The following is a 64,100-nucleotide window of genomic DNA, read 5'->3' as shown; positions in this document are numbered from 1 at the left end:
TCCCTACAGTGATAAATAGACTTACCTTTCACGTATAAGTGGCAAGATGTGCTGACACTCCCAGCCTTATTGGTAGCAGTGCAGGTAAATCTTCCACTGTCTTCTGCAAAGGCTTCACGAATCACAAGGCGAGCAAGCCCTGCTTTGAAAGTGATCTGAAAATCCATTGAGCTCTCAATCTTGTAGTCTTCCCTGTACCATGTCACAGTAGGCTGAGGATGACCAGAGATATGGCACTCCAGAGTGACAGACTCGCCTTCAGTCACAGTCTTATTTTTGAGGCCCTGTATGACAAAAAATAAGTATAACAGTCAGTACATATTTTCACTACTGAAAAGATATTTAAATAACTAAAACCTATTTGAACAGAAAATCTAACGTCTACTTCAAAAAAGTGTTCTGTTCAGGAGTGTATCCAGGGAAAAATAACCATTTTCCAAAGGGAAGTATTTGAAACTGGATTTGGGATGTCTGAACATTACTGTTACTAACAAGAAAATTAAAAGGTAGGTTGATCATGGTGAAAAATTGTTTCACTGCAGCAAAGGTCAACGTACTACGAGATTGTGAAGAATCAACCCCATAACAGACATTCAGAATAGTTTGTATCAAGGATAAATTGTATGGCTGAGTAAGTCTAACACAGAGTTAAATAAAATCAATTTTTCATGGTCAGGTTTTCAAAGATAGAAGTTAGAATACAAAACAGGTGAAAATATAGTGTAGCTCCCATAATCTACATATAAATTACTTACTGAGACTAAGGTGGGTGGAGTAGCAGGGATTTCTGCAGGCAGAGGAACTCTGGCAGTTTCTGTCACCTAGGTTTTTTAAAGCACAGTTAATAAACACCTGACAAAGCCAAGGACATAAACAGCAGAATTTAGATAAGAAGATAAACTGGGGAAAGATATCTCTTTCCTTGTCATAGATAAACATTAGGTCCTTAGAAGGATTTGTGTAAAACAAAAAAGACATAAAAGTCAGCAGAATTATGTAGAAGTGGAAAATTGCAATGAGGAAACAGGAAACAAGTGAGGCTATGCTATGATTTTAAGATCAGAGTCAGTCAAAGTGATGGAAATTTGCTTAATAACATACCTTTGCTGCACCTTCTTTCTGCAACACTAAATGTTCTTCCCGCACTGCTTCACCTTTAATGCTTACACCTGTCTCTTTCTTAGTCTCAAGGTCATAGTGACTTTTGTAGGTCTCAATATCCTCTCCAAAGGGAAACTGTGGAGAGGGAATTGGCTCTGCTTTTATTCTGACTTCATGTGGCTTTAGCTGAGGTGGTTTCACTGGCTTGGTGATCTTTTGAACAGCAGAAGTCGCTGATAACTCTTTCTCCAGAGTAGCCATGGCAGATCCAGCTATTGAAACCTAGGAAACAGAAAAGAGAGTTACAGATTTGTTGTTCTCTTGTTTTCAAAGGAGACAGTATATTTCTTGCTGCATATGCACCAGTTGCTTCCTTAGTTACTTATTTGCTAACACTGCAAAAGCTATATATACAAAAATTACTTCTAGTTTTAGATTGCAGTAGTAGATTACTGGAGAGAATATCCTTGTATTATTTTGATGTGTTTAACATTCACATATTTTCCCTTTTTTAACTTCAGAATTTTATTTTAAATGGTTAAGAAGCTCTTAAGTGCAATATGAGAAATGCCCTCAGCTTAATCAGTCTAATACTTCAATAAATAATACTACTGATTACACAACTGTCAGTGATTAAAATAACTAAGGAGATCTCAATATGTTAATGTAGGCGTAGTAACTTTGGAAAACATATATAAATCTTCAAAGAAAAAGTATTTTCGGTAATTTTTATATTGTTTAATCACATTTGAGGGAAAAAAACAGCTCGTTTTTAATTTTCAGTTGAAGAGAGAAAGTATGCTTGAATGAGAAAATTAATTAAAAGGGAATTTTTAATATTATGTGAAGGAGTCAAACAGAAGAATTGTGAAAATAACATTAAAATGGATGGTGTCATATTATGCAGTCTAGATTTTTTCTGTTTCAAAAATCAGCTTAGTATGTAGTAATCACCAACAAAGAAAGAGGCACTGTTTTCAATGTGCTAATGAACTGATGCACATAATAATATTGAAGAGGGATACTTCTGCTCTTTTTAAAACAGCTTGCATTACCAATGTTTACAATTTCACTGTATGACATGAAGTATTGAAGGTGCATCCTTAAACAGATGAGTTTGTCTAAATAACTAATAATCACAAATCGCAGTTTTTTAGCAGTTCATGTGCCTGTTTACATCACTGCCCTTTATCAGTCAAATAAGACAACAAAAACAACTGTAGAGACCATCCAACTCTTGTCCTTGGGAAAGCACCACACTGAAGTGGGAGGAAAAACCAAATGGAATGGGTGACCTACTGGTTATTATAAAGTAGCATGATGTTCTTCTGGGATACAGTTTTCACTTCTTACCTCATATGTATGATCTGGTTTAGGAACAGCAATTTTGGAGACTGTGAAGTGAGGACTTGCTGTGCGGGGTCGTGGGTGTTCAACATGAATTGTTTTCTCAGTCTTAGTTTCTGTCCCTCTCTTCATCTACACAAAGCAATAAAATAAGTTGTTAAGAATGTGATGCTGTTCTCCAAACTGAAACAGATTTCACTGGTACATAGTTTTTGGGAAAGAATTCAATGTAAACTGAGTCTAACCTCTGTTGAAATATGAACTTCCTTCTTTTCAGCAGTTGAAATATGTTTCTCAGGAGGAACATAGACAGTTTTAACTTCTTTAGTGACAACATGATGTTCTGCTGGGGCCTCAGCAACACGGTCTGTTACAGCGTGCTCTTTATAGGCATATTGCAAAGTTTTCTGCTTTACATAAGCTTCATCTGCTTGTTCTGATTCCCAGGGTGATCGAACACGTGCCTGATCAACTGCTGCAACAACTGTAGCTACAGCTTCAGCCTTTTTTCCAGCTTCAGTCTACAGATAACATTGGTAGAATTTATACAAATATTCACCATTATATTAAAGGCCTGCATATCTGGCAAATACTTTTAAATATAATGCTTAGTAAAGTATATTCCAGATAAAGAGAGAGCACATAGATATGCAAAAGCAATAACGTAAATATAAAATGTTTTAACCCACAAATATACTTCAGAGTCAGTAGATTCAAATATAGACATCTTTAAGCTCTATCTATACATATTTGGAATGTATCTATACTTGTGTGCTTTATATATATCAATATTTGTATGCAAGCCCACTTTTAATACTTTATAGTTACATTTATGGCTACTTGTCTAAGAGTATGGCAGGTATGTAAATGAGCACATAATTTTAATGTCAGTATGCTCGTCAGCTCCATATAATTGATAGATGCTACTAAAAATGTAGATAACATGTCTAGCACCTGATACGAATGTATTTACTAAGAAATATACCCATAAAAAACTTTTACCACAGGCATTTCTGCTAATTCAGTGCTAATCTTCTTGAAATGATTTTGCACAAGTAGGAAAACAGCTTTCTGAGAAACTGGAAATAATGCATTTGTATCAAGACTTTTATTTGTTTCTAATAGCAGACAAATACTGTCAATTTCTATGTTATCAGCATCCAAATTTCTGCCTAGTCAACCAACAGTATGTAATAGGATGATTACTACTAGTGTTTATTATTACTGTCATAACTGACATGGATGTAGCAACAGGGCATATGAAATGCATGCCTTCTAGATGGAGAAAAACCCAAGCAGATAATTTCATGCTGATTTTAAAATCATTATCACCTTAAACTAAAATAACTTAAGCAAAGACAAAATATAATTGTTTACAGTGATTTTGTCTTATTATTAAAGTAGTGTTTAGGTAACAGCGACCTCTTATTCAGTACCATTGCTGATTTTTAACTTCCTGTTTAAACTAACTTGAATTTGGTCCTAAATTTACATCATCTAACAAGTAACTGTAATCTCTTAGCAGTCTGACTCCTCTGAGTTTTATATGCTATGCTCTTTTAATTATATTTTATAAAAGTGTTTTATGAATGTACCATAGTGTTTCTAACAAATTAGATAGACAGACTTTAAATAAAAGCTGCTGGCAACTATGCTATTCTTCCACATATGAGAACTCCTGGCTATATTATAATAGAAAAGCTTTTCTACTGTGCGAGTCCTACTGGAACAAAGCAGTGTCAACAAGTGTCTGATTGTCAGAAGTAGTAGACTGGTTAGACTTCAATGGATGTTAAAGTTTGTACTGTACAAAGAACAATACAATTCAAACTTTAATATATTGAGGTTTTTTTTCATCTGACAACCATAAAATTGCAAGGAATCACCTCGCAGAAAAAGACTGCAGTCAGAAACTTGAACAAGTAAACATTACTTGAAAGTCATTGGTAGGGAGTAGGCTTTCACAGAAAAACTGGACTGTAGTCTTAAAAGTGTCTTTTCCTAATAGGGTAAGACATAAACCTCTTTATCAGTAGAAACTTAATTACACTGACTGTTACTTGACAGTTATCCCACTTATGGGTATGTTATCATGAATTCATGTAAGGGCATTCTCTCATACCCAAGTAGCTCTTAAAAAGTGAGGTTTGCAGATAAAATAAATTGTAACAGTGCATTTCACATCTGCAACAGCTATATTCACCTGGTCATATGCTAGATGAATTTGTTCTTGCTGGGCTGTAATTTCTTCTCTAGTTCTGGACACTGTGACAGGTGCTTTGGTTTTATCAGTGGTAATTATTTTCGGAACTACAGTAGTTTTCTTAGCTTCCTTTTTAATCTAATTATTATAGCAGAAATAAAAATTTTGGTTACATATGATCTTCAAAGATATTTGAACAATGGGAAAGCATTTTGGAATGGGAACAGGAAAGGGCAATTAAGGGGTTAGATTCCCGTGCACTGCACACAGCTCTGTATTATACGTATATTGATAAGTATTGTTACACTCTGACACCTATTTAAATAAATATAATGATTTGTAAAAAAAAAAAGTTAAAATGCATTTCAGTAGTCAGGCAGTCCATTCCAAAGTTCAGTCAGAAGATGATTATGTGCATCCTATTAATGAAAACACTTAGGAGAGAAAGACAGAGGCGGAATAATATTGTTCTAAAAGTTTGTAAGTGAATAAAGAAGAAATCTTAGAAAAAATGAGCAGGAAATATATAGTTAGTATTCTGTGAGGGACATGTCATGTTTGTAAAGAAGAGAGGATAAAAAACCAAATACGGTTATAACAGTGCTATTCACCTTTTCATGGGTCATGCTCATTTGTTCTTGTTTGGTAGCAATTCCTTCTTTACTTTTCAATATTACAACCGGTCGTTTAGGTTTATCTGTGGTAATTACTACCTTAGGTACAGAAGGTTTCATATCTTCCTTTCTTATCTAGTTTTTATAGTAAAGAAAAATAATAATAATCAATTATGTCTGTTGCCAAAATTACACAGCTTTTCAAGAAAGTGGGCTAAGGTTTCAGAATGTCTATCGATAAGAGGAAAATCACCTGAGAAATTAAATAATTCCTTTGTATAGATCAAGTTACAGTCTAATACGCTAGCTGAATGAAGTGCATTCAAAGTCATTAACACATTGCATTAATCTGTTTGTGAATTAGAGAGGAATCTTCCCATTTCCTAGTTAATTGTGATATATCATTGTTACATTTTGTAGAAACTCTTTGCATAAAAATGACTATTACTGACTTAATATTTACTCCCATCAGTAGATGAAACTATTTTGTCAGTTACTCCAACAATGGCTCCACAATATGGTCTAGCAGATGCATTCAGTCCTCACACAAATATGAACTTCAGTAAATCAAACTTCATACATAAATATTATGTCATGAGAGATAACCTTTACAATTTATCTTCAGAAATTTAGCTTCAGACAAAAAGCAAAGGTCATTAAGCATCAGATGATATTCTGAGAACTCTGCAATAAAAGCCATAATGCTCAAAGGACCTGTAGGAAGGGCAGCCGCCCTCTTTCTCTGTAGACAGAGCTGCTATGAAGTCAGTAGAACTGGACCAGCAATGCTGGGCCCGTATCTGGAATACCTTGCTTTATAAAAGTTTCAGTTTGTAATCTCTTCATAAAGAAGCAGAGCAAAGGTATGTAGCACATTTGATGAGGAATGAGGTTTTATAAACTTATTAGAGTATAACAGTAAGCTAAAACTCTGTAACATTTTTTTACCTCTTCATGAGCAATGTGCACTTGCTCGTGCCTGGTAGATATTTCTTCTCGGGCTTTTGATATTCTTTCTTGTTCTTTGGCTTTGTCTGTGGCAATTATTACTGTGGGTACTGGAGTTTTCTCTGGTTCTTTTCTTACCTGGATGTTTACAAATAAATCGTTTAAAAATATAAGGTATGTGATTTTCTATACATTCAGAAAAGAGGATACAAGTGAAAAGAAGGAAAAATGTCAAACTCCAGATTTCAAAATAATCTAGTCTGGAAAAAACAATAATGACATAAATAGACTTTTTATAAAACATATATACATTTAGCATAAAAATAATAAAACATTCCACTCTGCTAGCTTTGCTACTGAAAGCAGTAATAAAAAGATCGGATCAGAGAAAAACTGTCCTGCATCATGATCATCATGATATTAAAAACAACTTATAGTGAACTCTCACTTTGCCAAGAAGTTCAGGTGTAATCTGCACATAAACATGGCATTTTTTGCCCAGGTAGATTTCTGTTTCTTAGTACTTTAAAGATAGGTTACACTTTCTTCCCCACGCATTTCAACTAAAATGCAAATGTAACATTTTTCTATAAAAGCTGGTCTTCCATTAAATCACATTTGGCTGATAAAACACATGCGTCACTTATCAGTATTTTCAAAATTTATTTCAATGCAGAATGAGTTTTATCTCCTTTCTCTGACCCATTGTGCTGCCAACAAACAAAGCAGGCTACAAATGGCAAGCTTAGAAAAAAGAAAAAGAAAAAAAAATAGACGTTTCCTAGACATCAATTCTTTAAATGAGTGAGAATACTATCTACGAAATCACCATACAATCTCTAAGAAATAGATTTTTTTTTCCTAGGCTGATTTGCAAGTTTACCTATTACATGCTTAGGTATTAATAATGGAAGTGAAATAAAAAAGAAAATACACTCATCATCATGGAGAGATAGGAGAATGATAGCAATGAAAACTAGAAGACTGAACATCTATAAAGGGGAAAAATACAGTATGTCATTTGTCTTGTTCATAGGCATATCTTTTCGATGAGATATTAAATTTTTGAACAAGGTATGGTTTGACAATCATAGGTAACGTCTGTATTCACCTTTTCCCGAGAGATGTGCCTTTGTTCTTGTGAAGTAACAAATCCTTCTCTAGTTCTCGATATTACTGTTTGTTTTGTGGCTTTATCACTGGTAACTAATACCGTTGCCTCCTTTCTCATCTGATTTTTATAGCAATAAACAGAAAAACAAAGCCTTAAAATTAATTTTAACAAATTTATCATCAAAAGAGGAGAAGAAAAAATAAGAGATGGATGCAAGCAAAGGAAAAATACTAAGGGAGAATTATTTTATTCCTAGTGGGGAAATTATAAATGAGAGATTAAAGGAAAAACTTCATCAGTGTAAGAATAATATTAGAGAATAAATGACAAGGGAGAATCCAGGATCACATTCATAGAAAGCATTCTTAAACTTAAAAACAGTTTAAGAATAATTAGTTTAATCCTGCTATGATGGAAAGCATTGGAATAAGTGATCCACGGGCATTCCTTTGTAGTCCAGATGTTCTATATGAGTATGCATGCTTTTGCAGTGCACTGGGTAATCTCTAGTTAATTCCTCACAGTGAATCATGCCTTGTTTGCATGTTAAGTAAAGGGTTAAAGGGGAAATCACAGAACGCCTGTGCTCTATTTCTACCTGCTCCTGAACAGGTTGAACGTGGACTGCAGTCATTGCTGTCCTTTGAGCAGTTTGCTCTACAACACCTGGAGCTGGTTCTCTCACCATGGCTTGATCCACAGCAGCAACAACTGTAGCAACAGCTGCTGTTTTTTCACTGTCCTTTCTCACCTATATTAGTCACATCAAAAGACATTTTTCATTTTTGCATACATTCAGAAGAAGCACAAAACAATTACAGAGACAGAATGTTGCAAAGAAGCATTTAAATATTTGCAGCAGAACTCTCTCAACAGCAGATACACACGTTTTTATACACAGCCTCTCAGATTCCATTTAGCAGATCTATTCAGCAGTGCTGAGTTCACACATGGAGTAAAATCAATGCTCTTTCAAAAAATAAACCTTACCTCTCTAGTACCAGCTGCAACCTCACCGGCAGTAGCTCCACTAATGGTAACTTGTTCTTGGACTCCATATCTCCCTTCCCATCTTTCTTCAGTTCTTATCTGGGTTGTGCTTGTAGATACTCTTGTTTCCTGCATCTGGGCTTCTGTGGTTGCAGAATATCCTTCCTGCTTCCAAGGAGGAAGGACTTCAGCCCCAGGTGTTGTCACTACATGTGTTTTACGGATTGGAGATGGAGATTTCACTGGTCTAATAGGTGAGGTTGAAATTCTTCCAGCAGGAGAGACTGACCTAATGAAAAAATTAAGTATTAATATAATTAATGTACTGTTATACAACAATGACTTTATAAACAACTTCAGCCTGAATTTGAATTTGCTTCTTATTTAGGGTATCTTCAATATTTTGCAGTTTAATTTTTAAAAGTTTTTGAGGTGTTCTATTTGTAAATTACACTTATCTATTTCTAACATTATGCCTAATGTGCGTTTTTGTCATACTCCTAATAGCACATCTTTGTAGTAGCTTAGTTAAATTTCCAAAAAGAAATGAGGGCAAATGTTAAAAGGTATTTCACTCAAGTACTTATATTTGAAATATAAAAATACATCATAGAATCATAGAATGGTTTAGGTTGGAAGGGACCTTAAAGATCATCTAGTCCAACATCATTAGTTTTCATTTGCTCTATCTTAATTCTTCTAATAGGAATGATATAAAAGGCTTACAGGCTGTGAGTATTACATATTTGTGGTCCACTCTCTGTAGAGAGAAAAAGATTAGTGTAACTGCTCTTTGTAAAAATATCAGGTGGCAGCCACATGAGCGGATTTTTTAATGCTATTTCCCAGATAACATTAACAAATTGCAGCAGTAGGGGGCAGCAGCATCATATTAATCTTCAGATTTATTTTCTAATGTGCTGTATGTCTAAAAGTGGTTTGACTACCAGAGTACAAACTTCTAGTTTCATATGCACTCTAGATGGCACTGTTTAATTATTCTTTCATCTGTGTGGTTGTTAGTTATTGCCAGTTACTATTAACTCATTGCCTGCTGTTCTTGCAAGTTACTCTCAAGGAGGCAAAATTCACCAGCATTCCTAGCTCTAAGAGTTTACACAGGGCTTCTCTGAGCACTCAGCTTGGAGACACTCTTCCATGACACTGGTGCTTTGGGATGCTGAAACTACAGGGCTTCCAAAGCAGTTTTCTCTTTACCTGCCCCTCAGCACAAACCTCCTGGGATCTCTCAGACGATAAGCCCCACTCACTTTCATTCTCAAAGACCCTTTATGCAGCAGAACTGTTTCATTTCTCCATAACCACATTTACCTTGCCTACCTTTAAAACATTATTTCTGCAAGTCATTACCAGCAGAATATGTCATTACCACACAGAACACACGCTCACAGTTTTTACATTTCCTCCCATTCTGTTTGCTACTCATCAGTGTCATTACTCTTTTCTCTGTTTGTCTGAAATAATCAAGGGCCAAGTGCTTTCCTGTTTTCTTCCCTTTCATCATGAACCTGGAACTTTGAGTTCTACTTCAGCTGTATGTAGAGCAATAAAACAGGATTTATTCTCTAAAGGATTTTCTTCTATATGGGATAGAAAATTTAACATAAGAAGCACACACTTCTACAGCAGTGGCAGATATAGCACAATATAGCTCATAGAATAAACTCAGTATTAAGTCAGTGCATTCTTCTATTTTGTACTATGCTTTCATTCTACAGCACTACTGCTGTATGTGAAAGTGATTCAAAAAGCAATTTTGTTTTAAAGAATAGTAAGTTTACCTTACTGGTGAGGGAGTTGGTGCTCTGACATGTCTTACAGGTGATGGTGACTGTCTAACAGGTGATGGTGACTGCTGTCGCGCCATTTGTGCTTTTGCAGCAATTATTGGTGGGGTTGGTGATTTTGATGTAGGTCGAGGAGGCATTCGTGGAGGTGCTTTGTGTGGGAGCTGTTGGGCTGTTGCACCTTCTATGACCATTTCAACACTTGTAAGCGATCTGGCATCAAAGTGGGCTTCAATCTTCTACAATGAAATCAGGAAAACAAGTCTGAGATACAGTAGAAGTAATCACCCACATTTTAGCCTTACTTGCTTTGTTTTTTGAAGAAGATACCTTTTCAATTCTGGCTTGTCTTGTTTGTGAAATCTGAGCAGTCGAAACAATTGTCTTTGTCTTTTTAGCAGGAACGGCTTCTTCCTCACCTATTGGAAAAGAAAACATGGTCAGAAGAATTGCATATGGCAACAAACAATAAGCAGTTGCAGAAATAAATGAACAGCCAATTCCAATTATATACAAATGTATATAAATAATAGAGAATTAAGGAAACATCTGTTATTCCTACAGTATCTATAGACAGTTAATTGTGAAAACAGTTGAAGTAATAGTTCTGCATTGCCATGTCAGTAGAAAAAACACCCCAAACAAGCCAAAACAAAACATATTTATTGTAGATTCTTCAGAATCAGTCCTGGATCTAAAATGACAAAACAGTTTGGAAGCCGGAGGTGAAATCCAAGCAAGACTGCTCTGGGTAGAATGATTCACTTCTACAAATCTCCTCTATCCAAGAATTGTCTTCATTCTTACCAGGCTCATTTACAAAACATATACATTTGTGTAGTCTAATATATCTATTCTATCAAAGTCAGTTTATGAATACAACTTTGAGAAATCTACAGAACAAAATGAAAAGAACTGAAAGTATCCTACTCTTTTTTCTGTCTACTGTATCCTCCGTTTAAAGAAGACCCATTCTGGAGAAAAGGTCCTCAGACAAAAATCTTTGGCAAATTTCATCAAAGACGCTGCCTTTTCACAGCAAGTAAATAACTCTTGAAAAGGAAGTTATAAATGAATTTGTTAGTGTAACTTCAATGAAGTGATGTCTATTGTACCATTACAACAATGAATGTCCTCTTATTTTTACAGCTTGCATCTTCAACTCCATTACCTTGAATTAGCAACTCAGCTGTTGAAGTAGCACGTCCCACATTATTTGTCGCATTTACTGAATAGGTACCGGAGTCTTCAGGATATGCTTCTGCAATTATTAAGCTGTAAAGGTCTCCTTCTTGTAAAATTTGAAAATCGGGGGAGCTTTGGATTTCTACTCCATCCCGATAGAACTTCACCACAGGTGTAGGGATTCCAGTCACTCTCACGTCAAGTCGAACTTGACTTCCCTGTCTTGCAGTCATGCTCTGTAGTCGTTGTGAGAAGTTTGGTGGTGCTGTTCCAGCTGCAGTATTATTAAAGAAATAAATAGCAAAACAAATTACATCCGTGAAAAAAAGTCTTTTAGGGTTAGATATTTCATTACTAGAAGAGCACAAGGTCTATTTCTCCTTCACATGCTACTGACAGCTACTGACCTTCTCAAACATTCAAAACATTATGAATTGATTTGCCAGAATACAAACACCCTTAATTTTTTTCATATGTTCAAGTTTCTTGTATTTCTGATTATGCCTATGTTTCTAGAACTAGAGATACACTGATTATAACCTCAGATAGTAAGCACAGTCCTTTGGGTTTGGCCCTTTAGGTGACTTATTCTGGTAAATATAATTTATATCATTAAAGGCTCCATCCTGCAGAACTTCATCTTTTCCTTTATGCATAGTTTGAATGTAGCCAGTGTGACAGATCACATGAGCAGATATATACAGGACTAAGCCAGAAGTTTTTTAATTGCGATTAAGAGTTTATAAGATCAAGATTAAACTTTATACAGTTAAGTTGTAAAAGATGCTGTTAGAAATTACTGGTGAGAATATATGCTGAATTATAGACTGCTTTAGAACAAGGAATTTGGTTTGGTTTGGTTTTTTTACTAATCATATACTTTAAATTCAAACATTTTTTTCATTGTCTTTGACACTTCTGCTGTCTTTCGCACATTGCTAGCAGAGAGAGGTGCTTTGCTTTAGCTGCTTGATACCTGTGACAAGTAGCTCAGCAGTACTAGTTGCTTGCCCAGATCCATTGGTGGCTTGTACAGTGTATCTTCCACTGTTTGCTTCTGTCACGGTGGGGATCACCAGTTTAGCGCGGCCATCACTAAACGAGATCTGCACACCGGGCAGAGTTGCAGCAGAAATAACCTGGCCATCCCGATACCAGCTCACCTCAGGAACTGGGAAACCTAAAGAAAAAGGAAGACAAAAGGAGATGAAGATGCTATGAAATGCCAGATACACAAAACTACCATAATACTTGTTCATGTATACACAGTAATAGCGCAGTGTAATAGCATCAGCATAGATCTATGATTATACGTCCAGTGACAAAGTGGTAAAGGAATTTATGTTTAGAAAGATTTTTAAATTACACAGACCAATAGGACAACTGCACAGGCTACTGCGTTTAGAAAATCACTTGAATGATGAGTGGACTGTAGTGTTTGGCAATCCTGCTAAGGAATAAAAGTTTATCAGAATTATGAGGGGGGTGAATTGATGCACATGAGGTATTTTTTGTTTTAATTTATTTGCTAGTATCTAAGTAGTATTGCTAACAAGATTGTCGAGTCCAATAGTTTGGAGACAAAGTAAAAATCAGAACTACCAACCAAGTTGAATAGCTCTCTTAACACTAAATTATTTTAGAAAATGAACTGACAGAAAAAGTGACATTTGAAGACATTAACATCAAGTGCTATTAATGTTTTGGGTTTTTATTTTCCTTTTTCTTCTGCAGTTAATTCCACTTGAGTTTGGTGTAAATAAGCTGATCTTTTGCTGTTCCAATATATTATTCTTTTGTTGTCAGGGTCATGAGCAAGACTTTCCTGTCAGAAGAGTTTCACCTATATCTACAGCTGCTTTTTAGGTTTAAATTGTGATTTTAGATTCCTAATGAGAATTCTCTTCCCAGTGTTCTACTCAGTCAACTTTATTGAGCTACTGAAATCCATTTGACGAACAGATAAAATTTTAATGAGAGCCACAAAAGGAGAACAGCTAATTTAAGGAGTTAGTTCCAGCTCAAAGTCTTTTCTGTAGTCCAAGAACACCATTTCTCCAAAGTTTCTCCTTGCAAATCTACTTCGTGTAATCTACTCAAGCCAAGTCACCAGTTGCACAGCACGGAGGCTCAGGAATGATATCTGAGACGGCGCTTGCTACAGCTGCTCTAATTTTTCTAGTTCCATTCTTTGGAAAGAAAAAAGTTTTCATGGGAAAACCCCAGGACCATAGAATTCTGCTTCCTTTCTGGACTATCCCTCCTATAATCTCATTTAATTATTTGGAGTTTTAATGTGCCAGAAATATGACTGTGTGAGACTAAAATTAAAGAGAACCTGAGATATGTAGATTGGTGCTTTTACTAGTTGTCTGCAGTCACACCAGATCTGGTTAGGAAAATTTCAAATTTTACTCATAGTTTAAAAACTGATTTTTAGATATATGTAAAATAGAAACACACACATAGAATGTGGCTAGTTGTAGAGAGGACTAGAAAACAAAAGGTAAAAGTACATTTAAACATTGTTAATTTCACAGATGGAAGTTATGAAACAGATCTGATGGGGCTGGTATATAATTCAATTTTGTACTACTGCTATAGGACAACCTGGACATTAGACATTCAACTTCACAGCTTAAGTGACTGATTTGATTGAGCTTGTCCTAACAATGACGTGACAGGAACTGCCAAACTGTGTACTATCTACGTGCTGCTTTCAACAAAATGCAGAGTGTAAAGGCTGGCTTGCACTGGGTAATACCTGAAAATATCAGTTTAAAGAAAGTTAAGAGGAGTACAGGTTAGTTTGTTATGAACAAATTCAGTACTTGATCAGTTCTGTGGAGACATGAGGATAGTACAGTTCTAATGCCAGCAGCACTGCAGACTTTCTTGACAGTGACATGCTGTCTCACATCCCTTCAGTCACTGCTCACCCAGCAGTGTTCTCCTGTGATGATATCCTAGCTACTCTGGCATTTACTGCTTTTGATCATAGGGTTTGTGTGTTCTGCTCTTTGTGAGTGTAGAGCAAGGTACAGGGTATTCTTCTCTATTCTCAAACCTGTGCAATGTGGCACTTAATTCAAGTCTGATACAACAGCAGAATTCATTTGTTCTAGCTTACAGACTGCAAAGTTGCATCTCAGTTGCTTGCTAGGCTCTTCTAGGCACTGTTAGAATAACTGGGCTATTCACATTTGAATAATAGCTTTCTATTAATACTTGACTTGTATATAAAAGGGTAATGTTATCAGAGAGAAACTGAAAGTCTGAATTTCAAATTTACAATAATTCATGACAGTTAGGAAAGGCAGACAACATAGCAGAATGTAGCTGTATAGTCCATTATTTATGCAATTAGTTCAAGAAATAAAACTTCCATATTTTTAGTGCATTAGAAAAAACTAAGTGCCAAGCCATTGTCAGATCTGACAACACTGGTGGATGTTTTTGGGGCATGAAAGATATTCCAGAATCCCACAGCATGAATAAAAGCTAACAAGAGATTGCTTCACATAGTATTTTGGACTAAAACACAAATATAGTATATGCCATTAGAAAAACTGCTGTATGCCCTCTTTACAAGAAATCAAGTTCCTCCTCCCAAGTACTCCATGATATCACAGCAATGAAAATAGCCAAAATCACATATTAAGCCATAAGATTAGCATCCTAACTTGTTCAGATGATATATTTATGTATACATCATAATAATAAGTATTGTAATCAACAGTGGAAGGAAACTTTTCACAGCAATTTTACAGTGTACAGACCACAAGAGAAGGTCAGTACAATTGACTGAAGAGCAGAGGGCCAGATAACAGAATAAGGCACGAAAAAAAAAAGGATTTAGACTACAGGACATGTTCGAACACCTTGTGGGAACCTTGTGTGAGCCAGTGTAATCCAAAGGGACCAAGGGATGAACCACAGTGGACCACAGATGTCAGAGATCTTTATAGTTGGACAGATCATGTGTTTGCACCTGTCACAGAGCATCTGGGTAGCGTTTTATGGTATGTGGATCATCACATTGCTAATGCCTGTAAGACAATATAATTCCATCAGCAGAAACACGTGTCATTTCTCCTTAGTCACTGCTGAGGTCAGAGACACTCTTAGAACAGTGTGTTGGCTATCTGGTAAAGTTATCTTTGGGGTTTGCATGGGGGTTTGCACAAGATAGGGTGTTTAATACCATGTAGACTGGCAAAACGAAGTATGCTTTAAAACTATATATATCTTTAAATTGCATCAACAAATTATATTAATCCAGCTTTGTACTTTCATCATGATCACCATACACATCTACTATCTTACAAACCAGGGTCTTCTACCCTCTTCAGTAGCCATGTGGACCTAGAATCTGTGCTTTTACTTCCAGAGTTCTGGCAGAGGAGTTAAGGAAAGTCAAAGGCACAGAAGGTAGAAAGACAGGTTAGCCAGAGCAAGGCTTAGCACTAGGTCAATGAAAAACTAGCATATGCCTTGCCTTTTGCACCTTGACTCTTCATTCTGTTTGGTCGTCATCCAAACAAGATTATTCCCTCTCCACACATGTGAAGTTCCCGTATTAGCACAATACATATTTCTATGGATATACTTTTAATGCTATTTCCCCCCAGTTTTGATGATTCTAACATGCATGAGACTTAGACACCAGTCTCATTGGCAGGATGTTTGGTATTTCCTGGGAAGCCTTGTAACTTTATGTAGTATGTTTGTGGATATCTAACAGCACCTCACAGTGCTAATCAGTACTGTATGATGTGAATACATATTCACATTTCTGCATTGATCTTTACCCATTCAGATCAGATTATGATCTACGAGAAGTTTTATCATCTGTCTTAGCATAAACTTTATAAAAAATAATAATAAAGAATAATCAGTCTTGCAAGAATGAATCAAAACCTTACCACTAATATGAGCCTCAAAGGTTGCGGCACTACCCTCCAGTGCCACAACACTTTGTAGCGGCTGTGTAAATGTTGGTGCTTTTGTCGTCATCTTTACAGGCACTCTGAAACCAATGAAAACATAATTAGAAATTGTTATTATACGTGAAATTGTTACTATAGGCACATCCTTCTTGCTAGACTTTCGGAATATTTGTAATAATTTTCAAACAATTTACTCTTCTCAGTTTTAAACCACATTGACCTGGTGAAGTGTGAAGACTGTAGGTTTTGACAAAGTTGTATAGCAAATTACTCTTAGGGCAATTTTAGCTGAGTTGGATGTGAAACTGTTATATTTAGTAAAGCTGTGATTTGGCATTACAAGTATGCAGAAGGAGACATAGTTCTGCTTGACTCATTGCATGACCTTGTGCAGGTCATCTAGCCTCCATTTCTCCATTACTCTCCATTACCTAAAGAGGAAATAATCTCCATATATTTTTTTAATAATTTGAAATTTTTTTGTTAGTGCAAAGAACTTGCATTCTGCAATGGGAAGACAACTAGGTCACTAAGTAGCAACTGAAAAAAATGTGAAGGTCTGCAATCTAATTGGCTTTTAATAATTAAAAAAATGCCAGGAGGCTCTCTTTTAAAAGCAGTCTAAGTAGTGAGTAACTTCATTTTACACAGAAGCATATTAGCATTAAAGATGCAGATAAAATTCTACTCTTTCTTGGAGAGTATCTCCGTGGAATCTTGAATATGGGAAGACAGCAACCTTTGAAATGTGAGCTAGGATATAAGGTAGCTGCTGACACTGATGGGTTGAACAACTGCAGATCCATGTGAAATCTGAAAGAAAAATAATTTGCTTTCTATTCTTATGCCACAAGATCCTACTTTGACTTACCACACTGCCACTAGATAAAGCTTCTGTATCAAGAGTATTTTATATGTGCATTAACATATTTATTTACTCATGTTAAAATGTGCAGGTTTTTTAAATGTAGCTAGTATCTTCTTAATAGTATCATACATCTATTAAAGTTACAATTTTTCTCATTAAAAAATTCCCCTGAGAACATAACATGTCTTGCTAAACAAGGATTAACCCCATAATCTTTTCAAGCCAATCTCACGCACACATTTAATATTAAACTTTGGTATTTGTGCCTGATTTTGCAATAGTCCCAGGCTTAACGGAAAAATAAATTAAAAACTGAAATTTCTTTTACTATGAGCCAAATTTATGCTACCTTTTAAAGGGGTGAAAATTCTTCATGACATGAGTTCACTGAAATCAGTGCCTGATGCCTACATATAGTGAGCGCATAAAGGCAGAACTGGATATTGTACTGGGATTTTGAGCTACTTTTTGTTCCCTTTACTGGTTATCTGGATACTAATTCCAGCTTGAGAAAGGAACAGCCTTTCATAAAAGGTTTTCAGCTTCAAGGGTGGGGGGAGGAAATGAGCTCAAATTAGAAAGAAATGACCAACATTTCATCCTAACACAACACTAGTTTTCTGAAAGGAAGATGAAGACAAATATCTGTTCCATGTAATTTAGCAAGATCTACTTCAGTTATAACTATGTTTTGAAGTTCAGCTAAAATATATGGAAATAAACTTACAATATATTTATTATGAAAACTTACACATATACATGTATATACATGTAATTTCCTGATTCCAGAATTGACTGGAAATAACTTAAGTAGAATTGTCATTAAGGTCACACTAAATATTTCATTGTCTAGGCAAATTTTGGTGATGAAGGTCTGATCTTATAAGGCTTTTTGTATAATTAGAATTGAAAGTATGTATCTGAAATGTCATGTTCCAGAAATAACCTTCCCAGCTGTGAATGACAGCAGACAAGTGTTCCAGAGCTGCCATGTAATTGATACCTTAGCAGTTGATTCCCTTAAAAAGTCATCAGTGCTTAGCTGATACCATATGCATTTTATCAGAGCTATTCCTGGAGCTTCCCAGTTTATCTCTCAGTAGCATAACCTTGAACACTCCCAACAGAAAGAAGTTTTTAACTGAAACAGATGTTTCTCTGCCCTTTTCAAATCTTAATTTACAGAGTCTTTAACAAAAAACAGACTAGAAAACTTTCTGCTGTTATCAAAATTCATACCCAGAAACTTAAGACATAACCTTCCCAGAGAATTTAAGTGCTCCAAGTCTATACTCTGAAACCTGTACCCCCCTGTATGCAATTTTATAAATAATGGATCATATCAGGATTATTACGATTGATAAGATACTCATTACACTAGCAGAAACATGCTACTAACCTGATTTCTCAAAGTGCCTGTAAGAGTGGGCTAAGCCCAACGAAATCTTCTTGAACGACGTCCTTATCCACAGTAAGATTTTTAGCCAACCCCAGCATGAGAATTGTAGAGCCTCTAATCATAAAAACAAAACTACACAGTCTTGACAGTGTAGTTTTGTTTTTTTGCAATCCCTACACCCGAGGCGAGGCGGGGAATGCACGACTGCTCAGAAGTGCTAACATAGTAGTTTTGCTTTATATACCCCAGCTCTGCTGACAGGTCTGCCTCATCATGTCAGTGCCAGTTCTGATTGGTTTCCTAAAAGAAAGTATCTTGTGAGAGGGGATCCACTCTGTGTAACCATACACCACCTGTTGAACTGATTGACAATGCTAATTTTGGAAGCACAAAAGGGATTCACTGAGGAAGCATCATCTGTTCCAAAGATTTTGATTTATAATTCAATTTCATTTATAATGTGCAGTTTACAAGCCATTGCAAGTTTTTTAAGTCATAACCACAAGACAATGGAAGTAATAAAGAAGAGTTTCAGCAGAGGGTATAGATAAGTCAGAAGTAGTCATACCAGTGAGATTCAGCCCTACTTTCTTTCATTTTAAAACATCCAAGAAGCTACCAAATGGATCTGTCAATCACCAGACTAAATAAGTAAGCTGAGCTCAGACATGTGGCTGCACGCTATTGGAATACACTGTTTAAATTAATTTTGCATAACTTTGAATTCTAAAATTGTATTGGGTAATATAGATAGATTTGGTGCTCTCAGGTTTTTGTATTTCCTTTACAATATTTCTCTTGGATTTTCCAAGCAGTTAAGCTTAACAAACAATAGCATACAAAGCACAGAACTATAAATGTCATAGGGACATGGTCTTGTGGTGGACTTAGTAGGGCTGGATCAATGGCTGGACTCGATGATACTAAAGGTCTTTTCCAACCGAAACCATTCTAAGATTCTATTCTATGATTCTAAATTCTGCAAAAGTAAATTAACACAGACATCTACTGCAATTTCTAAAAAAGCAGATTTTAAGTCTAATGGTTTTTTTCCAGATCTGTGGAGGCCTTGTGCAGACCAGTTAATCATCCACGGAAGAGCATACTAGTTTGTGAACTTCCACTAGCCCAGTTTCATCAGTCCATGCAGCTAACTGTACCATTAGATTGGTTGCATTCAAAACAGAGGTTAGAGTTAGAAGACTATACTTGTCTATAGCTGGAATAGGAGGTGTTTTGCCACTACACCACATGTGTCAGTTTTCATTGTTGCCTTCTTATTTAAAAATCCATTTCCTTCCCTATGAAGTGGAATACATAAAATGCACATTTAGCAAACTCTTTTAGCCAGTAACTGGCTCATAAGACTACTTATGTGCTCAGAGTCAAGCATATGCTTAGCTGCATTGGTAAATAGAAGACTTCAGTCTGCTGTTACCATGATCCACATTGAAAAGGATTTCCAAGATTTGTAAACACAGGCTGTAGTTTTGTACTATCAGCTGCTCTTCTGTCTGAAAACAACCTGAAGGAAACTTCCAGCAAGAGCTCCAGAAAATGCCAAAGAGAGAGAATACCACCACTGTGATTCCTGTGAGGTATTATACTATAGCCTGCAGATCTGAAAGAAACAAGAACATATTGCTGTGATCTCATAAAATAATTTCAGAAATTTGATCTGCCCTTTAATTTTATCCATCCCATAACATGTCAACGACTGCTCTTGTTGCTGCAGTAACAGCAGCAACAGAAACTGGAGGAATACTCTCTACACTAGTACTATCCAGACTCACGCAGGGATTGGAAGTCAGAATACTATGGCTCATTTTAAACTTTTTTTGTTGCAAATAGATGTATAAGACTTATGATAACAAATGTGACTCTACACATTAGTGGGGAAGACAGGTTGGCTTCTACTCAAGGAGAAAAAATGTCTGAAGAAATCTGTGTAAAGGGCATCTCATTTCTGATTCTAAATAGTGACTTGCTAAATTAGCAGATAGCTTAATAAGCAGATCATTTAATCTCTGTAGTTGAACTCTTAAATATTCAATGAAAAAAATCAAACTTGGAGAAAGATCACAGGGTAGTATCTGCAAATGTAATGAACACACTGAGGTTAATGATGATGTCTAAGTCAAACAAACTATGAATATGTCATAATTTCTAAATAACAGAAATGTGCAAACTGCTGCTTTTGAAGTAATGAGATGGCCAGAAGTTTTAGTTTTCCTATTTCAGTCCAGACAACAATTGATGACAGTAAGAAAAAAATACAAGGAAAAAAATTTGCTGCATTCAAAAACATAACCCAAATATATTGTATTTTTAAAATAAGTTCCTAATTTTTTAATTTTTACATTAGCTTTTGGCTACTATTAAATCTATTTCCATTCCAATGGACGTTGTACCTTCTCAAATTTTTACTTTCGCTAGTAAATTCAGAAATGAAATTGAACAGTGAACATATTTCTCTCGTGCTCTCAGGAAAATATGCATTATTTATATCACATGCCTTCTGCTAACAGAATGACTATCAGCCCAGTGTGTTTTCTACATGTTTAGTGTCACATATTGTATCCACAATAAAAAGAAGGTTGACTTTAGTCTTATTATTGTGTAGCAAAGACACTGCTGGTAAAAAAGCTATTATTTCTTTGCTCGAAGAGGAAACAAAAGTCAGATGTGTGAGTGGTGAGGCACTGGAAGAAGATGCCCAGAGGAGTTGTAGATGCTCACCTCCGGAAGTGTCCAAGGCCAGGTTGGACAGGGCTTTGGGCAACCCGGTCTGGTGGGAGATGTCCCTGCCTATGGCAGTGGGGTCAGGACCAGGTGATCTTTAAGGTCCCTTCCAACCCAAACCAGTCTATGATTCTATGATTTTTTTCAGGCAGACATACAAATTGGGGATTGTTATGAAAATCTCAGCAGTTCTCTCAATCTGCTACAGTTTTAAGTATAAACTATTTACTGCCAATGTTACTATAATTTATGTATAACAACGTAGATCAACAATACACTTACGAGATAGCAGGTAATCTTCAACACAATGAAACATTGTGGTGTGGATACCAGCAGCCTCTTCATATGTGATTCAGTTTGATTAATTCTAATAATTCTATTGACTTGGTAAGTGGAGCTGCACAAAAAGAATGACTACTTTAGTAGGCCCACATGAAGATGCCTTGAAAGCTGAAGACTCTAGTCAGAATTTAAAGACAAATTCATTCTTTCTTGAACACTGAAAACTTCAAAATTGCCACTTATGCAGATTTTCAATATGCTTTTCTGAATTGGAATTTTGTAATTTGGGTTTGTTTGTTTTAAGTTTTTCTTTTTTTTAAATCACAGCCTTCATTATTTGTAATACAGTAGTAGTGTACTATGTGCTGTAGCTGCACAACCAATATAGCATAATCCCTACTTTTTTTCCTAGTCCTTTAATCTATCTACACATGCTAATTTGCAAACTGCATAAAAAGAATAAGTATCTTTCTAATTTCCTTCTCTAATTCCACTTTCCCTCACTCTTTTCATTCTTTGTCCTGTTCTTTCCTATACAATATTTTTATATCTCCTTTCATATACTATTTTCATTTCACTCTGACCCCCAGTCAAATATGCAGAACCATGGGAGCCATGAAATAAATCATGTGGTCACTTTAAATAAAACTTCTTACCAATAAGATGCTATCCTAAATCCTTATAGAACTGACAAAACTCAATCCGAAATGTACTTAGATATTATATCCTTGCTGAATTTCCAGTTTCCTAAAGTCTACTTTTGAAAAAAAAAAAAAAATTGCTTTTCCTCTTCCCAGCCACCTTCTTTCTTTAAACTTAGAAATAACTAAAAAAATTCTTACCTCTTAGACCATTAAATTCTGACCTGAAATCAAAATGCATTTCCATCCCTTTCAATTCCCCTTCCCCTGCAAATGCCATAAAGAGTACTTTATAATGACAACTTTAGAATATTAAATAAAGGCTATAAAATGCATTATATTCACAATGTTTGTGAACACAATGTTTGTGAATATACATACATACATGTTTGTGTGCTGTAGCTAGCTTGTGAAAAGCTGTAGCATTTTCAGATGCAAACATCTCTTATATGAGTTATTGAAACTGATTATGCAAAATATTTTAATATTATTAAATAAAAATGAAAATTTGCTTGCAGGCAATTGTTGTATTTGTTACTGAAGAAGGCACTATCAGTTCTTCCAGAGCATAAAAGATAACTAAGGCACTAAGCAATTTTTGAAAGTACTTTACTTATTTTACAGAAGAACAACTTCCTAGCAACTGTGACTAGATCTGAATGGGTATGGAATAGTTATCAGGATCCACTAACTTCATGTTGACAGTTATCACTCACATCACCTCACTGGAAATATCTAAGAAGAAGATTTACAGACATCACTTTTCTTTCCCTACATATTATTTCTTCATATATCATCCCCACAAATTTACATGTGGTAAACAAGAAAGGAATAAAAACATTACTTACTTGGCACCTCACCTTAGAAAGCAGGGCCCTACTAATAAAAACTGAGACCCTGAATAAAGAATATATTTAATAACTGTTTCACTTCCTTCCACAAAACAATAATTGAAATCATAATACTGGGGATAAATTTTAACTAACATCAAGATAGTCCTTAGAATTTAATAGACACATACATCCTGTCAAATTTTGCAGACTTTTTAACAAATTGAGGGACATGTATGATTTAGAAAATGAAAAGAAACAAACAGCATGTTTCATGCTGGATCCATTTCCTGGTAATACTTGGAGCAATAGCTGTGTTTCTCATCGGCAAAAGAAGGTTGCTGAGTTTTTTGTTTATCTGCTTATAAACACCACTTTCTACTACTTTTTAAGAAAACCACAGGTAAGAACAGATGTACAGATTTCTAGTTTGCCTGATGTAGTATTTAGAAAAGAATTAACTTTTTTTTTTTAGTAATGTTTCCTGAATCAAGGGGATAAAAATCCCACCAGAACAGATGTACAGATTTCTAGTTTGCCTGACGTAGTATTTAGAAAAGCATTAACTTTTTTTTTTTAAGTAAAGTCATGTTTCCTGAATCAAGGGGATAAAAACCCCACTTCAAATATTAAAGTTCAAGTTGTTCTTACAGGTTGACAATCAAGAGGAAAAGCAAGAAGAACCCAGTGTCTTAAACTTGCTGAGGAATCAAGATCAGCAGGCAGTGAATTCTACACTTCCATTTTTACAAAATGGATTTTTAAATAGGAAACCTTATATGCCATACTTATGTATTCCAGCTGATAAAAGAACATACTAATTTTTTGAGGATGTCTGATATGTACTTTGTCAGTCATCCGAATGCGAGTCCAGTTAGAAACACAGTATGTTCTGTTAAATCTAAACATGTGCAAAGTAGGGTCTTAGTTGTCAGACAAGTAACTGCATGGGATCTACAAGATGTGTGCTATTTGTTTCCATTCCATTTTAGAATAAACTGTTTGTGATAGGTACAGGGTAAATAAGCAGAGCAAGAACCTCAGTCCTCAGCTACTATATTTATGTCCTCATATACACAGCCATGTGACTCTTCTGTGGGCAGGATGCCAATGACTTTTCCATAACATCAAGGAAGTGATCTACGTGATCAGGCGAAGACATGCACATGATATTTTTTTCAGCTCATTTCCTCCCTATGCCTGTACTTGAATTTGGAGAAAAATTTAAGTTCCTACCAGCCAACATGCATCTTATTGGAGTAAGATGTTTAATGCTCTGGTATTACGATTTAAGCAATTCTCAAAAATGTTGTTTCAGTTCCAATTTTGCACAGATGGTATCTACCTGGATAAGTACAAAGATGATACACTGCTTAAACCCCTACCATCTCTCTGTAAGAAGCATGAGTGCATTGCTGGTATAAAAACCCAGTGTAGGCCTAATCACTGACAAAATGTTGCTCAATAGGCAGTTGTATAATATAGATGTGCCATACACAGTGCACTAACGAGGAAGTCTGAGTAGTTATTTGCTAGGCAGGACTTTTAAAATGTGAATCAGAAGAATCAAGCTGAAGAACAGTTATTCCCAAATCTAACTAGATATTCTGTTGGCTATTGTGACAAACAGCCATATGAAACAGGACATTCTCTAAACCACTTTTTCCAGTGCTGCAAGTGGATGACACTGCCAGAGTTCCCCGCCCTTTCCCCTGCAAGGATCTTTGCAGTGAAGTGAGAGAGACACCCAGACTCTCACTTCGGGAGGTGGAGACAAAATTTCATCATGCTAAGGACTGTCCTACAATCCAGATTCAGTTTAGGTTTTCCTTATTTCCTGAAGGAATGTGGGTCTTGAGGAATCCTGTCATTTGGAAGTTCTTGACTAAACTAAGGATGTGCTTTGAAACTAGCATGGGTATAAGTTTGTAGTTCACTCCTTTAGACTGTAATGACATGCATCAACTGGAAATGGACTGCTTTGTCACAGTGAAATCCACTCCTGAAAGCAGAAGCAATATAGCAGAAGACTTCTGTGTTATGCTGCCTTAAAGAGACTCTCTTGCCTGAAGACATTCTTGGTACTAAGCATGCATTAGACAAGTTTTCTATTTTTAGTAAACACTCCTTTTGAGGCCCAGCCTCTTCAAAATGTTTGAAAGCTGTTAGAAAAAAAGGTAATGAAGACTATTTTTAATAAACCGGAGAATTCTGTAGTGATAGACTCATTTTGTTTTAAGTCCTCATTCGTTTGTGTATGAACTCTTTACATAAACTACCAGGAAGAACAATTGATGAAATTGATGGCACTGATGTATTTTGTGGAAGAATAAAACAGTGAGTACAGATGAATCACCAAGGAGATCTGTAATTTTAAATGCTAATGCCTCTTTTTTGCATCATCTTCTGTTAGACTCGTCCAAACCAGAAAAAAAACTGCAAGGAATTAGAAATCAATGCCTAATAAATGCTGTGCACAGGTGAATTTCATTAATTATTTATTTACAAAGAAACAAAACACAAATTATAACCTAGATACAAATTAAATGGCACTCAAATATTCATCTTCTCCTCATCCGTGGCCAGTATCTACTAATGGACACAACAAACAACATGAACACCCTCATGAATCAGGCATCTTGCAGTTTAGTCCATCTTCTGGTGCTCTATAGCAGGCAGGAGAACAGGATCATGTTCCAAATGGAAACTAATCTCTTGTGTCCTCTCAAGTTCAAGATACACTCCTTGAAGCCAGAGTTTCTCTTTAAACCTGTTTAAAAAAGGACAGTTAATAACGCCTGTATTTTTAATGTTGACAGCTGCAGCATTCCCTTTCATAGGTAACACTGTGGTGGTTGGTATAGACTGTTCTCTGTGGTCTTAAGACAACATGAGGTTAGAGATCAAATAGTGACTCCAGACAGAAAATAAAATCTCCTAAAACTCATCTAACTGACAATGACAAATAATGAGAGAGCACTTTAGTTATAAAGAACAGAAGAGATGAGAAAAATAAGGAGAAATTTGACCTTTCTGTATGATCTACATGTTTTAATCATACTTAATTATCTGCATGCTCTGAGTAAAATTAACGTGATCTTGCATTTGAATTTTTTTTTACTTTGGAATATCTGCCATCTCACAGCAATACAGAAAAAAAAACCAAATCCTGAACAAATATATGGGAACAATGCTTGAACAGCTTGACATGAGGGAAAGTGTGTAGGCAGTTTATGATGAAATGAGAACAGCTTTTGAATCAATATATTCAATAATTTTCTTTTCTTTTTACATTTTGCTCTGTGTCTAGATAGACAAAACTCAGGAACTTAAATACACAAAAGAACATTGATCTTTCTTTTTTTCTATGGCTTTTTGCCACAGGATTTACTATGTGTGATAAGTTCAGAAAATATTCTGACACGTTTAGGCAACAAATGCATTTTTATGTGACCAGTGTAAACTCGACATTTTGAGAAGACTGTGAAACACCAGCCTGACAGCAACTCCACAGATTCTCAACCCCTTTCCCAGGCCACATTAACCATCACTTCTTTAAACCCATGAGACTCTAGGAGACTTTTTCAACACATTGCTCTGCTCCACATGCCTTCTACTAAGGAAGTTATTTTACTGTACCATCATGAAACCACCTTTTCACCACAAAACAGTTCTTATCGATTTCAGAATTGTGTAATAAACATTATCAATAGAATTGTTCAGATATTTTCTACTGAAAACCTCTGACAGCAAGTCCTATTTCTATGTGCACAATCCCTTCCTAACCTTCATCTACATCCCTGCATTGCCTCACCTCATCTATTCTTTCCAGTGAAACAGTGAACTAATAGTTGAGTAAACCAGATTAGTAATGGCCATAGGGTATAAAAAGTCTCTCCTCCCTGAATACATTACTCAAAAGAAAGCAAATTCCAGCACAATAAACTACAGTAGGCTATCAGAGTCTAAATTCAGGAGGTAAGACTTAACCTTGTGAAAGAATTCAACACAAGGAGTATTGACTTCGTCTGTCTCGATCCTCTGAAATTTTACAGTGGGAAGTTTTGTCATCTTTAATTCATTAATGAACAATGACTGTTTCTGTGCAGTCAGTACAGCTACTTATTCTTCTAAATAAGGTGCTTACCTAGTAGAAAACTTTGTTTATATATTCTGTTATTGAAACTTGATGTACATGCACCAATTTGAACTTCAGAATACTTTGCACCTTTGAGCTATTTTGAGATATATTAATGTCTAGGTTAAGATACCTAGATGCAAAAAAAAAAATTTCCCTAAACTAAATACCTTACTGCACAAACTCCATTTTCTATTGTATTACAAGGTCTTTCATCTAACAGAACTGCGTATCTTCTGATGAAGAATTAAGTGTAAAAGGCAGTCACACATTATGCACTTCATTTACATTATGCAAAAATTCATAGGATTAGGAAGATTGTTTGATGTGTGCTTTGTAAACTAAGGTTCTTACAGGTATTGGAGTATTACAAAATGTAACACAGAGTAAACTTTACCTTACTGGGGGATGTTTAGCCACTGGACTTTGATCTTGAGCATAATGTTTGTTGTGAGCTTGCACTAGCTCAGCTGTGGTGACATTCACTTCTTCTGAAAAGTATCCATCTTCCCATTCTGATTTAGCTTGAGTTACAGTGGAAATTTCTAGGGTTTTATTTTTCTCTGAAATAAAACAAGTAAGTGGAAACAAGGTGCTAATTTAATACGGCAGCAATGTGGCTGAAAGCATGCAGCTGGCAAGATGACTCACCTATCACTGTTACAAAAGCAGAACAGCGTGCCTTTCCAATTTCATTGCTGGCAACACAGATGTATTTCCCAGTATCAGCAAGGACTACATTTCTTTTTAAAAGGTAATAGGTATCTCCTAATTTCTCAATCTATAAAATAATAGAATGTACATAGGAGATTATCAATAGCATAAAGAAAAATATATTCTCTTTCTCCCAATAAATATTTCAAGAATATTAGAACGTACACTAATGTCTCCAGGTATCACTTGGATATCATCCTTCATCCAGCAAACATGTGGTCTGGGCTTTCCATGTACAGTACATTGCAAGATTAAATCTTCTCCTTCTTGTAGAGTTGTATGTCCAAATTTTTGTAAGAAGTTTGGCTGTTTTCCTTGTACTGAAAAGTAATTATTCACTGTGTTTTAAAAGGCACAATTGAAGAAAAATTCCGTTCTCATAAAGTTCACCACATTGCATGACAAAGAGAACCTTTAATGGTTCCTGGAACTCAGGATTGTTTGCAAGACAGTTAGTAGGCAGACATCATTCATCTATGTAATATAAAATTTGTTGAAACACATGAATATTAAGCACCCAAGAATTTCATGCATCAGCATAGTGATATTAGTTCTATAGTAATGCTAAAGAATCATGTTCTTTAAGTAGGTAGTAGGCTAGTCTATGTGGATTATTATGTTACAGTGAAGGTGGAAGAGTAAATATTCCACATAAATTTAAACTGTCAAAGTCAAGAGAGCAAACTTTTGCATTTAGTGTATTGTTGTACATCATAGTCTTTACTCTTTTTCCCTACTCATCTAGTCAAAAAAATGTTATTGAAAAAGCCAAAAAAGATTGATCTATGTTTGCAAAAATGATGAAGGCCAGAATGTGGCTTCTGTACCACTTGGATCAAGACCACTATTTCAGCCATCATTAATACTGAAACCATGTACTACCAGATCATCCAGTACAAATCTGATTCAGACCAAGGATGGGCAAATATCTGCATTTCTGCTACAACAGCCAGAGCATGTGAGACTGAGTTTGTGCTGGCTTCATGTCAACAGTGGGAAGATAGATGACATCTGAGCCAGTGCAAGACCTGGCTAATACAAATTAACCCGTCAAAATTGTTTGAAGAAATTTCAGTCATCAGTATCAGTTTGTACTGAATCAAAGCATTGCTTCATGTGACATGTAACTTAATGAGCTGTAAAGCTGGATTTACTGGATCACTGTATTACTACCTGAGGTTCCACTTCAGGTTCCATCTCCAGGGCCACAGTAAAAAAGATGACTACCTCAAAACTCAGGCTAAGTATTCTTGAAGCAGGGAATCCAAAGCAGCAGATGTTAACAGACAGAAGCACACGCAACAAAATTGCACTGCATTCCTACCACATAAAGAATGTCTTCTTGTTCCTTTTTACCATAAATTGCACCTTGTGTCCATAATATTTAACAGAAGTAATCACTGGCCTTCTCAGAAACCTAAAGTTACTGAAATGTATGATAAATAACACAGCTTGAAATTGCTTTCAACTAGGCCAGCTTCAGTCCACTGTCTTAGGATGAAGATTTTTTCCTTCATGCTATTTTGTGAAAGAAAAATCAGCGTGTCTCACAAAGGTGCCCAGCAAATTCTAAACCCAAATATACGGAGTCCATGTCTACTCTTGCTAAATGTGGGACTGCCAGCATGGTGAAGGAGACATTTTCACTCACTGTATTAATAAATCCACTGCTTAGGTGAGCTCTTAATTGCAATGAATTTTCAAGCCTAGCTGCTTTTACATTCTTCCCATGTACTGTAGGACTGAGGCCACAACATAAGGCAGAAGTATATGAATTTTACTCTCATACTTTTGCAAACCTTAGGTCTGTATTAGCCAGTCCCAGCAGCTCAAACAACTCAGCTCTTAGCTGTTGAAAGTTAGCATGCACAAGCTGCCACCACCATTGCATTGCATGCATCTGAAGCACAGAAATTTGGGATCTGCAGCTTCACTTCAAGCAAGAGAACAAAGCTTACACCCCTGCCTTCTCCTTGTATGCAGCAAGTCACAAACAATGCACAATTAGCTCACATTCCAGTGAAAAATGTTAAGTGGGCATCAGCCACTCCTTGTGATATTTTTGGCTGAATTCCCATTACTTGCGCAGTTTGTATTACCTTGTGAAGTCAGGCTTCATCTCATACCAGGATGGTTTTTACCATTTTAAAAAAAAATACATAAATCATCCGAGTAGAATGGTGATAATGATCAGACCCTGTCTTGATGTTATACCAGTAAGTCAGTGGAACATAAAAACTAAAACAACCATTTTCTACAGAGGACAGGGAAAAGTATGTGCAAAGAAAACCACGAAGTGACAGTTATTACAGCTCTTCAAGGCACAGGCTAAAACTCAAAAGGGAAACAAATTCTGCGGGAAAAGAAGAGCTCATTCTCTGACAGCAAACTTCAAAACAGAATGGATGATTATATTTGGTTGTGGATGGTTTTCTCCCATATGAGGAAAGGCTCAGAGAGCTGGGTGTGTTTAGGCTCGAGGAGACTGAGGGGGATCTCATTAACACTTATAAACATCTAAAGGGTGGGTGTCAGGAGGATGCGACCAGACTCTTCTTGGTTGTGCCCAGCGACAGGACAAGGGGCCATGGTCACAAACTGGAACACGCGATGTTTGACTTAAGCATAAGGAAAAACTTCTTTACTGTGAAGGTAACGGAGCACTTTAATAAGCTGCCCAAAGAGGTTGTGGAATCTCCTTCTCTGGAGACATACACAACCCACCTGGATGTGTTCCTGTGTGACCTTCTCTAGCAGGGGGATTGGACTAGACGATCTTCAGAGGTCCCTTCCAACCACTACTATTCTGTGATTCTGTGATTTCACCATTTTTCTATGATACCACAATTAAATGTCAGAATAAGCTAAGATACTTGTCAATTAAAAATTATTTCTTGGCTGGACATCCCACAAACAACAAAGGTTAGAAGGAACAGATTTCCCGCACTGTGGAGGAAAACCATTTCAGGTAGTCAGTGATACTGAAATCCTACTCTGATGACTTCAGGTAAGAAGTTTGTCTAATATTAAATATTACATAAGTTATTTGTAGGAATCAGTAGAGTTCTGCTGCAAACTGGGGAACCAGCAAGGAAAACTCAGCAGTCTGGAGCAATGCAAAAACTGTAGGTGGAGACATCATCTGCATTGGGACCTATCACACAGCTTTCACTCCTGCCCCAAGTCCCTCTCACATACAGGTAGAACTAGGTCAAGCCAAATTCTTTTCAGTAGCCACTTTTAATTTCTTTGTTTCACAGTTTACTCTGGACATATAATTTCCAATCTCTGATGTCTTGAAAAGTGAGAGTTAGCAAGTTTATCAACTTCCCCCTATCTTCTCTAAAAATTTAGGCTAGACTGAGATTCACAGCATACTGCTCAGAGACTTTGGGTTCACTCAGTATTTCTTTAAATTAAGAAACTGCACTTTCTGTTTACAGCTTTTGCCTCAGTCAAGCTCCTAACACAATTAGAAGAAATTTTATTAAGAAATACCAAGTAAGTCTCATGACCCTACTGATCTGAAATATCTATAATCCAGAGCTCTAGTGTCCTTGAATACCATAATATAGCCTCATTAAAGGAAGTCTGAGCAGTAATTTTTAAAGAGACAGTTCCTCTGAGCCACAAAAGATAGACACACACAAAAATTATTACCTTACCCTAGCAAAGTCTCCAGCAAAATGTCCAGGAATACTTTACCAGTAATTTGAGAGGAAGCCACCTTTTCCATAGCAGCTCCAGACACATCTGATCCAAAGCCAACCAGAGGAATGCCTCATCCTCCCTTTGCCTACTGTTTCACACCTGGGCCCTCAGACACGCCGCTTCTTTTGAAAAGTGAAAATAATTAATCCCTCTCCCATCCAAATTTATGCACCTTGTGTAAATACCCCTTCACACAACTCCGTATCTTGTAGTCAGGCAATCTCATTCACCACTTTTTTGGGTGTCTGCATACAGGGAAGGAGGAAAGAAGGTTAGGTTAGTAACCTAAGTATAACATTTTTGTTGCAAGGCTAGACAGATTGAGATTTAAATCCGCTCTTTAAGAGAGTAATCGGGAAGATGTAAACAGTTTGGAATCTTGAAGTAACTACAGATTCAAAACTGTGACTGTGATGGGAGGAACTCAGCACTATAAAACAAGAAAGTAGCAGAATCAGAACAATACAGAACACCCAGATGTAGTCCCCCCTTCTACAGTATGGTTAAAAAAGGAGGAAGTAAAGCATGCCCAACATGAACTATTAAAAAAAAAAAGCTGAGTGGAAGCATCACATTGAAGTTATTGCTGAAATAGAACGAGTGTGGGGGTTTTTTTCAGAGAAATATTAGTGTATGATGAGATTATATCACTGCCACTTTTTTAGGATTATCCGAACAGAAAACAGCAGAAAATTTCCAGCAACATTTTTTAGGCATTCATTATAGCCCTTAAATAAAGACTGTTCAAATTCAGACTGCCAACACAGCAGTAATCAGCACTGATTACACCTTTGTTTACAAAACAAAGCATTAAAACCAGGAGACTTTCAGTATCCTGCTGTGCATCTGGTATCTCTAATTTCTCTCTTTAAAATCTTGTTTCTTGCAGCAATTAAAAATGTGACTGGTATCCACATACCCATTAAAAACTGTGCATTTAAAACCATTCCTGATTTAAAGTAGATGCAACACCATACTCAGAAAATCAAGTTCTGTTAATCTAAAATTCACAGAAATGTTCAAATTCTAAGAGGAAAAGTTTAATGAACAAAGGAATTACATACTTCTACAATGATTAAAATCTACAGATGTACTAAGGCAATTTCTGACCTTATAGATATATAGGTATAAATACCTTTTTACATTTTATAATATCTGACTATGCAAAAATGACAACATTTTCAGAAGTGACAAGGTGTTTGTTTTGACATTTTATTATTTCACAGTGTCTGTTATATAGCAACAGCATGAATGCCATACTTGTGTGTACTCTTGAAAATGATAGTGTACTTAGATTTTGAAAGTTGGAATAATTTGCATCTCACTTTCTTTTCACAAGTCAAATTCGAAAGATGTTATTTAACATTTAAATAGGAATTCAATTCCAGGATTTAATCCAGTAGTAGGAAGCTTACTTTTCACAGATAACATATTTAAGTAAAAATGAAAGTGCATGTGTTGGCACAGGAGCAGATCATAAGCCACTTCAGCTGCTTTTGAACTGAACAGTGAAACTGAGGTTTACTTTCCTTGGCTTCCCTTGGTGACAGGTAATATATTGGAATATTCCATATAAGCTATAGACTTGTATAATTTTAATCATGAAATAGTTGTATGGTTTGGGTTGGAAGGGATCTTAAAAATCATCTACCTCCAACCTCCCTGCCATGGGCAGGGACACCTCCCACCAGACCAGGCTGCTCAAAGCCCCGTCCAACCTGGCCTTGAACAGGCCTGGAGGTGGCATCCACAATTTCCCTGGGTAACCTGTTCCAGTGCTTCACCACCCTCACAGTGAAGAATTCCTTCCTTAAGGAATTCCTTCCTTCTAAATCTACCCTCCCTTCAGTTTAAAACTGCTATCCGTCGTCCCTTCACTATATACCCTTGCAAAGAGTCCCTCTCCAGCTTTCTTGTAGGTCCCATTCAGGTACTGGAAGGTTGCTATAAGGTCTCTCAAGAGCCTTCTCTTCTCCAGGCTAAATAACCCCAGCTCACACAGCCTGTCTTCATAGAAAAGGTTCTTCAGACCCCTGATCATCTTTGTGGCCCTCCTCTGGACTTGCTCCAACACATTCATGTCCTTTTCAACCCTGGGGCCCCAGAGCTGGATGCAGTACTCCAGGAGCAGTCTCATGATACCAGAGTAGGAGAGAATCACCTCCCTTGACCTGCCTGTCACGTTTCATTTGATGCAGCCCAGGTTGGCTTTCTGGGCTGCAAGTGTATATTGATGGCTTACGTTGAGCTTCTCATCAACCAATACCCCCAAGTCCTTCTCCTCAGAGCTCCTCTCAAACCATTATCTGCTCACCCTGTATCTGTGCTTGGGATTGCCCTGATCCATGTGGAGGACCTTGCACTTAGCTTTGTTGAACTTCATGAGGTTCACACATGCCCACCTCTCAAGTCTGTGAAGGTCCCTCTGGGTGGCATCTATTCCCTCCAGTGTGTCAACCACACAACACAGCTTAGTGTTGCTGGCTAACTTGCCAAGGGTGTGCTCAATCCCAGTATCCATGTCAGCAACAAAGATGTTAAACAGTACCGGTCCCAGTAGTGATCCCTGGGGAACACCACTCATCACTGGTCTCCACTTGGATATCGGGCCGTTGACAGCAACTCTTTGAGTGTGACCATACAGCCAAATCCTTATCCACTGAGTGGTTCATCCATCAAATCCATGTCTCTCCAATTTAGAGAACTGGATGTCATGTGGGACAATGTCAAATGCTTTGCACGAGTTCAGGCAGATGATGTGAACTGCTCTTCCTTTATCCACCAACACAGTAACCCCATTGTAGAATGCCACCAAATTTGTCAGGCATGATTTGCCCTTAGTGAAGCCATGCCAGCAGTCACCAATCACCTCCTTACTTTTCACGTGCCTTAGCATAGTTTCGAGGAGGATCTGCTCCATGATCTCCCTGGGCACAGAGGTGACACAGACTGACAAGCCTGTAGTTCCCGGGGTCTTCATTTTTCCCCACTTTTAAAAAGTGGGGCTTAAGTTTCTTATTTTCCAGTCAGTGGGAACTTCACCAGATTGCCACAACTTCTGAATTATGATCCATAGTGGCTTAGTAACTTCATCCACCAGTTCCCTCGAGACCAACAGATGCATCTCATTTAGGTCCCATGGACTTGCAGACCTTCAGGTTCCTTAGTCTCAAACCTGATCTTCTCCTACAATGGGCAGTTCTTCATCCTCTCAGGCCCTGCCTTTGCCTTCTGCAACTTCATGGTGTGGCTTGAGCACTTGTTTTTAAAGACTGAGGCAAAAAAGTCATTGAGTACCTCAGCTTTCTCCACATCCCAGGTAACCAGGTCTCTCATTTCCTTCTGGAGAGGGTTCACATTTTCCCTAATCTTCCTTTTATCATCAACATACCTATAGAAGCTTTTCTTGTTGTCCTTGATGTCCCTGGCCAGATTCAATTCTATCAGGACTTCAGCTTGATCACTGGCTGCTTGGATAATTTGTATTCCTCCGAGGCTACCTTGTTCATCCATGCAGGCTCCCTGGTGTTTTGGCCTGACTTATTCTTTGCTGGGATGCATTGCTCCTGAGCTTGGAGAAGATGACTCTTGAATACCAACCAGTTCTCTTGGGCCCCTTTTCCCTCCAGGGCTTTATCCCATGGTACTCTACCAAGTCGAGCTAGTCTCCTCTCCTGAAGTCCAGGGTTAGTGAGTTTTGTTGTGTGCCCTCCTTGCTGCCCTCAGGATCTTGAACTTTACCACTTTATGGCCACTGCAGCCAAGGCTGCCCTTGAGCTTCACACATCAGCTCCTTCTTGTTGGTGAGAACAAGGCCCAGCATAGCATCTCTCCTCATTGACTCCTCTATCACTTGAAGAAGAAAGTTATCATCAACGCATTCCAGGAATCTCCTATAGATTGCTTATGCCTTGCTGTGTTCTTCCAACAGGTATCAGGCTGCTCCTATCTATCTGTCTCCTCTGCTCAGTGTTCGTTGTCTATAGTGGACCCTCACTATAATGGGGTGGGTATACAAAGAACTCTGCATTAATCTACCCTCCCTCAGTGGAATAATTTTGGTTTGTCTTGGTATAGTTGGAAACAAGATCACCCTTGACATCTTCTTTTCTGTGAGGTTTTGTTGAAATCCAGGCTACCCAATTTGTCAGTTACAACAGGTATTTATGGTTCAAGCTGGAAAATGAGTGTTAAGCTCACTAAGCATGGAATTTCACTACCATTCTGCTTTTGTAGTTTTGTGGGCAGAGGGCTGCTTTCCTTTATTGACTTTCTGTATAGAAGTGGCTTACAAATGTCCTCCAGCCAATAAAATTGAGCTTAAGTGCTGTTTCAACACCACATCATAGCAATGAACAGTTACAGGAGTATCATGTCACTACAGCTTCCTCATCTGGAAAGCGTTCCTGGAACGTATAATCTGAAATCAAGTCTCAAATAGCAATGCTTTGAAAACGTCCATTAAGATAAACTACTTTTATGTCTTGTTCTGTATATGAACTACCAATAGTACTTTCAAAATGTAATGAAAAAAGAGAAAAATAGACAAGGAAAATAAAAACTTTATCAAGGGTCATTTCATAACTATTAAACTATAATTCAGCAGAAAAAAACCTAGCAATATATTGATTTTAACTGGTTTTGTGGCAAAACATAAGTATACTCAATTAGACATATGCAGTATGATACCTCAGAATTTTACTAAAGGCAGAATATGCTTTGTCATAGGCATACACAGCACAGATTTGTAAATGCTGGAATAAAATCCCACTTGGATTCAAAGCTGCATCTCTTACTCTCAGACAATTTAGTAAAGCGGCCTCGTATTCTGGCTGTCAAGTCTCAGGTAAAGCAAGTAACTGAGATCTCTCCCGCTTGTTCTAAAGCCTGTTAAATGAAGTTAACAGAAACAGATTTAATGCAAATGTGTATAAGGGAGAAGGTTTGCATGCCTGCTCCCTTGTAATACCCTTGGAGCCTGGATGTACATAAAGAAGCGTTACAAGGGAGGAAAAAGAATTTATTCCCATAATCTGCGTACAGTAATCCAGTAGTTCTGTGTCTGTTTGTTGCCTTTTTAACTCGTAAAGCTGATTATCATAAATAGTCTTTCTTTAAGTGCCAGCAAGCAGTCAGATCCAACTACAGTTTGATCCAAGCTATCTGCAATTCTGCTCTATGCCATGATGAAAAGTTCACATCTCTTTCTTCTGCTTTGATAGAACTGCAAGTGTTTGGGATAAATTTTTCCAAGCAGGGCTGAAATCCTAGCTCTAGCCTTGCTTTCAGAAGGACAGAGACTCCCCTCACAGTGTTGTTTTGCTCAACAAATGGCTCTCCTCCAACCGAAAAGGTCAAATGCATATCTCTGAACTCACACACTGGCCATATAAAAAAGACAGAACAATGATCATTCTAGCACTAAACTTTCCATAGTTTTCAAGATGAAGGACCCACAAGTTAAAACACAGATGCAGCTTTGAGCCCAGCATCTATAGAGCTACCATGACTCTAGAGCTACCATGCCACAAGCCTTACGACAGTTAACACTTAATTTAAAGGCTTAATTCTGGCAGAGACAAGGCAGAAGAGGAAAGAGAACAATTCTGCTTTCACTCCTGGTTTTTTTTTTTGTGCATGTAACTAGTCTCAATACTGAAGGCAAAAATACCTGAAAAAAGTGACCTCCTGAATATCATATAAAGCTACTCAGAAAAGTAGAAAATAAGTAAAAAGAACATTAATGATTAATTTTCGTTTTTGAATGATGGCAACTGTCACTAAAAACAGAGTATTGAAGGGCAGCCATCACACAGAAGATTCATTTTAAAATAGAAAATGAGTGTTATGAACAGGATAAAATTACCAAGCACTGGCAGCTCTGCAGCAGGCAAAACCTTGCAGTATGTACGAAAGGCATTTTGGTTTGTTCTTACCACAGTAACGCCTAATGCACCACTTGTGCAAGTCAGCTTGCTTACATAGGTTCTTCACTGTATGTTTGTAATGGCTATACATAAAGTCAAAAGGGCAAAAAACCATGAAACAATTTTACTTTTATGAAAATTAAAACATTCAAAATCACACTAATTATTTTAAGTAGCTTCATTGTGAAATGGAAAGCAGACTTTAGGAAAACAGGTGATTTTTATACCTGAGAGAATTCTTATGAAACAACATCTGGCGGAGATGACTTAACTTAAAGTTGTTCATCAAGGGTATTTCCCATTTTAGTTAGAATTTACTTCATTCCCCCATCTGCTCACCACCTTCTCTTCATGCTCCATCTCGTATTGCTGTGAGATTATACTCCCTTGAGAACTTCTCTTGTTTCAAAGCTACAGGAATCTTAAGATGCAGTCACGGGGCCAAAAGATCTAATTATCAGTCTTCAGTCTCACTGACTTCCAGCAATTTGCAATATATATTCTGCTCATAGCACGCTACACAGTAAAAGGCTTACATTTTGGCAAATCATGCAAGAGAAATGAAATATTTTCTTTCTATAAATTTTCCACAGCAACACAGTTGCAATATGAAAGTTGCAAATCAAAGATATAGGAAAAATCAGCTGTCTGTCCGTTGCTTTTACTGTACAAATTCAACAAGTACGGGAGCTAAGGAATGAAGCTACATTTGAGGATTTACAGTGAAATTTAAGTGTCGTTATTATAAAATATTTAAACAAATTCCTATTTTAATAAAAAATAATTTATAATTTATTTGTGTTTGTCTTTGTCAGGAATGAAATGCAATATGGAGGTGAACAAACTTCTGGCTTGGATTTACCGCTTTGAAGTTATATGAGAATTCTATTGGACTGATTTTTTCTTTATTTTTAAATATATATTTTCGTGTGAATACACTTTAGAGTATTTCCTCAATTGGGTTGGTTCTGCTTGAAATCACTGTGTTAAAAATTTTAAACATGCACAAATGCTCACTTCACAAACTATTCTTTCTTGTCTTATACTAACAGTTTACTGGATTATTAGAAATATTTGTACCTTCACTTTTATAAGACAGAGAAAGTATCACAAGTATCTACCTAAACAGATTGCTATGATAGAACATCTTGTTTTGTAAACATTTGGCATTTTTGGCCTACTGTGCGCTAGGTGCCACTTACACAAATCTTTATGATTCCAGGTCAGATCTTTGTGGTGCAGATGATCACAACTCCATTGGAATTACTGCAACTTTCATTTGCATATACTATCTGCTGGGCTGAGACAGATTTAAATCTGATCTGTGCCAGAGCAATCAAAAATGGTATGATTTCTTTACTAAGCAGCTTTATCCTAAAAATAAACTTTTTTTAAAAGTGTATGAGAAAAAATGTTGTTGAAAATAACACATTCTATGTTTAAAAACATTTCAGCACACTCCACACCTCCTCCCAAAAAAGGCATATCAAAATAAACATTGATCTGAGGACTTGACCTGGGTGTACCTTGACATTTAATAGCTATAACTATTAAAACTATTTCCAAGACCTTGCAATACCAGTATTTTTAGAAAGCAAAACTCTGCCTCAGATTCTAGAAAATCTTTGTAACTTTTTAAACTCAGCGTCACTATGAGAAAGGAAAATAAGCACATAATACTGGTATTAAAGAAATAAGCAATGTATCGAGTATGACACAAAAGTGATTTGGTAGAGATTGTGAAAGATGCAGTGTAAGAAAATAAATTTAATGTTGTCTTAGCATGTGAGAATTAAATCCAGTGCAGTCAATACTGTACTTACGTTGTGAATATCCAGTACATTAGTGATATGCTAACATACATGACACACAGCGTTATCCAGTCTATTCTTGTAATAAGCGGCCTGTTACCTTTCACGTGGAGAATGGCACTTGACGAGATAGTGCCGTTCAAATTTTTAGCCCGAACAACATAGAGGCCAGCATCTTTATCACACACCTTCTGAATGAACAAAGTATGCTTTGTCTCCTTTTGTAAAAGCTTTAAGTGCTCATCTGCAGTCAGTTTCTGGCCCTTCTTGTACCTGAAGCAGAGAGTCAGTTTTCAAGTCAGATTTGTAGCACTGTATGTCAAACAGAACTTCGCACATTCAGCCAGCCTCTATAGCACTACAATGATAGCAAGAGATAGAGCTCACTGCTGTCTTCTTATTCCTCAGTTTTAAAGTTTATCTAAATATGGTCAAATATTTAAACAATTCAAATTCCTGGATAATACATTCTTAATTCTAGAAATGTGGTTCTGAAAATAGTTTTCAATGGACAAGTCTCACTGCTGTATTGGAGAGAGTAGCATGAAGGCCTGGGCCCTCTGCTTTGTACTGAAACATTTTTGCTAGTAAGTTGTTGAGTCAATCCCCGTTCAATTCATTAATAGTCTCTTAAGATGCATAGGCAATGTAAAAACTTTCTGAACTTGTTTCTTCAGTGCAAAGAATAGTTAAGGACCTGTTCCTCCATCCACTTAACATTTACTTAGTACACATCATCAAACAGGATAGAATAATGCACCTGGAATTATTTCAGGGAACTGGTGCCATATTCTAACACCTAATAGTCTATCACCATGTATTGGTATTGACTCTTGAATTACATAATGGAAGCGAGAGAAAATTCTGGCTCTTCTTGCCTCGTGATGTTTCAGCATAAGCTACACTTAACCTAAGACAAACACAGAAATGCCTTTCCACATGTATATCCAATAAAACATCTACATCAGTACAAAATACATGATATTGCTGAATTTTTAATCAAAAAATCTATATTTCTTTCTGTTTTCATAAATTTCTAATTTGCAAATATTTTCAGTTTAATGTTTTTTTAAAGACCATGTATCAAGAATGTATACATTTTTGAGATAAATTAATTCTTTCTTACAATAAAACTGAAGGTACCTCTTGTTTCACCAACAATACTCCTCAAAGTGTAGAATACTGGGATTTAAAACAAAGTAACTTTATTGATACCAACACAGTATAGCACCGAGGTTGCAGTGTCCACTATTTTTTTCAGTGTCATAGAAGAAAATTCAGCTTACTAAAAACTTACAGTTTGCCTAATTCTTTACATGTGTAATGATAATCTTAACATCAAAACTTTTCCAGTAAGAGTCATATCTAATTTGAATACGTTAAAAAAGACATCTTCATTATGAAAGCCTAATGGAATAAGTGGAGAAATGGCAAATGAGGTAAAACTTTAGGGAAGTACGCCAACACACAGAGAACTACTACTAAAATCTTGAAATCCTGCCTCTCTTTCATTCCCTACTCCCTTCAGTGCAGAACTTATAAAAAAGTAATCTTAAAAGGTGTTTAGATTACATCATCTGTATTTCCCACAAATGCAGTATAAAGCAATCTAATTAGACATACAGCAATTTAGAGAAAGATTTTTTAACCTGTAAACTCTCTCCAGTTTTTGATAACTCTCACATATACATAGAAATGTGTGCTTCTATGTATATGTAGTGGCTATGTAAATATTTTAGCATGCACGCATGTGTATGTGCCTATCTGTCCATATATAGTGCCAAGATCCTGAGAAAATGCAGGTGAATTTACTGATGGTAAATCTGGAGTGCACATTTGTTTTAAGAAAGTATTGAACAAGTGGAATGTCATATTCCAGGACATAAAAACTGTATTATGTATTTGCTGGATACGCTTGCAGTAGTTTTAAGCTCTCATTATTCATAAAATTAATTTCATAATTAATTAATTAATCTCAGAGAGATTACTTCAAATAGGTTAATTGTCAAAAGCAATTTTGAAGGTGGGAATCATGCAGAAGTGTGGAGTAGAAAGGATACAAGCCATTTATTCTAGTCTACAGATTAATTACTTTGGTTATAAGTGGTTCAAGATGTCTTGCTAATAGGTGAGTTTACTACTTCTCATTATAAGCTACCCACCATGTCAGTGTAGGCTCAGGGAATCCTGTTACTTCTACTTCCAAAGTTACCGGAGAACCTTCCATGACGGTTTTATTAGACAGAAGCTGGGAGAAGTTAGGCGCCTGTCCAGTTAGGCTGGCCATGCTGTTCTTTTCTGATGAACTTTTAATCTCTTCTCGGGTGACCATCTGGCTCTGACAGCTTCTGGTGGTGTCTGATTGAAACACGAAACCTGAGAATGCAGCAGGCAAAGCATGCAGCCTGTCCTGGGTTTTAGAACAGTTATTCAAGTCATGCAATTGTTCTTGTGTTTCTGCCATGCTTTTACAAATTTCAAGGTGTTGCAAATGTGTTTTGCACACTTCACTCATCATGCTACATACTGGTTTGGCATTTATACTGCAGGAAGCAGTGCTAGCTTCAGATATTCCTTGTAAGCTACGAGTCAAAGGAGGTACTGGTCTGACTTTTGGACCAGAATCTGTTGAAAAGATACAAAACTTTTCAAACTGATCTGATGGGCTTTCCACTTTATTATTTGTAGCATCAGCATAAGCAGAATTTGTTAAGAGATCAGATGCACTCATCACATTCTTAATACTAGTGGTTTTCTGCATTTGCAAGCTGCAGGAACTGACATGCAGACTATGAGCACTACAGCAGCACTGCTCTTCTAGCTCTGTTTCAGAATGTAGGAGGTTGGATTCTGGTGTTTCAGAAAGCGGTGGCAAAGAGATATCATCAGGTGATATACACTCATATTCATCTCCGGAGGGTACTTCTTCTGCCAGGAATTCATTCTGTAAACTATCCTCTTTGGCTGAAGATGACAGCTCTGTATCCTGTGCAACAAGATCCTCACCAGCTGGACAGATAATTGGAATATCACCCAATTTATTCCTCTCCTTAAATTAGGATGGGAAAGAAGAGAAGGGAAAGAAGAAAAACAGAGAATGAGTTGTCATTCTGTGCGTCCTCTTTTCATGCAGAAGATAGCAACAATATTTGAAATATTTCTTCTAGTTAAGCTTAATGCGTGTTGAGAAGCAGGAGGAAATACATGGGAAATGTTCATTCGTAAGAAAACTTTGCAGCAGCTAAATGGAATTTCAAACTGGATAGATTCTAGCAGATATTATTATAATTACATAGAAGCACTAACCGTATGATATAACAGTAACCATAAAAGAAAAAGTTCCTCTTTTATAAACAAAGGACAACCTGTGGATTTCCTGTGCTCTTTATAAGAGCATTCACAAGGGAAATGTGGAGGAGGAGGTGGCCTAATTACATCTAAATGGGAAACAGTTACATAGCAATAAAAATATATGAACAGTCAAGTTACTGGGCTTTGATTCTTTAAGAAAGAGAGCACTGGTCATATTCAAGAGTTAAAGAATTACACAAACATCTTTAAGATATTTTCCAGCATTTATATTTCCCTCATTTTTTGCCAGCTGTTTCAAGATTTTATGCAAACACTAACAGAAACCAATGTTACTTTTTTTTTAATAGTATCTTGGATCCAGAATAATGATAATAATAAAATAAATACATCACTCTCATATTTCAAAAAGAATTGGATGTGGCATGAGTGTGTTAATTTTAATCACAAAACATCAAAGCCAGTATCTGATTCATTAATTACTTCTGTCTCTTGATTTTTTAATATAAATGTGTAATCAAATATTCAGGCCTATTTCATTTGTGCTAGGGCCCTCAGCATAGGTGTTCATAATGTTTTCTTATGCTAGTCTCTCACTGTTGTGTTCTATTAAAAATATGTAATCTATTAAGCAATATTTCTATCACCTATAAACTGTTCATTTAAATCAACTGGGCGATACACTGGACATCACTGCTTTCCAAATCAAGTTTCTTTGGCAGTATCCAGTATAAAAGTGCAGCAGCACATGCGTTTAAACATTCTCTTTGCTTTATTATTGTAAATAGAACCTAATCATCAGTGTACAAAATCAACAAAATAAAACTAAAGAACTTCGCATGTGCCCTGCTCCTGTAGGTATGGTAGTTTTAATATTGATGATTTTGCCAGTTAATAATTTATTATTTCAAAACCATGTGATTCACACCAGATCCATGAATGAATGACTGGAAGAAAGATGGGATTTTACTGTGTCTATTTTACTAAATAATTCAATCCAGTTGTAAGATGTTCAAGGCCAGGTTGGATGGCCCTTGAGCAGTCTACTCTAGTAGGAGGTGTCCCTGCCCATGGCAGAGGGGTTGGAACCAGACAATCTTTAGGATCCCTTTCGATCCAAACCATTCTATGATTCTATGAAGTTAAAGTTTGGGTATTAAATGTGTTTTCTACAAGCGTTCCCTGATGAACTCTGACCCGCAAAGTGTCTTTCAGTATGAATATATCATAGATATAAACATGATAAATTATAATTGACTGTCCACTTTGGTGAAATGTGTCCATTTTTCTCCTTTCCAACTACTTCGAACACAATAAATATTGAGCTACTTCTTCCTTCTGCACATATTCACTTTTTTAATTTGGGTTCTAACTAATTGTAAACCATTCCTAAAAACTGTTATTGTTTGGAATTAATTCAAATGCACTCAAAATATATTTTTGTGGGGTTTACAAGGGGCTGGGCAAGGGCCAGGTCTTTCCTTGAAAAGGACAGAAGTGGAAGACAGAAAAGCTCAAATGAGAAGAACCTGCTACTTCTTTAAGTATGGAGTGATGAAAAGGGTAGAGGCATCATAGCTGCCATACTTCACAGCTGATATTTGCTGGTTTGCATACCCTTGACTTCTCCCTTTGGCAGCTGAGGCACAGCCTGATGAGAATTGACAAAGCTGTGGCCTAGTAAAATAGGAAATAGGGCTATGGACATCTGCTGGGTGAGGTGATTCTCCTGAGGGTGGCTCTTTGGAACAGTCACAAAAGATTGAGTGAAATCTCAGCTCCAAGTCAATGATGGTTTAAACACCCATTGACTTGGAATGGAGGTAACAAAATGAATTAGGCTTAATTTTGGCTCATCAGCAGATTACAGGACATTCTGTATTGAACTGAAGATAACGTTAATATTAGTTGAATTTCTACAAAAAAATCACAATTTAATGTCTTAGAGTATTATTCTATGTTATCAGCTTGCAAAATGGAAATTTTAGAGTTCTAAATCAATTACCAATGTATTCTACCTTTCTGAAGACTTAGATATATATTACCACCCACTTCAAATTACCAGAATATTTCACATAGTAAATTATTTACATCCAAGATCCCAAGGCTTCAAACGTTCTTCAAACTAAATAAATTAATCTCATAAGACATAGGTCTGGTTTTGTAATGCCTGTATTTCTAACACTACACTTATTCACTGACAGATTGGAACCTTTCATATTCATTTACTGTACAGCCATGTATAAAACATGCTTTTCTGGTAGGATTTCTATGATTCTAAATGCATACACAGTCTTTCACTATCTAATTTCCTTTTGTGCATAGTCCTCAACATGCAATCTGTACTTTGGGGCTTATTTATGATCTCTGCCGCACAGAATTTTGGCAACTGAGATGTAACGCAAGTGTTTTGAGGTGAGGGTGAAGACAACTATTTGAGCTCTGTTACTTATTTGATGTATAGTGCCATACCAACAGTACAACAGATTATCTGTGACATGATGTCATACTGAACTGTTGACAGCTGTAGCTGTTTTCCATCATGTTTTTGCCATGACTGCTTTCCTGTTATTCACCCTGTAGCAAAACTGAAGCAATTCTGTGCTTATTTTGCATTGGACTTCTGTAATACTGTAAATGAGAAGCCTACCAATCTGTAACAATATCCACCACTTTTGAGAAGCAATTAATTAAGGAGTAAAATTCCCTTGAGAGTACGTGACAATCCCCTTCAGTTTAATGAAAAAAAAAAACAAAAACCAACATGAACAGTAAATACCTGTTTAGCATTGGTAGGAGACAGAGTATTGATTCTCTTCTCAGTAATGCTTCCTGAATTCGTAAGCAATTTATCCGATTCTAATGCCATCTGAAAGAAAAATGTTTAAAAATCATTTTTTTCCTTATGAAGACCTTAATGATTCAACAAAGAATCATAATTTCCACCATCACTTAGTTCAAATTCTGAGCTATGAGGCTTCTCTCATAGCATAATAATTGTAAATTAAATACTTCCATAGATTGTCTCTAGGGGTTATTTGAACATTAGGGCTCTGGGAAACACTAAAAGCAGTTTCCTCTGTTACTTTCTATATTCTCTTAAGTCTTACTATAAATGAGAGAGCAGAATATGTTCCTCCTTGAGGAAGGAGGAACAGCCACAAAGATGATATCTTTGCATCTTTGCATTAAGAATACCGTGGCAATAAGACCAAAGGAAAATTGGTAGAAGATTATGAAAAGAATACTATCTTGGAAAAGAAAAAGAGATACATAGGCAAGTAAAAAGAAAGCTAGAAAACCAAAATTCATAGGGAAGAATATGTGGATTGGACAGAAGGCAAAAGAGTAACTAAAAAAAAAAAAAATTAAAAGAGAAATGACCATGACTACACTGATACCCATCTTAAGGGAGGCTTCAAACTGAAAAGCAATAAACTTTCCAGCAACACACAAAGCCTTTTAAGAAGGAGAGTTTTAGTAAAAAAAAAAAAAAAAAAAGAAAAAAATCTAACCTGCTGCTTTTGTTCCTCTGCTTTGTCTTTAATAACAGCCTCACACGCTTCTTGACTATTTCTTTCTTCTTTTTGAACAGTAACCAACTTTTCAGAAAATTCACCTTTCTGCCATGGGAAAAGAAAATTAAGTAAGCTTATACATAATAGAATGCACCAATTGTTAGCTACATACTGACTTATGCTCTGTACAACAGAGTGGTGAAAAAAAGTGAAATCTTACTTAAAACCAGTCATCAGCACACGTGTAAATTGATTATGGCAAAAATATGCAGCAAAACCCAATTCATTCATTACTGGACAAGCAAAGACAATATTTTTCAAAGCTGAGGGGATCTTTCCTGAGGCAAGGAAAGCACAGGACACCAAAGACTGAAGAACTGAAGGACTGAAGTAGTTGGTCAAGAATCTGAGGAATATTAACCAATTTGTACCCAGCATAAGTAAGGAAAACTAAAGATTAAGAAAGTGACAGTATTAGGAAAAAAGAGGATAAACAAAAACTACAGGAAAAAAAAACAGGATTTCAGGAAAACTGTTCTAGGGAGCAAAAAAAATAAATTTGTGAGTCTCTAGAAAGTTCAGATTTGTCTAAAAGATGGGAAGGGGAGAATGCATTCTAAGCATAAAACATAACAAGGCAGAATTTGCATTTGTTCTTGTTTTCCTCCTTCCTTCAACTTCCCATCAGGACAGTCCATAACTGCTCTGAATGCAGTTAGTTGTACTTTAGATCAGTTACATTGCCATTCTTTTTGGCTAACACTATTTCTAACTTAAGCCTCAAAGTGTGCTCAATTGGTTACAAAGTACTTCTATAACAGAATTCTGTACAATACTGTATTTTTTGAAGACATCATGAATCTTTTAAAATTATGATGGAAGAACACTTCAGATTTCGAAGAACATCACAGTGGCACAATGTAAGGAAAACTTAAAAGTTTTATAGTTACAGTTTTGTGTATTTCACATCTTTAGCTGTCCAGTCAAAAGTTACAGTCCTAAATGCTTCTTTGGTCATAGGCTTTCCAACTTAGTCATGAGGGCTTTAAACTAGAGTTGCAAGGGGAGGTCCCACTTCAATGCAAGTGAAAGGAAGAGATGCCCTAGGCCTGGAGTAGGATCACAGACCAGGATGAGGGCACCTGAAGTGCAGGACAAGGGACCTCCAGTCAGTAAGTTGGCTTCAATGGAGAAGCAACTTAAATGCCTGTACACTAATGCATGGAGTATGGGAAATAAGCAACTAGAGTTACAGATGTATGCATATCTACAGGGCTACGATGTCATTCGCATCACTGAGACGTGGTGGGATGGCTCTTATGACCGGAGTGTACAAACTCTTTAGGAAAGACACGCAAGGGAGAAGGGGAGGGGGTGTTGCCTTCTACATTAAGGACCAGCTGGAGTCCGTGGCACCCCACCTGGGGCAGGGTGAGTAGCTTACAGAGAGCTTATGGGTCAGGGTTAAAGGGAAGGCAGGGGAAGGAGACATCATAGTGGGTGTCTGCTGCAGGCCACCTGATCAGGAAAACTGAGTGGATGAGGCCCTCTATAAACAGATAGCAGCAGCTTCATGTTCATAAGCCCTGGTCCTCTTGGGGTATTTCAACCATCTTGACATCTGCTGAAAGGACACCACAGTGGGGCACCAACAATCAAAGAGGTTCCTCAAATGCGTAGATGACAAGCTCCTTCTCCAATTGGTAGAGGAACCCACAAGAAAGGGTGCCATGCTGGACCTCGTCCTCACCAGCAAGGAGGGGCTGGTAAGCAACATGAAGCTCAAGAGCAACATGAAGCCTTGGCTGCAGTGACCACGAAATGGTGGTGTTCAAGATCTTTAAGACATTGAAGAGGTCACGCAGCAAGCTCACCACTCTGGACTTCAGGAGAGCAGACTCTGGTCTCTTCAGGGATCTACTACGCAAAGTGTTGTCGGATAAAGCCCTGGAGGGAAGAGGGGCCCAAGCAAGCTCGTTGATATTCAAAGACCATCTCCTCTGAGTCCAGAAGCAGTGCATCCCAAGAAGGAGGAAGGCAGGCAAGAATGCCAGAAGGTCTGTGTGGATGAATAAGGAGCTCCTGGACTTAATAGGGCACAAAAGGAAAATCTATAGGGAGTGGAAGTGAGGACATATTAACTGGGAGGATTACAAAGAAGTTGCCTAAACAGCCAGGGATCATGTTAGGAAAGCTAGGGCACAGGTGGAATTAAATCTAGCCAGGGTCATAAAGGGGAACAAGACTTTCTATAGGTACATCAGTGATAAAAGGAAGGCTAGGGAAGATATGGTCCCTCTCTGGAAAGAAAACGGAGAACTGATAACGAGGGATTCAAAGAAGGCTGAGGTGCTGAATGACTTCTTTGCCTCAGTCTTCACTGGCAAGAGCTCTAGCCATGCTGCCAAAGATACAGAAGGCAAAGGTAGGGACTGGGAGAAGGAAGATCTGCCCACTGTAAGTGAAGATCAGGTTCAAGACCCTCTAAAGAACCTGAAGGTGCACAAGTCCATGGGATCCGAGGGCAGCCATCCACTGGTCCTGAGAGAACTGGCAGATAAAGTTGCCAAGCTGCTATTCTGACATGGAGCTGTTGGAGTGGATCCAGAGGAGAGCCACAAAGATGATCAGAGGGCTGGAGCACCTCCCCTATGAGGAACGGCTAAGAGTTGGGGCTGTTCACCCTGGAGAAGGCTCTGGGGGGGACCTTATTGTGGCCTTCCAATTCCTGAAGGGGTCCTACAGAAGAGCTGAAGAGGGACTTTTTACAAGGGCAGGCAGTGACAGAACAAGTGGGAATCGTTTTAAACTGAAAGAGGGTAGGTTTAGACTAGATATTAGGAAGAAATTCTTTACTGTGAGAGTGGTGAGACACTGGCACAGGTTTCCCAGGGAAGTTGTGGATGCCCCCTCCCTGGAAGTGTTCAAGGCCAGGTTGGACAGGGCTTTGGGCAACCTGGTCTAGTGGGAGGTGTCCCTGCCCATGGCAGGGGAAGTTGGACTACATGATCTTTGTGGTTCCTTCCAACCCAAACCATTCTATGATTCTATGAAATAAGTACTCATAAGAAAGTGCTGCACTACTAATTTTCCATTCTAGCATTAAACAAATGAAAAATTCTGTGTGATCTGTTCAATCTATTATTTTTCTGAAGAAAATGTAGTCTTCAATTTTGCACTTGCAAAACCCAAGAGTTGTCTTCTTCTGACATTCAACAGCCATGTAAAATCAGGAGAGATTTCTCCTTAATCTGTTACTCTTTAAAAATGACAAGAAGTGAAAGAGAGTTTACACTCATGGCATCTATTTGTGCAGGTAATTTGCTGAATGATTTATTCTTCATAAGATACAGACGTCGACTACTGAGATATTCTGAAAATCTTTAATAAGAATATTAGTTTTAAAATCTCAGAATACTACATATTGTAAAAAATAACTTTAATTTGAAAAAAGTTGCAGAACTACTCTATTGCAGAAAACTCATTTTTTATAATATTCCTTTTGAACTTAGAAGAATTATCTAAATTATGTGTTAAAGTAAACAGTTTATGAATGGTTCTATGTGAAAAAGTTCTCTCTAAACAACTCAATTAAAGGAAGTTAACTACAATTAGCAAAAAGAGTCAAAAGTAAAATATTGCAATTATTTTGAAATTCCACTTCTCTTGAAAAGATCCCTATTATGTTGCGCTAGCAAAAATGATCAAAGATTGAAGTTCTGTTCTGACAATACCTGGGGCCACTGTTATGCACACAATAGCATTTATATAACACATGGACTGGGAGGCAAACTTTGAGATACCGAATTGACACATAATTTGAAATTTCTTTATGGTCACAGTGCAAGGCAAAGCCTTCTTTTTCCATTCATCTAATGACTTTCAGAACTCATCTGTATTTTTGTCATCTCTTACTGCTTTTAAGTTAATGGGTAATTTGAACATTCACTATTTTTTATACTATAATTCCATCAAAGAAAAGTGAAACAACATTCAACATCAAGAGCAGGGTATGTAAGCATCTTAACTCTTCCAACTTCATAGAATTAACAATATCAGCTATTGCTGCATGTTGAAGATTTCTGATGATTTCTTTGAGAGTTGGGGGTAGACTTTATTACAGAAATCTAGTCTGTTAAGCTGTCTTTAATAATTCCTCTTCAGTTGGTATGCTACACTTAATTACACTTAAAGAAGCTTATCAGAATACACAACTAAAATGTTATCATTCTCTTTAATACTTGTTATAAGCCACATTTAAATGGCTTTGTTTTTAACACAGCTTGGTTTTTTTGTTTTTCTTTTCCAAGCCAAACCAGACTGTTTGTCATTTTATAGATCTAGCAGCTACTTATATTACAGTACCAAGAGACTGAGAAATAAGAAGAAAGTATTTGTCTAGATACTCAAAGAAATTGTGACATTTCCCCCTGAAGGTTACTTGAAAGCAGTAACAGTTCCAAAAGAAATCAAAGAAAAGAAGCCTGGGAGGAATATTTAATGCACAAACAAGTAGCACTTCATTGGCTCCTTATGATCATGACCTAAGGTAATGGAAAGTCGAAAAATAAGGAAATGCTTCATACTACCATAGACGATTCTCAGTGAAAAGTACTGATTCAGACACAGAGCCTGATAACTTGATGCAGATGCAACATATTCGCCAGATAAAAAAGAAAAATACCTTAAACTCCTTGTGTTCTCTGAGAGATCTACATAACTCATCAATAGAGTTAGTGATTTCTTTATACTTTAATATAGCTTTTTCAACATACTTCTTTCCTTCTTCAGTACCTACAGAGGTAAAACAACATAAAAGCATAATAACCAGAATCAAACAGATGTGCAACCAATGTACTTTGTAAACCAAATACACTACAATAATTACATTTTTCTGTGTTTTGTTTTGCTGAAGGAGTTCTCTGATTTGCAGCAGTGTGCTTTCCTAGCTCTTATTAGCTTACTTGACATGCGCCCTCATAGTCACTGCAAGGTCTTCTGCTAGGCTTCTACTTGAACAAAATTACTTCTATCTAGTTAGTGATACTGCTTGTGAAGATGCTGACCTCGTAAAGTGTTTCCTAAACAGATTGCTTTATTATACAGCTAGGAGGCACTTAGATCCCTGCTGTAAGGACTACAAAACAAATGCAGGATGGAGAAGCTTTTTCCTCACTTAATGACTTAAAAAAAAAAATCACAAAGCAGCTTCCTTATCCCAGTCATTCTAATCAGATGGTGTCAAGAATCCACTCTGTCAGCTCCTTTCCTACAAATATGAATGTTTACAATATTGAGAAGGTTAAAGAAAGAAGAAGAGAAGAAAGTGATCTGTGCTCTCTAAATAGTCTTTTCAACACTAAATTAGAAGAATTTAAAAGCACAGTTTGATTGTTGAAATTTTTTCAGATTTGCTACTTGAATTGATAGACTACACAGTATCCTTGTACATTTGGATTGTCACCTCATCTTTGCATAAAATAACATCAAGAAACATTATATATACACATATATAAACATTACAAGTGGGAGAAAAAAAGCAAAACATGAAGTTTGTTGAACTGCATTATTTTTGGCCAACAATGTTCCAAATCAATAGAATTGCAAATACAGTATTTACATAACAATGTAATTTTTTTGCTAATAAAATGCTTAATGCTTAAATTGTCAAATTTGATTTGACAATCAAATACCACTAGTTATTCACAGTGTTAATGTAAAAAATTCACTCATCACTGAGCTATATCACTGTAACTTACTTTGACTTCAAAGGCTTGCCTGTTATGAGACAGCATAAGCCATGAAGTCTTAATTCCAAGTTCATAAATATTACAAGGACATTCCCACTTTTATTTCAAGGGGAACTCAGGCTGTATATAGAAAACCAAGTAACTACCAGACTGAGTACATTCATATTTTTATTTTTTAAATATTGGTTCTGAAATCCTTCACCTCTTCCAGTCAATACTTTAAAACGTCTGTTTTTTTTAACATCATGGGAATCTTCTTCTTAAATGAAGAAAATTAGAACCTACTCCCTCCTGTCCTAGTTATAGTATTTTTTCCCCACATACATTACCAGACAGCTCCTCACCATACAACTGTTTAGCAAGGTCCATAATCTGCTGAATTTTTTCTTCCTGTTGAGGCACTGCAGGCTCAATGAACTTATTGAATTGTTTGTAGAGAGTCTCTATTGCTTCTCTTGTTTCGCATTCTGCAGAATACTTGCCAACTCTAATGACTGTTGCACTCATATCTTTAAACCAAAATTGACACTGAGGGATAAAAACGCCACATTATAATGAATTATCAACAGTTCAAGCTTTTGTAGAATAGACTGGACTGTTCTTAGACTTTCCATTATCTGTGGCATACAGTATATGTCTTAAATTTTCCAATTTTAATTTAGCCTGAAAAACATTTGCTCATTACCAATGCTGTTTCAAATATATTTCAAAATGTTTCATATATATTTCAAAATTACCTGTTAAATTTTCTCTAAGCATTAGATCCATGGTCATCATACAAGCATGGTGGGGTTGTTAGTCAATGGTTCTGCAAACATATGTTTTATTTCTGGGTTCTTTCCAACTTGTATAGCAACTGATTAATTTCGCAAGTTTTGTATCATGGCCACAGTTATACCTCTGTAAGGGCAGCAAGGCTGCTTAGATATAGTATACTAGTAAACAGGGGTTTTGGTCTCGGCAACCATTAAAGTTGTTAGCAATCTTTCTACTGACAAGAATGGGCTTTAGAATATAGCCTTAATAAATATTTTTGGTTAACAATATTCAGAGGACAGAATCTGGTGTTCACTCAGTATCATCCATATTGCATCATTACAGCAAGCAGCTAATAATCACAAATTTTAACTGCTACTAAAGTCAGTATTTAAGACTGCCTATTCGCTGAAAGAAAACTGTAGAGTAAAAGGTGATACTTTATACTATGTAAAAAAAACCCTTAAATTTTAGCTCTAGGAAAGAAGTAAGGGAAGGGATTTCAAAAAATGCAAATACACAACAAATAGTAACAAAATTGCTTTGCTAATGATATATGAAACGACACATCAGATCACTGGACACTGAAAACATCTTTTAAACAAAACAGTACTGTGAACCATAATTAAGGCAATTTATTTGCTATGCATTTAGATCACTTTGGAGATATGAACAGTGTTATTTCTAAAAATAAACGATGACAGGAATGTGCTTGACCCACAGCAGATGCGTCAACACAATGTGGCAAGAGGGAGAATACTGTTACAAACTTTTGTTTTTCCTTTAAAAAAAGGCAGTTGACCAGGCAGTCCTCAGACACATTAAAATAAAGTTACAAAAGTCTCCAAGAAGACTTAGACTGTGATTCAGAAAAAAAAACCAAACATGTATTTGACAACTAAGTCTATTAAAAAATTTACATCGCTTTTAAGGAACTTAATGTTTTACATTTCAGTTCCAGAACTACATACCACACAGCTCTTCCTGACAACTGACAGAGTAGGTACTGTAATAACCTGACTCTTGTGATTTGACAGCTATCAAAGAGGGCCTTGTGGCACTTTCTGTGTTTCCCCAGAATATACTCAGAGCAAATGAGCTCATAAATACGATCATTGATATGCTGAATTACTATGGAAGTCATATGGAGGTGGAGACTCTAGTCATATGTATAGCAGTGCAAGAAGATAGTCACATTGCATGGGTTTTTCCCCTCTTCACAAAGTTAAAAAGAAAAAATAGAAGAAAATACAGATTTTTACCAATCTACTATTTTTGGAAGCCACAGATTTTGCCTGAAGTAGTCATAAGCACTTTTATCTATCCCTGTCCTGGATCATTATTACAACCACAGTAGGGATCTCAGGTTTACTAGTACCTCTTCCATCATCTGTTGCAGATGCTCCACGAGATCCAGATTTTGCTTGTAATCCTCCACAACGCTGCTAAAGTCATTCAGCTGTTTTTGTAAGTCACTGATTGACCCCAAGAGGACTCTAAGTTTAGCATTAGGTTCATTTGCTACAGAGCCAATGACTTTCTTCTCTAAATTATCCATCTTCGTTTTAAGAATCTGTTTAAAAGATGTAGCAATGTTATATATTGCAACAAAAATGTTTCTATTTTTAGAAATAAAAAGGAAAAAACATGAAAAAAACCACACAAACCTGTTTCTTGTCATGTGTTTTAAAAATTACAAGTATGAGATGCTTTTTCAAAAATCAGAGGAAAGTGGAGGGGCTCTACAATGCTAATTAACATAAATGTAAATTTTATTTACTAACAGTGGAACTGAATTACATTTTTCAGCTTTAAAAAACCCAAGTATCCATAGTAATAAAACACAAGAACTTGAACAAAATAATTCTTATTGAATCTGCGAAGGAAAAAAGTACCACTAAGACTTTGGAGTCTTTAACTAAATACAAGTCAACTTAAGCATCACAGTTATTTATGCCCTAGAATATTGACATATTCCTTAAGAATTCAATGTAAGCAACATCAGTGACAATCTAGCATAATCCCAAACACTATGGGGAACAAGTATTCATACCACTACTTTATGATAGCTGGTATAAATATGACCTGTAAGTTTTAGGATAAGATGGTATGCATACATATATTGATATATTTTATATCCTGGGAACACTGGTCTGGACAGATGACCAAGACTTTGTTGTGCTAGTTGTTTTACAAGTCATGCAAAAAGACACGTCCTTGATTTTTGCTTGGGAAGGAAGAGATTTGTTTAAACTAGGAAAGTATTTAATGAACTGTCAACATAGAAACTTGTAAGAATATACACTGGTAGTAAAATGTTGCCAGCAGGTCAAAGGAGGTGATTATTCCCTTCTATGTAGCACTAGTGAGGCTACATCTGGAGCCCTGTGTCCACTTCGGGCTCTGTAAGGATCAGTCAGGCTCATAGTATAAACAGGTTTCACCAGGCGACACATGGGGGGGTTGCAGGAGCAACTCAGCCTTAGATTGCCTTGAGGCCCTGTTTCTGCAGAGACGACCCATGGGGAGCTGTGTAGATAGCTCAGCTCAGAGTTGTCTGGTAAGCAGGAATCTAAACAGGGCAGTGCTGCATCATTCAAAGAACGGAAACCTAAGTTAAGTCTTGAAATCCCCCAACAAATAATATGCCCTGAGCCTGAGTCCCAATCAAACCACTATTCAGTTGCCTAAAAGTAAGACAAAGATAAGCTGGAGGACTTCTATTTGGCTCCAACAGACCCAAACAATAACAAAGATATGCAAGAGAGAGACCACACAGAAGGGAATAACATCCATTAATAAGTAAAGATAAGGGGAAGCACTGCTGAAGACACACCCCAGGTGGTCTAATCCACTCAGACATGCCCCTGCCTGCTGTCCCACACACCAGGGAATAAAAACCCTAAGATTCATGCTAGAAATGGGGAGTTACTTCTCCAGTCATGGAGTGATGAGAACCTTTCCCCCTTGGTCGAGATGCTGACCAAGGTAACTTATGTGGGAGCCCTTACCTGGAGAGGTAAGTGAATAGTTGGCAGGCTTTAAGTTTGTAGTTGCAGGTGATTGACTGACACATGTGTGGTATTCTGAGTTGTCTGTGAGCTGTGACAGTGTGTTCCATGAATCACCTGGGAATTGTAATAGTGAATTTTGTGAGTAGCCTGAGAGTTGTTATGAATTGCTTATGGGCAGTAATAACGAGTTTTGTGAGCGGTCTGCAGCCTGTCGTGAATTGCCTGTGGGCTGTAATAGTGCATTTTGTGACTGTTGTAGTTACAACAGTGCATTTTGTGAATCTCTTGTGGTTCTAATAGTGTAGTCTTGCTTTTAAAACTGTAATAGCGCATTCTCCATTGTATCCATAAAACCTGCAATAGTGACATACTGGATCTGCACATGTTGTTCAAATAAACTGTTAATCTGAACTCTGCAGTAGAGTCTCTTTTCGTCACAGGCTCCCCAGTACAAGAAATAAATACCTGCACATACTTGAGCAAATCCAGGAAGGGGCCAGAAAGATGACTGAGTGAGCATGTGTTATACAAGAACAGAGAGATGGGATTTCTTTAACCTGGAGTAGAGAAGGCTAGAGGTGGATCTTAGCAATGTGTATAAAAACATGAAGGGAGACAGTAAAGAAAACAGAGCTAGACTCATCTCAGTGGTGCCTTGTGCAAAGACAGCAGGCAATGGACCCTAACTGAAATATAGGAAATTCTGTTTAAGAAAAACAAACAAACAATCAAACAAAATCAAAAACAAAACAACCACTTTTTTTTTTTACTCTGAGGGTGGAACAGCTTGCCCACAGAGGTTGTGGCGTCTCCATCTCTGGAGATATTCAAAATGCAACTGGACATAACACAGAGCAATCTTTTGTAGTTGATCCTGCTGGATCATTTCTGGATGAAATTCCCAAAAAAAGGGAGGGAACAAAAAAAAAGGTTGTAAAAGGAATAGTCAATGACAACACAAGAAATAGCAAAAAAAGACAAGAACGTAGTTGGATGTAAGAGGGAATATGTGTGCATTTATTGCTGATTTGTTGATTATGATGAGGTATTTGATTTATTTTGTGGTTTTCGAAGGACACAATACTAGGTCACACATACTGTGAAGGAACAGAGGTAAGATGAAGAGATTAAATAGAAAAATAAGAGAGGATAAAAGGAGTGAACACAGAAGTCAGAAATTAAGATAATTTCACTGAATCAAATGGGAGAACAAAAAGAACAGAACAATGAAAAATGTCTCAGTCAATGACTGAGACAGGGAAAGGATATAAAGCTGATTAACAGGAAAGCTCACAATAAATTTAGCATCTCCTCCAAACTGCTTGGCCAGAGCAATTCAACCAGTGAAGCCTTCACTAAGACTGAAGTTTCTAATATTACCTGTATTTTCTCTGCATATGTATCAACTTGCTGAATCTGTATTTTAAGTACTTTCAAATTTCGAGCTTTTTCCGTTTTCTTTGTATAGTTAAACTTCAAATTGTTGAATTTCTTTTTGAGATCCTTAAATGATTCTTTGAGCTGAAACACAGTAACCATATGTGTTAGCAAAACATAAACTAGCACACTTCAATTTAGGTTTTTTCAAGAGCTGTTTAAAAGACCTTGATCTGAACACTGAAAAGTTAATACAGAAGTTAATAATACTGTGCCTTCACATAAAGCAACCTTATTTTCCCAGGATTTCTTTCCATTACTGGTAAGTGCCAAATTAGTACTTCCATTAGTGCTAAATCAACATTTTTGCATTCTGAATGCCGAATACTGTTTCCAAGATGGAAAGATCATCAAAGGATGAGATACTTGCTCAGACAATTTATGAAAAAATCCTGCCTGAGAGCTTTCATTGATTTTAACTGGAGGCAGATGTCCTTTACATACTCAGTCAATTTAGTGGAAATTGTAGTCATGTAAATGTATACTCATGCTTAGTTTCCAGAAAAACGTAATTTTACTTGGCTTAGGGAAGTAGATGTGTATTTATTCACAGTATTTTTCTGCTATAATACAATATTTATTTTACATCAGGTTGGATTTTTTGGCAGGTTTCCCCCCACTGCCCTTTATCAGAAGCTCTGCTTACACATTTAATTTTAAACTTTATACACTGTGCTAGTCCAAACATCTTAGTACAATTATTCACAGCATACAAAGATGAATCCAGCTTTTTGCAGGATCAAGATGTAGACTACATGAGCATCTGTCCTTTAAATAACTATTCTATGAGTATGGCAGCAGAGAGATTCTGTCTAACAGACACCAAAAGCAAGCTCCATTTAACTACAGCTAGATAGATTTGGTACCACATGAGAGTACTATCACCAGTTAGCACTGACTTCATGGAACAAGCTCAACATTAGTGAAAATTATTCTTATCATAGTAAAAATTAAGATGAACTAGTAGCTCTGATTATGAAGGATTTTCAAGACTTCCAGGAGGATCTATATTAGCTAACTATTAAATTTAGTTATATTAAATTTCCGGTAAACTCTTCTGTTACTAAGATGGAATGTAGCTACATGTAGTCCTTAATCTACGAAATATTTCAAAAATTCAGAAAGATAGGAATGACGCTGATGAAGGTCTAGGAAGCTACACTTAAATTTACACACATATTGATCAGATGCATTGCCGGTTTATCATAATGAGTTTAACAAACGTCAAAAAAAGAGTCATATATGATCAACATAATTTAAAAAATAGTGTTTACTAACCATGGGAACCTAATATAATAATAGGGTTCTTATATTCTTTCTTTACCTTTTTTTTCCCTAATGCCAAGTAACTGTTTGCTTTAATGTTGTCTTACAAATAAGCCCTTAAGAAACCATGTCATTCTTTACATTGGCAATGTTGTAGAAATAAGTACATCAAACATACTCAGCTAAATTATGTTTAAAGGACTATGAATTTTTAAGTAAAAAGGTTTTCTTCAATATTTTTTCTCTGAAAGCTATGTAATTTTCAATTTTATTTACACTGAAAAAAATCCTTTTAGATATTAGTTACTTTTCAATGTCTTTAAGCAGCAGATACAAGAACTAGACAAGTAAAAAGGCCTGCTTAAAATATGCTTACGGTATCTTATAAAAAGTACTATTTTAATTACATTACAATTACATGATCACATTTTCAAATTATTTATAATTAATTCATAAAAACTGAAATGGAAGAATGTAAAAACTGAAATATTTTTTCCTAAGAATTTCACATCCTTTGGGTTGCAAATCTTTTGTGTTTAGAAGATTGTAGAGTAAATTATGTAAAATTATATTTATCTAAAAGAACTGACATAAAAGAAATGCAGCCATTCTAATGCTTTAGGGTCTGGCCCCCAGACATACAAATGAAAAGAACTTAATTTACTAGATTAGTGTTAGCAAGTTCAGGTCACATCCACAAGTTGATATTTAGTTAACTTTTTTTTTTTAATGTTATAAATGACTTTTTTTTTAATGTTATAAAGTCCCACAGACTTGCCCCTGACCTACTCCTCCACTCCCATCAAAGAATTCAGGGAGTCATGAATGGTTATTTTGCAGCTACTGTTATTGGAACAGCTATCAATCAATCATATTATAATTATTATTATTACTACATACTAATGTTAATCCATCAAGGGATATATTTTTCATTTTCATTTCATCTAGTGGGATGTTGCCACATTATTTCAGCAGTGAATAGACAGATGGTGTTCACTCAGTGTAATGGAAAGGAAGAGAATTCCATCACTGGGACCGCGATCTCCAATTAGTTTAAGCTCTTATCCCACCTAAGTAGGCAGAATAATAAAATCTATCTAAAAGCCCTCTGTTAATAAAACCACCTCTGCAGAGCAATATTTTGTATTCAGAACGCAAGAGCCTTATTCACTGGTTTAATTTTGAGGAAAAGAGATAAGCAAGAGTTTATTTTAGTTTATTTCACTGGCTTATGCACATACATAGGCTAGGGATCATTTATAAGGCCAAAAGGTCTCCTTATAGCAGTATGTGAAATTAGATCGCCTTGTTTCAGATACGATAGCTCATGTGTCAAAGGGCTGCAGCTGCTCTCACTCTTCTCTTTTAGCCTCACAGTGGAAAAAACAGATTCAACTCAGGCTTGTACATCACCCCCTTGGAGTGCTGGCACACAACTTCTGTTATCATCCTGTTTCCACTATCTTCTGCAAAATTAACTAAGAAATACTAAAGGAACTATACACTCTAATACACTTCAGAGACTTCAGACCAGTAGTTTAATGGAACTTTGATACTTGTCCATTGTGTCATAGTCATTAATCAGGCAGCTGTTCCTAACTATAGTTGGTCTGTCATGGGTAGAGAATGATGGTGGAGGAGTGGGGTTTAGGTGCCAATTGCTCCAATTTATCACAGAACTGCAAAATAAATGGACAAAGCAAGTCATAAAGCTGCTTTTAAAAAGTTTTTGTTAACAGTACAGTTCCAGTAAAATGCTTTGATTGCTATGTGAGCCACTCGATCAGGTCCTTCAGTGTTGTTAGCCACTTACCCTTCCTCTTTTATTAATACATAAGACATTTAGTAGCACAAATAATAAAAACAGCCCGTGAAAGCAGGTTGCTGAAAACAGATTTTCAAAGTGGCAAAGATTAAAGAACAGATAGAAGCAAATCCAGGCAGAAAGTGTTAAGAAAAAAAAGGTGCTGTTTATGTCATTTATGGTCATTAATTCTGGGACCTCGGATAAATTACAAAGTGTGAAATGTGCTAAGAACTATCAGTTTCTACTGACTTATGAACAGAGATACCTCATTATCCTCTATGGTTAAAATCCCCATTTTCAGTCACACCTTTCCGTAAGTGTATAAATAGTGATATGATGAAGAGCAAAGTGAGATGTCTGGGCAGAGCTGAGTTTTTGCTTCAGGATCTGTTACACTTCTGTTGCAAGTTTTGTGCAGATACTCACAAATGTTTTTTTTAAAGCTACCACCTAAAGAAAAAGCTTTTTCACTGTGAACGTTATCTAATGTAAATAACCATGTCACTTATAATCCCATGAACAGATTCCATGTAGTATTAAACTACAGTTACTTGAGGCTTGGCTCAGTTCTATCGCAAATGATTGCAGTGTAATGCAGTGGAGTCACAGCTCTTCAGATGCTACTACCCAAGACAGATAGTGAAGCAGGAAGCCCAAACTGGCAAATACAAATCTCAAAGGTCATATGACAGGTTTTAACCTAACCAGGCAACATGAATTTCCCAACTTAAAATGAAAAAAGAAAAAAAATTAATAATTAACACTGTGATTGAAAAATATGCTATGTAATTATTTTGCAGAGGGTGTCCATTATCTATGAGAAGCTAAAATGTTACATCCACAGAACATCAAGTGTAGAGGCCATCAGCTTCTTATTTTAATGGATCATTTTGAGAAAATTTATTCTATGGAATGTTTTTCCTAAATTAACTTTTGCTGAGACGTCTATCCAATTCAACCTACTAAGTTCTGGGTGGATTTGTATCTGGCCTACTAAGATGTTAAATTAACAATCATATTAACTAAGCAATTTTCTCCTAAGCTAAGTTCCATAATACTAAATTCTAGTAACTTTTGCCAAAGAACATTTCCTTTTCTTCTAGTAATTTTTAAAGTATCACATCTTGGGTCTCTGAAAAAATGTTAAGCATTAAATTATCCTGAACTTCTCATTAAAAGACTGAAAGTTCTTTCTAATAGCCTTACAACTCCAACATAAGTAAATTCTACTTTTGTTTGAAAATTTAGCTTCATAAGAAAGAAATATGAAATACATAAGTCTTCAGTTGAAGCTGAAAGAGCTGAAAGCTGAAGGGAATACAGCTGCTCTATTTCCAGTCCTCTTGGTACAGTGAAAGCACCTTATTGCCAGCCCAACAACTTGCTATAATCCTGAGCTGCAGAGGTATGTACCATAGATTATTACTGCTGCAACCAAAGGTTGCTGGTAAGATGAAAATCATCTTTTCTGTATATGTATAAAGCATCTAGGGGAATGGTAAACAGTAACATATATTAGAGAACACAACAGACCTTTAAACAGTCATTTAATGTGTTGGGATTTATCTCATTTACCTCATTTATCTCCTCTTGAGTGGTGCAGCGTTGGAAATACTGTGACAGTTGTTCTTCATATTTACTGGCTTTGGAGCTCCAGTTAATACTATCACACTCAAATCCAGCAAGTTCTTGCTTCAGATTCTTTACAGAAACATTCAAGCAATTCTAAACAGGGGATGGATAAAGAAGCTTATGAAACTCAGAAAATGTATTGATTTAACCAATTTAAAATGAAAATAATTCTGAGGCAGAACATGCATAGCCAGTCACAATGGGCTCAAGTAAACAATTAAACCTTCACTGTGACAAGAGCAAGTCACAGCTCACACATGGTGTCTTCTCTGAGCACAGAGGAAGTGCCCTACTCCAGTCCTTGACCACCTGGTGATTAGTTCCTTTCTGCTATCAATCAATTTATGGAGTCTAAGGAGAAGACTGGCAATGTAGATAATCAAGGCTAGTCATAAGGGAATGTCTTCCCTTCTCACAGGGTAATGACAATCCTGCCATGAATAAATAACTCCTTTCTAAAATTATATATATTCTGCCATGCAAATCAGCCTGGAACCCACTAATAAGGTAAAATTTCATATATTCCCTTTTTGTTCTTTCATCATCCTTTCTTTATAGGAGAATAAATATGCAAGGCAAACTTTACAAAGTAGAAGGATTCTAATATACAGATCTGGCATTCAAGAAATCACCAACAGAGCCTTAAACTGCACAAAGAATACAAGAGAACAGAAAATAATTTTTTTAAGCACTGATACTTTAAGAGTTATTTCCTCCCTAATTCAAATCTATTTCAATGCTTTCCAGAGTAAGATCTGGAAATCAGAGCATTAAAAATTTTTAAAAAATGAAGTAAGATTTCAAATAAATTATTTTTTCTTTTCTTTTGGCAAAAGCAATTCATAATGTGAGTAACTACTGAAGAATAAGTTTCATTATTCCTGGATGTTTCACTTAATTTGATGGCTGTATGTCTGCAAACTCTAAAAGTAGAAATCTAAAAATGATAAACTGTTTCACATTTTACGTTTTGCTTTCTTTTAAAAAGGATCTTAAAGCTCTGTATTTATTTCTCTCAGAGTATTAATACATTTTTGTACATCCAAAAGTCAGTCAGATAGCTCCAATAATCTTATTTCATTTTTATGCTTGATTTCACAAATCATTCTAATTCTACTCACAGCTTGCTGCACTGCAGACAAGATATCCACTCCCTGGGTAATAAGCAGTTTGTATAGCTGTCTGATATGTGCATGTTTCTCCTGAACATTCACAAGGTAGACTTTAGAATGATGCATATTTTCAAGGTCCTCACATATTTCAGGAATATCCAGTTCTCCTGATATTGATAGACATTCCAGCTGGAATACATTAAAAGAAAATCAGTATACGTTTAAAATGTGAAAGGAAGCTTGCAATTCCTTTCTTACACATTAACTTATTAAATCCACATCAGCAAAGTCTAGGGTAAGTAATTGTATTTGGGTTCAGATCTGAATCACAAGTTCTCCAAATTTCATGAAGTTTTAAGTCCAAATTTTTAATTCTGATCAAAAGGTGATTTAATACTTTCTGTTTTGGAGGGGGGGAGATGACAGGCATCAAAACCAAAGAGTTTAACTGCCATGGGAAGAAAGTATGTGTTAAGAGATTATACTCACTTCTTTTTTAATGTAATGAAATTTAACTGTCTTGTTGAAAATCTCATCATATTCTGTCATCGTGTTCTTTACCATTTGATGGAGCTGAATAAGCTTACTTATTCTTTCAGAATTCTCTTTCACTGGAAATCCTTTCTGGGTTGGCAATTCTAATAATTTTATCAGGTACTCAAGCTCGGCATACAATTGCTAGCAAAAAAAGCAGAAGTTACTCAAATTATACAAATAAATGTACAAGTTCTCCCTTATATTTGATTAAATAACAACCTAGCAATGGTAAACTGCTTTGGGGAGAAATCAATGTCATGGTCTTTAAAACACTTCCTATATACTTTAATTCTTGCTAGGCATGAATCTAAACTATCACCCAGAAACAGCCTTGGATCAAAACAAGTCAAACTGACTTGTAGAGGAATGGCAGACTGAATTGCTAAAACTCAGAGACAGTATTCAGAGGAGGTAGGAAGCTCCGAATGACATTCCTCAGCCTCTGGCAAGCTCTAACTAGCATGAAGCTGATGCTCTCCTTGTAATTTCACCATCCCAATGCTTCTATATGACTTTAACATGCAGCTAACACTGTGCAAGATATTCTTTGGACACTAAAAGGTAAAATGCCTTGTCCCTTACCTTATAAACACGCACAAACCCTTCATTCATTGTCCCTGCTTACTGCAGGGGGGTTTGA

General features: G+C 36.5%; 1 protein-coding gene across 1 annotated transcript; it reads right to left on the bottom strand.

Moving 5' to 3' along the window:
* Window positions 1-35,329: 35,329 nt before the first annotated feature.
* CCDC141 (coiled-coil domain containing 141) lies at window positions 35,330-64,072 on the bottom strand. Its single transcript, XM_010188725.1, has 14 exons — window positions 64,043-64,072; window positions 63,413-63,601; window positions 62,933-63,112; window positions 61,755-61,904; window positions 57,050-57,190; window positions 54,034-54,228; window positions 52,244-52,427; window positions 50,834-50,943; window positions 46,147-46,254; window positions 45,411-45,500; window positions 41,485-42,371; window positions 39,335-39,595; window positions 37,521-37,594; window positions 35,330-35,436 (listed from the first exon to the last, which is right to left on the bottom strand). The coding sequence occupies exons 1-14, from the start codon at window positions 64,070-64,072 to the stop codon at window positions 35,330-35,332; spliced, it is 2,706 nt and encodes a 901-aa protein (XP_010187027.1).
* Between the last annotated feature and the right edge of the window lie 28 nt (window positions 64,073-64,100).

The sequence above is a fragment of the Mesitornis unicolor genome, unplaced genomic scaffold, assembly GCF_000695765.1.
Source record: "Mesitornis unicolor isolate BGI_N332 unplaced genomic scaffold, ASM69576v1 scaffold13917, whole genome shotgun sequence".
NCBI lineage: Eukaryota > Metazoa > Chordata > Aves > Mesitornithiformes > Mesitornithidae > Mesitornis > Mesitornis unicolor.
The sequence above is the reverse complement of the archived record's forward strand: the minus strand, read 5'-3'. Positions and strand labels throughout refer to the sequence as shown.

Excerpts from the sequence above, each read along its gene's own strand:
- CCDC141 (XM_010188725.1), bottom strand. The coding sequence starts at position 64,072 with ATGAATGAAGGGTTTGTGCGTGTTTATAAG. Across the intron at positions 63,602-64,042 it reads GGTTTGTGCGTGTTTATAAG|CAATTGTATGCCGAGCTTGA; the intron begins GTAAGGGACAAG and ends TTTTTTTGCTAG. Across the intron at positions 39,596-41,484 it reads CCTGAGCCTACACTGACATG|GTACAAGAAGGGCCAGAAAC; the intron begins GTGGGTAGCTTA and ends TCTCTGCTTCAG.